This window comes from Panicum hallii, chromosome 7, assembly GCF_002211085.1.
Source record: "Panicum hallii strain FIL2 chromosome 7, PHallii_v3.1, whole genome shotgun sequence".
NCBI classification, from domain to species: Eukaryota; Viridiplantae; Streptophyta; class Magnoliopsida; order Poales; family Poaceae; genus Panicum; species Panicum hallii.
This window is the reverse complement of record NC_038048.1, coordinates 686749-756199: the sequence shown is the minus strand read 5'-3', so window position 1 is coordinate 756199 and position 69451 is coordinate 686749. Positions and strand designations below refer to the sequence as shown.

The 69451-nt window shown below is 44.4% G+C and overlaps 5 protein-coding genes and 2 long non-coding RNA genes across 12 annotated transcripts; 4 read left to right on the top strand and 3 right to left on the bottom strand.

Moving 5' to 3' along the window:
• Positions 1-10395: 10395 nt before the first annotated feature.
• On the top strand, positions 10396-25181 carry LOC112899773 (probable LRR receptor-like serine/threonine-protein kinase At1g06840). Its single transcript, XM_025968377.1, has 20 exons — positions 10396-11142; positions 11608-11777; positions 12012-12165; positions 12631-12702; positions 12831-12902; positions 13194-13337; positions 13425-13496; positions 13567-13638; positions 18311-18385; positions 19474-19542; positions 19694-19762; positions 19890-19961; positions 20328-20414; positions 20500-20568; positions 21561-22051; positions 22726-22878; positions 23104-23387; positions 23655-23706; positions 24079-24329; positions 24439-25181. The coding sequence occupies exons 2-20, from the start codon at positions 11666-11668 to the stop codon at positions 24949-24951; spliced, it is 2883 nt and encodes a 960-aa protein (XP_025824162.1). The 5' UTR covers positions 10396-11142; positions 11608-11665; the 3' UTR covers positions 24952-25181.
• Positions 13646-31294, bottom strand: LOC112899775. Of its 2 annotated transcripts, none has more exons than XM_025968381.1 (2): positions 30708-31290; positions 13646-14059 (listed from the first exon to the last, which is right to left on the bottom strand). In XM_025968381.1, exons 1-2 carry the CDS (start codon positions 31140-31142, stop codon positions 13931-13933), a joined length of 564 nt encoding a protein of 187 aa, XP_025824166.1. In that variant the 5' UTR covers positions 31143-31290; the 3' UTR covers positions 13646-13930. The 2 variants fall into 2 exon arrangements, with proteins under 2 accessions (XP_025824166.1, XP_025824167.1); XM_025968382.1 differs by lacking the exon at positions 13646-14059 and adding an exon at positions 26344-26522 and having other exon boundaries at positions 30708-31294.
• On the top strand, positions 26155-30374 carry LOC112899774 (mitochondrial uncoupling protein 1-like). Of its 4 annotated transcripts, none has more exons than XM_025968378.1 (9): positions 26155-26467; positions 26977-27166; positions 27248-27352; positions 27704-27834; positions 27914-28012; positions 28093-28197; positions 28327-28401; positions 29790-29876; positions 30052-30374. In XM_025968378.1, the coding sequence occupies exons 1-9, from the start codon at positions 26189-26191 to the stop codon at positions 30070-30072; spliced, it is 1092 nt and encodes a 363-aa protein (XP_025824163.1). In that variant the 5' UTR covers positions 26155-26188; the 3' UTR covers positions 30073-30374. The 4 variants fall into 4 exon arrangements, 3 of the variants coding, with proteins under 3 accessions (XP_025824163.1, XP_025824165.1, XP_025824164.1); XM_025968380.1 differs by having other exon boundaries at positions 26402-26467; positions 26952-27176; positions 27274-27352; XM_025968379.1 differs by having other exon boundaries at positions 26402-26467; positions 26952-27176; positions 27274-27352; positions 30008-30374.
• A 63-nt stretch (positions 31295-31357) lies between the features above and the next one.
• Positions 31358-32491, top strand: LOC112899777. The gene is made up of 3 exons (XR_003230118.1): positions 31358-31496; positions 32012-32171; positions 32297-32491. It is a non-coding gene; the product is annotated as an uncharacterized LOC112899777 (long non-coding RNA).
• Positions 32492-53350: 20859 nt separating this feature from the next.
• Positions 53351-55356, top strand: LOC112898999. Its single transcript, XR_003229962.1, has 2 exons — positions 53351-54499; positions 54611-55356. It is a non-coding gene; the product is annotated as an uncharacterized LOC112898999 (long non-coding RNA).
• LOC112898998 (protein FAR1-RELATED SEQUENCE 5-like) lies at positions 55218-61221 on the bottom strand. The gene is made up of 8 exons (XM_025967332.1): positions 61128-61221; positions 58475-60965; positions 58183-58382; positions 58003-58083; positions 56325-57915; positions 55803-56250; positions 55627-55688; positions 55218-55542 (listed from the first exon to the last, which is right to left on the bottom strand). The coding sequence occupies exons 3-6, from the start codon at positions 58363-58365 to the stop codon at positions 55808-55810; spliced, it is 2298 nt and encodes a 765-aa protein (XP_025823117.1). The 5' UTR covers positions 58366-58382; positions 58475-60965; positions 61128-61221; the 3' UTR covers positions 55218-55542; positions 55627-55688; positions 55803-55807.
• Positions 61222-61961: 740 nt separating this feature from the next.
• On the bottom strand, positions 61962-68927 carry LOC112898997 (putative aconitate hydratase, cytoplasmic). 2 transcript variants are annotated; one of them, XM_025967331.1, is made up of 18 exons: positions 68718-68927; positions 66706-66810; positions 66267-66427; positions 66097-66189; positions 65825-66010; positions 65575-65736; positions 65271-65415; positions 65032-65174; positions 64894-64950; positions 64718-64797; positions 64525-64600; positions 64219-64404; positions 64045-64112; positions 63806-63924; positions 63016-63716; positions 62802-62900; positions 62440-62682; positions 61962-62302 (listed from the first exon to the last, which is right to left on the bottom strand). In XM_025967331.1, exons 1-18 carry the CDS (start codon positions 68728-68730, stop codon positions 62225-62227), a joined length of 2715 nt encoding a protein of 904 aa, XP_025823116.1. In that variant the 5' UTR covers positions 68731-68927; the 3' UTR covers positions 61962-62224. The 2 variants fall into 2 exon arrangements, with proteins under 2 accessions (XP_025823116.1, XP_025823115.1); XM_025967330.1 differs by lacking the exon at positions 68718-68927 and adding an exon at positions 67406-68187.
• Positions 68928-69451: the final 524 nt, after the last annotated feature.

Sequence of the window (69451 nt, the reverse complement as noted above, 5' to 3'; positions counted from 1 at the left end):
ATACAGAAAACTTTGGAAATTTTACAAAGAACACCCTAGAACTTTCTAAAACATAGCAGTTAATTCCCTGGTCCGGGAAAACAGATAACAGGAAGTTAACGATGATATTCCGGCAAAGGAGTCGCCGGCATTAAGAAGATTCAGCGAATTAGGGCAAACCTTGGGTAGCCTTGGTTATGAAGGGGAACACGCGGAAAGTGAATTCCCGCGGTGAACAGGATCGGCGAAGAGAAAAGCTCGACGATGACTAGATTTCGTGGATGACGAAGGAGTCTTTCGAGCATGGTTGCCGTGTGTGGAAGATAGCCGAAGGAGTAGTCTCCGTGGTGACTCATGGTCTTGCTTGGCGATCGACGAGGAAAAGGTGCTGTTGGATGCCGTGAATTCATGGGAGAAGCCGATAGGGCCGGATTGGTTCGCTATACCATCTCTTCCGCGAACCTTAGGGTTTTCCGGCTCACGGGCTGAGTCTTCTTTGCTCATGCACATGCACTGCAGAAACACATCCGGTATGCCTGTGCAGTCACTTGCAGGGCCGCCGTACCTGGCTGCAGCTCCTGTGCGTCACTCTTGCTTGCACAAGGTGTAGCTTTGTCTCCTTTTCTGTTACCTGCAATGTCATCCGAATCGGCCTACCACTGCCACAGGCAGAATGCTTCTGCTCCATACTTGCGGATGCGCTAGTCCAATTCAGTCCGGACCTCCGCCTTCGTTTAGCCGTGCCACACTCGCCCCTTCTGCCTCCGCAAGAACCGAAGCCTGCTCACACCGGGGCTATCTCCATATCTTCCGCGAGCAGTCCGCAGTGCCGCTTGACCTCATTCGCTACTTTCCCTTTAACGGTCTCCGACGTCCTCCACGCGCGACTCTACTGCTCCCTGGGCGGGTCTGCCTGCAGCTGCCGCATTACAACTCCTCTCGCCTCACGCGCGACCTCCCTGCACATCGTCGCCCTGCCCGCTGTGCAGCTGCTCCTCTGCTTCCAGCTGCCGAACCCGTGTTCGCCCGGCCTTGCCGCGTCACTCCCGCGCTCGCACACGCGTGTTCGCGCCACCTGGGCCTACTCCTGCCCCGGCCGAGCCACTCGCGCGCGCGCCAACCGCGCCTCCAGAGCCCTCCGCGCGCGCTCCGCTCAACACCTGCACACGCTACCGGCTTCCGCTGCGTTACCGCGCGTATGTTCGTGCCACCCGCTCGGCGCCGCTCACATTCGCTCCTGCACTGCCAGCCGTGCCGCTCACGACTTCGCGTCCACTTCCTGCGCGACATGCGCCTTCACTCGCCCGCGCGCACGCGCTTGCTTGCGCCACCAGGGCCTGCTTCCAAGCCGCGCTAACACCTGGCCTGCCTCCACTGCGCTGCGCCCGCTACGGCCGCCGCTCACCTCCGCCCGGGGCCCAGCCACTGCCGCCAGCCACCCCGACCTGGTGCCGCTCGCTCGCGCGCCACCCGAGCCAGCGCCGCCCACCGCTCGGGCCGAGCCGCCCTCCTGCGCTTGCGCCGAGCTGCCCCCCCTGCACTCGCGCACGTCGCTCGCCTGGAGCCGCCTACTCCCGCGCGCCGAGCCAGCGCCGCTGCCTCCCGCGACGCCCGCGCCTTGCACCGCGCCAGCTCGCGTAGCGCCGCCCCGCCTGGGCCTGCCAGCCGCGCGCCTGGCTGCCGCCGCGGCCCACCGGCCGAGCCGCCCGCTCTGGCCCCGCCCGAGCCAGCTCGCCCGGCCTTCGCGCACGCCTGCGCTCGGGCCTGCGCCCGCGTGGGGCCGCCCGCGCGCCACCAGCCGCCGGCCGAGCCCATGCCGGCCTGCAGCAAGCAAAGGGAGGGAGGTGGGGAGAGGATAAGGGAGAGGAAATGTGACTGCCAGTGAAAGAAAAAGGGAACCGTGTAGAAGATGAACAGAGAGAGAAGAAAGAGGAATGGTTTTCCCCAAGGGCTTATGCACAATATGGAAAAACTGCAGGGATCTATTTGTAAAGTAAAATTTCCCGTTGATTTAAAATCCAAATGAAGGAATGCCTAAACGAAAGTTGGAGAGTTTTTCAAACTCTACAACATTGCTTTAGGGCCCAAGTTCAAAAACTCAAAACTTGTATTTTTAAACGTGAATCTTTGAATAAAAGTTGGATTTGAATTGCTTTTGTCCTAAAGAATGAAACTTTATAAAATTCAGGACCTAAATGCAAGCATTTATGACACGTCATGATGACGGGATAAACTCGTCATTATGATTGGATAGACATGTCATGATGACTTGCACTTTTACACTTTAGCCCTGAGTAAAATTGAAAGTTTCTTTTGTAAATCAAACATTTGCATAAAAGGACTTGTACTTTTATAAAATCACATAAACACCCTTATTTTTACCATTTTACCCAAACTTTTTACCCACTTCAATACATGCATTTCAAATGCAACTTTCAAATAAACATGTATTTTTTTACAAGGGATAACATAAGAAAAATATGTTTACCAAAACCACCTTTCACTTATTTTGAAATTACCCTAATCCAAATACGTTTTGCAAAAACAACCCTAGGTTTTTCTGTAATTACAAAAATACCCCTTTTTACTTGCACTTTAAATTTTCAAAAACTTCACATAAACACACATAAGCTTTATACAAACAAACACATATTTCACACTAACAAAATATATCTAGTATTGCAAGTACACGAACTGTCACACGTTGTCTTTTCATACTTGGTGCTATCCTTGTGATCTCCCTTACTTCACATACCCCTTCTTGGTAATTTATATAGGCCAGCAACTAGGACTAGTGCCTTTAGACTTTTATTCAGCACTGCTATATGTCTCTACATTGTGTGCCACTTACATATATATTTTTGGCCTCCCTCCCAAGCTCCACATACATTTTCTTCAGATCAGTACAACAAAGGACCTTGCAATCTTGGTACCACTTCCTCACAGGTATCACGAACCAGCCACCGGTTGTACCATCCACTGCTTGCGTTGGTAAGAACTTGGTAAGAACTTGGTAAGACATGTGTGAGGGTGTGATTCCACCAACCAATCCAATTAGCTCATAGGGCCTTTGTTGATAACTAACCATGCCAGACGACGTGCCTATTTTGTCTAGTTAGTTGCAGGAACTGAAGGACTTCATGATTGACGAGATGGGAAAGTTAACGAAGGAAATCAGGGACGTCAATGTTACGATTGAGCGTGTGGACAAGCGAGTGTCCACCCTGATCGGACGGGTAGAAAAGCTTGAGTCTGACCCCGCCAACACCGAAGAGACTGAAGTTGCCTATGATTCTGATGGCTTGCCCTATCACAAGCAGATAGCGAGAAGAAGTTGTGTAGAAGACTTGAAAAAAATAAAACAGGTATGGGCGGTAACAAAAATTGCCACCATCAATGTAATGAGGATCCTTATGCCAAAATTAAATTTACCATACCATCCTTTCATGGAAGATATGATGCGAAGCAATATCTAGATTGGGAGATGACAATAGAATAAAATTTTGCTTCCAACCTTGTCCCTGATCACCATAAGGTTAGACAAGCCACTAGTGAATTTAAAGATTTTACTATTATCTAGTGGCAAGAATGTGCAACTTTAAACATGCAACCCGATTCGTGGGATGGGCTTAAACAAGCAATACGTGATAGATTTGTTCCTACCTCTTACAAGCGTGATTTGCATAAGAAATTACAACGTTTAGAGCAGGGAGATATGTCTGTTCAAGAATATTATGCCGAGCTTCAAAAGGGCATGGTTCGTTACGGGGTAGTAGAGGATGCGAAGGATAAAGTGTGTCGCTTTTATGGTGGTTTGCGGCGTGAAATCCAGGATATTGTTGACTATAAAGAATTTACTACTACTAACCAATTGTTCTAGCTTGCTATGCTTGCAGAAAAAGAATTGCAGGGACGACAGCAGCAGCAACAACGGAGCAGGGGCACCTACAGCAGCTCTTCAACGCCCAAATCCTTCACGCCACCACCATCCAGGTCATCGGGTGCCTCTCCTTCGACGCCACCAGTGAGTACACGTTCAGCACCGCTAGTGACTTTGCCTTCGGCTGGTAAGACTCCTTTGCAGGAACCGACCAGGAGTACCACGTCGGTGGCTCCTATAGGGTGCTTCCACCATATAGTGCCATCGCTGTCAAGGACTTGGTCATGTGGCAAAAGAATGTCCAGGCAAACGGGCATATATTGTCATGGATGATGGAGGTTACATTAGCACTTCTGATATAGAGGAAGACAACATTGATGATACACCTGCTGCCAAGGATGCTTTTTCTTTGAGCTCGGACGATGCCGGCAAATAGCGCATTTGCATTGTACACCGAGTACTCAGTACACAGATGGCACAAGCAGAGAGGATGCAGCGCCATAATTTGTTCCAGATTGTATTCGTGATTAAATATTGCTGTGCGCGAGTCATCATTGATGGAGGAAGCTGCAACAACTTGGTTAGTTCTAACTTGGTCAAGAAGCTTGGCTTGCCCACGCGGCCTCATAAACATCCATACCATGTTAAGTGGCTAAACGACTCGGGTAAGGTCAAGGTAACTCAGATATCCCGGGTGCATTTTTCCCTTGGTCCATATTCTGATTTTGCAGATTGCGATGTGGTGCCCATAGAAGCTTGCTCTCTTTTGTTGGGTCGTCCATGAGAATTTGATAATGATGCTATCCACCATGGTAGAAGTAATACATATACTCTTATGTATAAGGGCCAAAAAATTATTTTACAACCCATGACCCCTACTCAAATTGTACAAGCTAATAAAGAGAAACTTGCTAAACAAGATGATGTTGCCAAACTTGAAAACCAACAGGAAATTCAATTGAAAAATTATGCTTTGCTTGCAACTAAATCTGATCTTGATGATATTGATGCCTCTACTGTGTGCTATGCTTTGACATGTAAGGCTGTTTTATTTTCCATTCATGATATAGCTAGCACTTTGCTTCCTGCTATCACCAACATTTTGCAAGAGTATGAGGATGTGTTTCCACATGAGCTGCCACCGGGGCTGCCACCTTTGAGGGGCATTGAACATCAAATTGACTTAATTCCGGGAGCGTCTTTGCCCAACCGAGCAGCATACATGGCCAACTCTGAGAAGACTAAAGAAATTCAGCGCCAAGTCCAAGAACTTCTTGGCCGCGGGTGTGTACGTGAAAGCCTTAGTCCTTGTTCTGTACCTGTGCTTTTGGTTCCTAAGAAAGATGGTACTTGGCGCATGTGTGTAGATTGTAGAGCCATTAATAATATAACTATAAGATACCATCACTCTATACCTAGGTTGGATGATATGCTTGATGAGTTAAGTGGCGCTATAATTTTTACAAAGATTGACTTGCGTAGTGGCTACCAACAAATTAGAATGAAATTGGGAGATGAATGGAAAACAGCTTTTAAAACAAAATTTGGCTTATATGAGTGGTTAGTCATGCCTTTTGGCTTGACTAATGCGCCTAGCACTTTCATGCGCTTGATGAATGAGGTCTTACGTGCTTTCATTGGCAAATTTGTGGTGGTTTATTTTGATGATATCTTGATATATAGCAAGTCACATAAGGAACATCTTGATCATCTACGTGCTGTTTTTGACGCTTTGAGAGCGGCACGTTTGTATGCTAATCTTGAGAAGTGCATCTTTTGCACCGATTGAGTTGCTTTTCTTGGCTATGTTGTGACTCCACAGGGCATTGAAGTGGATGGAGCGAAGATTGATGCCATTACGAGCTGGCCTATCCCTGAGATTATTACATAGGTGAGAAGTTTTCTTGGTCTTGCAGGGTTCTATCGGTGTTTTATGAGAGATTTCAGCACCATTGTTGCCACGTTACATAAGTTGACAAAGAAGGGTGTTCTATTCCATTGGGGTCCAGGACAAGGCCACGCCTTTGATGCTTTGAAAGAAAGGCTTACTTTGGCACCTTTGCTGCAACTTTATGATTTTGGTAAGACTTTTGAGCTTGAATGTGACGCTAGTGGAGTTGGCATTGGTGGCTTATTGATGCAAGAAGGTAAACCTATTGCTTATTTTAGCGAGAAATTGAATGGGCCTACTCTGAATTATTCCACGTATGATAAAGAGTTTTATGCTCTTGTTCATTCACTAGAGACATGGCAACACTATTTATGACCTAAGGAATTCATTATTCATTCTGATCATGAATCGTTTAAGTATCTTCGCATGCAAAATAAACTGAACCGTAGACATGCTAAGTGGGTTGAGTTTATTGAATCTTTTCCCTACATCATTAAACACAAGAAAGGGAAAGATAATATTATTGCTGATGCTTTGTCTCGTCGGTATATCATGTTGTCTCAACTTGATTGTCATATCTTTGGACTTGAATCGATTAAGGGACAATATGAATTTGATGCTGATTTCAAATATGTGCTTTTGAATTGCAAAGAGGGGCGTGCTTGGAATAAATATGTGCTGAATGAGGGATATTTATTTAGAGCTAACCGCCTATGCATTCCAGTTGGTTTCCGTTCGTCTTTTATTGTTGCATGAAGCACATGGTGGAGGTTTGATGGGGCACTTTGGTGCCAAAAAGACGGAGGATATGTTGGCCACCCATTTCTTTTAGCCAAAGATGAGGCGAGATGTTGAGAGATTTGTGAGTCGTTGCACTACATGTCAAAAAGCTAAGTCACGCTTGAATCCACATGGTTTGTATATGCCTCTTTATGTTCCTTCTATTCCTTGAGTAGATATTTCTATGGATTTTATTTTAGGTTTACCTAGGACTAAGAAGGGGAGGGATAGCATTTTTGTTGTGGTGGATCGATTTTCTAAGATGGCGCACTTTATACCATATCATAAATGTGATAATGTTGTTCGTATTGTTGACCTCTTTTTCAAAAAGATTGTTCGCTTGCATGGTATGCCTTCTACTATTATTTCAGATTGCGATGCAAAATTTTTGAGTCACTTTTGGCGAACTCTATGGAATAAATTGGGTACAAAATTGTTGTTCTCTACAACATGTCATCCACAAACGGATGGGCAAACGGAGGTGGTCAACCGCACTTTGGGCACCATGTTGCATGCAATTTTGAAGAAAAATCTGAAGATATGCGAAGAATGTTTGCCTTATTTGGAATTTGCATACAATAGGGCAACACATTCTACCACCAAGGTGAGTCCTTTTCAGGTAGTGTACGGTTTCAATCCCCGTGCTCCTATTGATATCTTGCCTTTACCCGCTAGTGAGAGAATTCATAATGATGCTAAAGAACCTGCTGATTTTATTTTGCAAATGCATGAGACCACTAAGCACAACATTGAAAAGATGAATAAAAAGTATAGGTTGCTGGTAGTAAAGGTAGACAAGAACTTAAACTTAACCGGGTGACTTAGTGTGGTTTTACCTAAGAAAGGATAGATTTCCAGATTTACGAAAGTCTAAGTTGATGCCTAGAGCTGCTAGTCCTTTTAAAATTATTGAGAAGATTAATGATAATGCATATAAGCTTGAATTGTCCGGAGTTTGGGGTTAGTCCCACCTTTTAACGTTGCAGATTTGAAACCCTACTTGGGTGAAGATGATGAGCTTGAGTCGAGGACGACTCCAATTCAAGAAGAGGAGGATGATGAGGACATCAATCCTTTAGATATACACAACAAATCCACACCTCTTAGATTTGTCCTAGAACAAGACAGAAACAAATAAACAGGAAATTCATGGTTATCCAACACAACATGAGCTTGAACACTTGTAACATCTAGATGAAACAGAAACAATAATAACCTTCAATGGGCATCCTATGAAGCGTCTACCAGTGTGTTTGCCTTCCCAAGCGAACAGGCAGCGAGGATGCTGACCATGGTGGCACAACACCAATGACTCATGCACAACTCCTCCCCAATGAGAATCCTCGAGAACAATCATGAACAAATTGTAGGAGCAATATTGAATGCATAAGCAAGTCAAACGGGTAGCAGGAGTCCAAAACAGGTAAACAAATTATAAATCATACCAAAGTGGTACATAAATCTAACTTAGTTCGTAACACCCAATGAAACCCTAGAGGGGTCGCGGAATGGAACCTCACCGGAGTAATGGAGGCCGACTCGTCGGAAGATGAATTGGTGGAGGGCTGGTCGGAATCTCCAGTGTTCCCACTTCCACCACGGCTCGCCGTCGACCTCTTCGAAGGAGAGCCCGAGGACGGCGCCGAACCACCAAACCCGCGGGAGACCGCCCTCTCCGCTCTGGTGGTGCCCCACCACCGGCTCTTGTAGAAGGAGCAGCGGGTGCAAGGATTCACAAAGCAACACAAAAACGGATCCGTCTGCTCCTCTATCGCGGCCGGAGAACTTACCTCAAAATAGCTTGATGGGGTGGGGGCCCGGACACCGGAGGGAGCGGAGTGCGGCTCCAGCTCTGGCTTCCGCGCCTTGGACGGGCCATCCCCACGGTGGCGGAAAGGGGTCGGCCGGCGACGGAGGAGGCGAGGGAGGAGAGGTGGTGACTGCGAGAGATGAGTGGCGAGTGAGAGAGCCGAGCAAGAGATGAGGGGAGACAGCGGCCGGTGAGCGAAATGAACGCTCACCGCTAGGGTTTGCCTGGAATGACTTGGGCCAGCAGCGGGTAATGCCACCGAGGCAGCCCAAGTGGTTGGCCACACCGCCTTAGCTAGCAGCAATCAAACATAGGGCATTCTTCTCCACCAATGCGAGCCATATAATTAACCAGGCAACCAAATAAAATCCTAAGTGGGTCAGCATTCACATAGAAGCGAACCAAACAAACACGGTTGGCCCAATATACACAGGCTTGGGCTGCTCAGACTAAAAAATAAGCCTGGCTGGCCTTAGCCTGCCCATAGCAATTGTAGTGAAACGAGAAAATGAAGGATCACTGTATTCATGCCGAATGGAAAAAGGCAGGCCCATCTATTCTACCACGAGCTCAGAGAAAGTACATAGGCCCATCGTCATCCGGGCTCTGGAGGGCAACGAAACAAACAAATTTGGGAAGACATTATCTTTTTCACTATATTGGTGAGGATTTGATTGATAAAACCGCTGGAGAAAGGAAAAAAATCATTTCTAGTTTGGTGCATGCGTGGTGTCCATGGTTGGAAGTTGGAAACAGATCAAAAGGTTACCATGGATTCTCTTATTGAGGCGAGGACACATTATAGGTGCTAGCAAATGTGCATATGTGCGTTGTTACGGGAAGCTATATAAATATATTAATTAATATATAAAAATATATATATTATACATCATATGTATTTTATAATAACATAGTACGTGTTGGTCAAGGACTAATCTTTTCTATTTTACTCGCCAAACACTAACTCTAAATGTTCTCGAACCCTTAACTCAACTCAACATACGATCACTCGAATTCCGATTACGACTTTAATTGACGGATGAAGAAATCATTGCTTGCTTTAGTAATAAAAATTTTAAATATCAAAATATAAAAAATAACCATATATGATTAACCCTTTGTTGAAAGGGGAGAATATGGAGATGCAGCACTTTTGTGACTGCTGCAAAAAGAAAATATTTTCTCGACGAGCTAAGAGCACACTTTTGATATGGATGTATCATGCATGCGCCCCTAGTACCATCCATGATGCATGTCAGGAGCCAGCGAGCAAGTAGTAATACAAAGTCAAAAGATAATACCAGCTTCACTTTTACGTCTCTTTACCCACCACTACAAATTCTTGCAAATACTTGCGGCGTCGAGGTCCAACTTTCCATGTTATTTAATTGGAAACTTCCACTTTGAATGTTTCAAAAAGTCAGTGCTTTTGTACGGGTTTGAGCCATTTTCACTTAGGTGGACAATCAAATACTCTACGTTTATTTTTTAGGACAATTAGGATTTCGAAAAGTCAAACTTTGAAAAAAATAGTCAAATTATATGCTTGCTTAGCGTATAAAATTTTATAATACACCGTAATTTTATAGCTATTGACGATACAGTTAGAGAAACTTGTGAGCAAAGTATATGTTTCAACCACCTTTTATATTTGGTACCTCTAGGCTTCTTGATTCTTTTTTTGTTTTGTTTGATAGCCCCGAAGCGTCCAATTTTTTTGCTACTTTCACATAGATTTTCACAAGCAAAGAGATACTTGAAAATGAGGTTGAAGTTAGCCAACAATCGACAAAAATCATTTGAATCCATCTATATTTTGAAAGGGAGATTTGCAATATTTTAGATTTTTTTTTGAAAACTAATATTTTAGATTTTCCATTCTTCTTATTTTGGTGGGAAAAGCAGGTGCGGGATTTTAGTGACGGGCCCACCTGACAGCGGTGGCACACGTTTTGTCTTCCCCCTTGTCTTTGTCGTCGACGGCGTCGTCAGGGGAGAGGAGGGGGAGCCGGGAGCTCAGGGCGTCGTGCCGAGGGGCGGCGGCGGCGGCGGCGGCGGTAATGGTATGTCAGGAGCTCTAGTCCAGGACGAGGATGAGGATGGCTTGGCCTCCACGTGCCGTTCGAGTATGACCCCTTCTTCTCCCTCTCGTTGCCTTCCTTTTGATTTTTTCCTCCGCCCGGATTGGTTTGGCCCATTCAACAGGCGGCGAAATTCAACGTGCTGAGGTCAGGGGGACAGGAGAAAGATGGGTGGAGAGCGAGAGGAGAAGGATACGCATGAGGGGAGCAAAGCAATCCTAGTCTGTTCAACACCAATCCCAGGCCCAATCCGCCGCTGTCAGGTCAGTGTGTGTGCATTGCATTTAGTGCTGCTGGGAGCGGCCAATGCTGGGATGGTTGGGAGGATTGGGATTCCGTCTCTTCCTCCCCCTTCCTGGAGAAGCAGCGGAAGCTGGAGGAGCAGGTGGAGGAGGAAAGAAATGGTCACCCAACTCAGAAATGGTCAATGCAGCTCACCGTCCCTAAACAAGGGTGCTGCTACCTTCCTCGCTTGTTCGCACCAGCATCAGTGTCCCTTTCATGGGAGAGATCCCCCCCCTTCCATCGCATTCACATAACCTCCGTTGCCTTTTTGCCACTACAATATCTTAATCGCCAGCGTAAACTCGCCGTAGTTTCCTGCTCTGCTACTCGAGAACTTGCATCTTTCTTTATCGCGCCGTCCCCTCCACTCGGCGGCTCTGATCGGTTCAATCAATCCCTCTGCTTCGTGGCTACCTGCTGCTTGCTTTCCTACCTGGTGAGTTTAGCTTCCCTTAAAGTTGCTCTTGATTACCTTGCTTTGTTGCAAAATCCAAGTGTTTTTTTTTGGCTCTGTGAGGACATACCATACCATGCTTTAATCTTTGATGAGCTCATGCTCAGCTATGGTGTCATGACTGAAATTGTTTGTTAGGGATGCAGCACTAAAATTTCCTTCCCTGTCAATGTGAGCAGCAAAGGAATTTCTTTCTCCTTGTGCTGTGTTAGAAAAATTTCTCATGGCATCCCATATCATCTGATTCTGTTTTGATAAGAGTTTTCTCCTTTGAGTTCCATAAGCTACCAACTGCAAACCTCAAAGAATTCCAACTAGCAAAAGTTTTCCTTTAGAATGCATAACTTTCTTAAATTTACCCGGCAGATTTGAGCAGTAACTTAATCTGGTGCCCTTTGTGTATCTTGGATCTATTCAACTAACTTTTGCTCTGTGGCTTCCTAAAAGGAATGGATTCTATCATCAGAGAGAGCCTACAAGCGTGAACTCCTAATATTCTGGCAAAATGGGGCAAACTATGTTACAGCCTCAAGTATTCTTTCTGTGTTCCATTATCCTCACATTTTATTTTGCCCTTTTGCAACCGGTGACTGCACAAATCACTGCACCATGGGAAGGTAAAGTCCTTATTCATTGCATGCACACCTCTTATTTTGTTTGATCTCTGCATATTCTTCATTTGCTTCTGTTTCACTTTTGCTTTGTAAGCCTGGCCTCTCAGAGGAGAGGTGTATACAAGTCAGCGATACTACTTTTTTTTATTACAGATATTTTTCATGACTTCAAATTTCTTTATTTTTTACATTATTGTCAAACTAATTGTATCTAAAATTGGTTCGCCTACTCTGCAGTTGATGCTCTCAAGGCTATCAGAGGCAGTTTGATAGATCCATTGGAACGTCTTAACAGCTGGAACCGTGGAGATCCTTGCACGGGAAATTGGTCCCATGTCATCTGCTACAATGCAACAAGCAAAATCGATGGATACTTGCATATACAGGAATTGTACGAGCATAAGCGATCACCTAGTCAATCAATTGCTTGTTATACATTCCATACTACCCCCTAGCATTTGTTATGAGTTGCTTTTCATGATGAATGACTAAACTTGACCTTGGCTTTAATGCAAATTTGTTTACCGACTTAGCTTAATAGAAAATTGATAACTTATTAACTGCTGGTGGCATCTTTCTTTCTCTCTTTTCCAGCATGCATTACATTCTTCCAGTTTTGCCATTGTTTGAATCTACACTGTATATTTGAAATATTGGAGACTTTGACTAACAAAAGGATCCAGAATGTGTTTAGATAGTACTTGGGCCTTGTCCCTTCTGTATCTCTGGAGTTAAACTATTTTGCTAGTAGATATGATTGCTGCAACACTTGTTTCGCTTGGTGACTTTTGTCCATCAGCCAGTAGATTCCATGGCTATTAAAGTATTTACATCTATACCATAAACGTGATTGCAGACAGCTTCTAGCGTTGAATTTATCAGGAACTTTGGCTCCTGAGCTTGGTCAGCTTTCTCAAATGCGAATTATGTAAGTGAAATGATTTTAGCTGGCGTCAATTAACTATTGAGTTAGCTTTAGCTTGTCATTTGGATTGCCCACTTGTTTACTGGTATATGCACATGGGGCTGATTATTATTTTCTCCCCTTTTTTGAAGGGATTTTATGTGGAATTCGATAGGCGGGAGCATACCTAAGGAGGTTGGCAACATCACTTCTCTGGAATTAATGTAAGTCATAGAAATTTGTCAACAACATAGTCTAGCTGAATCAGTTACCTATTTATATTTTGGTTGCACATGGAGCTTGTCATCTTCCTTGAGCTGTTAGTTTAACTTATTATTTACCGCACTGAATCTAAGGTGCCCCCTGATACTTTGTATTTCTGCCGTCCACTTTAACATGTCTTTAGTAATAATTTAATAGTGTTTCTCTGATACAAGTTGTTGGCAGGTGTGTCTTGCTTCTTTCATGCAATTATTTGTGCTATTGTAACAAGGTGCCATTATATCTATTTGCAGGCTCCTAAATGGAAACCAACTGAATGGTTCTTTACCGGAGGAGATTGGCTTCCTTCCTAATCTGAATAGGATTCAGATTGATCAGAACCAGATATCTGGACCCATACCTAAATCATTTGCTAACCTGAACAAAACCAAACACTTGTGAGTATATTACGGTTTGCATGCCTGCTAGGTGCTAGCAAAGAATATGTATCCTGAATTCCTAAGGCCTTTTCAATTTTGATCCAGTCACATGAACAACAATTCATTGAGCGGTCAAATTCCACCTGAGCTGTCCAGATTACCTTCACTTGTTCACCTGTAAGTTCCAGACAGCTGCGCAATCAGTGATCTTACTTTATACTTTGCTGAGAACATTTTCAATTTGCAGATTGTTGGATAACAATAACTTGTCAGGCTATATTCCTCCAGAGCTATCAAAGTTACCGAAAGTGCTGATCATGTATGTAAGCTTCTATTTTGCTGTATCTTGAAACACCCACTGTTATCTTACGTTGGCTGCTGAAACGAACCGGATTTCCAAATTGAGGAATCCGACTCCCTGTATCATTGTGATAGTTCCTAGATCAAGCGCTATCACATACAGAACTCATTTCAGGCATAATATCACAGTCATACTCCGCATAAGGTCAAACATGGGTTTAATTATTACATAAATCCATAGGATTTATAGTACGGAATTTATTACAAGCCTCTTGGCTAGAGCGATTCAAGCAGAAAACGTAAAGCGGTAACTAGGCCTCTGGCCGTCCTCCACCTTCGGGGTTCTCCTCCACAGGCAACTCGAGCGTAGCACAGGCCTCAGTCGTACCATCCGTCATCGTTGGGGTCGAACTCCGGATCGGATCCTGCATCGTACCAGGCTATCCCCAAAGTATGGGATAGGTTCACGTCACCATCCGAATGCGAGCTTTACAGTGGACTATACTAAAGGTATAACAAAGTTCAAGGGATAAAGCTGGGGTTTCCTATGCATGCAATAACATATATAAGTATTCATATCTTCTTCCATCCCCGACTCGGGCCCTTCCGGCACTCCGGACTCCCGGTCAACGCACACCTTCCAAACCACCAAGTCGATGCGAGGACTCTCTCTCCTCACATCTCAACTGCCCCCTGGCAGGAAGTTATTCTAGAGGGAGGTAGAATCATGAGTAACACTAACTAATAAGAGCAACAGAAGAGTAGGGATGTCCATGACCGATGTCGCGGCTAGTTTACACCCTGCAGGGGTTGTACATCTAGACCCACTCGAATCGGCACCAGTCGGAGATCAGCCGACTAATAGACGAAACACCGGTTTACTGAAACAGAACTAGGAGCCACGGCACCATTTGGATTTCCCGGGTCTTGGGCGCATCCTCCCACAAGAGGTCGCTCCGGGACTGTGAAGCCTCCCATGCGTCTCGGGGAACGTGAGATTAGCACCTCCTTCCCCTGCACCGATACTCGATCCTCCTACCGGCTTGGTACCGTACTTGTTAGCCCCGGACCGGGCCCACCCTCATAATGGGTAAGTGGTGTGCACGCTTAACATATTCCCACAAGTCATAGTTACTCTCAGTCGGTCCTTAACTGCTGAAGCGGGCATCTTCGTCATATGCGTCTCCACCTCGGTGGTCCGCGATTGCACCCTTGACGGGTGCCCCCAACACCTCAACCATATAACCAAAAAGTTGTACCCGCCACAGGTACTCCGTAGGGTGTGCCAAGATACACACCCCAAGCTCTCGATCCACAATCGAGTTAAGTTCGCCCACTCTCGGCTAAAGCCCTAAACACCAACTCTTGAATATAGTATCTCCACACACGCCAAGACTATTCTTCCATTTCCACACATACACATTCAAGATACGGCAAGGCATTTCATATAGTAAACATGTGAGATAGGATTGCAAGGAGTACGGGTAAACAAGATAGGCTATGCAGGTTCACCTTGATGAAATTACACAAGTAGCGATAGCATATCTAACAAGCAATGCCTAATAGGAATTCAGATCGTAGATGGACGTGAACCTGGCGTCTCTTCGAAGTCCTCCTGGGCTTCCGGGTGGTCCTGGCCGTCGGTCAACTCCTCGTAGTCGGGTCCTATTCGTAAAAACGAGTAAGGGCAAGGATCAAAGTGCAAAAATGCACAAAACTCTTCAAATAAGATCCAAATCACCACGAAACCTACTCCAACGGGTAGTTCATGATTTTAGAAGAGTTATGAAATTGGTTTCATAATTTTCGGTGGTCCGGTCGATTTATTATGAATTTTATAAGGAAAAACCTATTTCTGAAATTAATAAAAGAATTTCGGAAAAGAAAAACATTCAGCATTGACACGTGGCCGCACCAGAACGTGCCACGTGGCATGCTGACGTCAGCATGACGTCATTGGTGGGGTCAGTACCTGCTAACGTCAGCGTGGACCGGTCAACGGTCAACGGTCAAGGGGGTCGGTGGGTCCCACTGGTCAACCTCACCCCGAGGCTAACAGGTGGGGCCCTCGGTCAGGCCGGGTAAAAGAAAAAGAAAAGGGAAAGGCTCGGCTCGGTTCTGGGCCCAGAGGGGGTTAGGCCTGCTCGAGGCCCATCCAGGCTCAGCTTGGCTTCACGGGTCAGCTCGGCCTGCGGCTCAGCAGGCCGGCTCGGTCCTTGGGCTGGCTGGGCATGTAGGCCGGCTCGGCTTAACAGGCGGGCCCACAGCCCACCACTCTCTCCCTCTCTCTCTGACAAGACCGGCCTAGGGCGCAGCGCTCCTTGCTTCCCCCGACAGGCGGGGCCCGCTTGTCGGTCTCACTCCGGATCTGGTGTGGCTGCCAGATCCGGTGTGGCAGGCAGTGGTGTGTGTGCGCGTGTGTAGATGCTGTGCGTGTGCGTTCGAGGGAATGACCGAGAGGGAATGACAGAGGGGGAATGACCGAGGGGGAATGACCGAGGGGCTTGGCTGAGGGGCTTGGCCGAGGGTCTTGGCCGCGACGTGAACGCGACGTCGCGGCTGCGTCGCGCGGTCACCGCGCGCGGCAAGGCCGTGGCGGGGTTGTGGCGCGGCGCCAACGGCGGTAGAGACGTGACGGCGGTGGTGCAGCCGTGGCTCGGCTCAGCGGTGGCGTGGCGAGGCTGGGGCAAGGCTCAGCCTCGCGGCATAGGTGTGCATGCACGCGCGCGGGTCCTAGCCTCCGAGGGCCGCGGCGTGGCCGTGCCGTGCACGGGGCACCGGCATCCCGGGCCCGCGACACGACGCGGCGGCAGAGGGCGACGGCGGCTGCGGGGTGAGCTGTGGCGCGACGGGTCCCTGCAGAAAAAGCGGCACAGCGGCCGGATGGGAGAAAAGGGGTCCTAAGGCCGGGCTAAAGAGGGTTCATCGGCGGCCCGAGGCTCACGCCGGTAGCAAAGAAGATAGGGGAGGCGGCGGTGAGGCTCACCGGTGGGCTCGCTTGCGAGGTCCTTGACGCGGTGATTGGTCGGTGCAGGCGGGTCGGGGCCGTGCAGGGCGCGCGGCGGCGTTGATGTTGTTGTCCGGGCGCCGGCCTGGTGGAGATGCTCCGGTGCGGCGGCGTAGTCCTCCCCCTCCTCGCGCTCCTCTTCTCCTCCCCTTCCCTCTTCTCCTCTTCCTCTTCTGGTGCGGCGCCAGCGGAAGGGGAAAGGCAGGGGCGGCTAGGGTTTCGGGAGCGGCCGGTGCTCTTATACGCGGCGCCAGGGTTTCGGGAGCGGCTGCGGCAGGGGGTCCTCAGCGTCCGGGCCGGGACGCGTGGCGGCATCACGGCGGTGCGGCGTGGCTCGGTGGCCAACACGGGAGGCGCGACGGTTTCGCTCCCGTGTCGCAGTGCGGGGACAGGCGAGGCGCGGCGCAGGCCGGTGACGCGAGCGAGCGGGGCCGCGGCGAAAGGGGAAAGGGGAAAAGGCGCGGGCGAAAGGGGAACGGCGGTTGGAGCGCCTTGTCGAGGGGCGGAGCGAGCGGAGCCAGGGTGGAGCGAGTGGAGCACTGCGGGCGAGCGGAGGAAGGGAAAGCTGACAAGCGGGCCCCGCTTGTCAGCTGCCCCGGGAGGAAGGTGAAGGGACGCGGCGACGGGGGCGTCTGGCTGGGCTGGGCCGCGGCCTGCGGGGCGCGTTACGCGGGGAAAGAAAGGAAAGAGAGGAGAGGAGCTGGGCTGGGCCGTGTGCTAGTGGGCTGCCTCACGGGAAGGAGGTTTAGGCTGGCTTGGGCTGTCGGCCCACGGGGTGTTTAAGTGATTAGCCTTTGAGTTTGAATTTGAATGGCCCATTCAAATTCAAATTCCACTCAATTGAATCAAACAAATTGGGAACCATTCAATTAAAATCAATTCCCAATTCCAAACATGAAGAATTGCAATTAAATCCAAGAGACTTCAAATAATTCACACTAACATTTTAATGGCCTTGATTCCAAATGTTAAGTAAAATTTACTAGGATTTCTAGATGGAGAAAACTTATACTTATTTTTGGTACTAGCAACAGCACATGCACGAAAAGTTTTTGAAATTTCACAGTTTTGAACATTGACAACATTCCGGGAGAAACCTGGGATGTTACAGCTGCGTTGCCTAACATTCTTCAATCAGGAATTGGATAACGTTTGCCTTGGCATGAAGTTCACAATTCACTTGCAGTGGTTACTCATATCTGTTGTTTCATAGCTCGATTGAATTTAAGTATTGCTAATCTACAGGTTTCGGAGGACCACAAAGTATTAATCTGTGTGGGTCTAAACTTCTTTTGTGGCAATAGCAGCTAATGTATTTTTATCATTCCTTCAGTTTTCTCAGTGAAAACTTTATTTAACTGGTTACTGTAGACCATGCAGTAGTGTTGGTTTAAATTTGGTTTTATTCTGATCTCTAAGGTGCTTTATTCTTGCTAAAAGTACACTATAATCTAGTGACCGGACCTGCTATCAAACTATAGTTCTGTTAATTTTTGGGTGCTTTCCACTCTTTCTTGACCAACAATAATCAAAACTAGTTGAAAAGAAAGATCCTATGGATTGCACATTGAGCAGTTCACTTTCTTCAAATATTTGAACATGCACTTTCAATTTCACATTCTAGAACATATAACATCTATTTTCCATTTCATTTCTAACTAGCATCTTTTTAAAACATTCCCAGTCAACTAGACAATAATAATTTCTCTGGAAGTTCAGTTCCTCCATCTTATGGCAACATCATGACACTTCTGAAATTGTAAGTTTATTTTACCTCCTTTTTCATTCTTGTATTTTTGTTCTCTAATGAATTTTAGTATCAGAAAATGGAAATCCATACCCTCATTGTTATTTACCAATTTCCATGACAATTTCCCTTCATTTGGTTGGATCTTTGATAGGAAAAAAAAGGAAATCTGGACATGTAGATTTGTACTTCTATATTATTGCTTATTTATATTAGTAACTGTAGCATAGATATTGATCGAATAGCATATTTTGCCCCTGACTATTGATGACTTCCGAAGGGCCTGTCAGTGATCTACAAAGTAAAATGCACATTGTACCTTGTCCAATTATTAGTTATATACTACAGTATTGATTAACCAAACTTAAGACATTTGGTTCATTTCCGATCATCTGATTAAGCTGTTTGTTTGTCTCTCATAGTGACTATCTGAGGAAATAGTTTGATTAATATTGGTTTGTCTATCTCCTAACATTTTGTAACCTAGCTTATGAATATCAAAAGAGTACAGAATTGTTGGAACATTGGGATAGGTTGCAGCAGAAATCCCTGTATGAATGTGCATATCGTGATATAAATCACTAGTTGAAGTTTATAGGATAACCTCCCCCACCGCAATGAACTATCATTTCTAATCTAGTGAGAGAAAGGCCCTATGAAAAAATGAGGATATATAACCAAGAATTTTAACTAGTTCTTACTAAAATTTAAGGTATTATAAATTATAATGCTAAAATCTAGGCTTGCACACATGAGATGTTCAAAATTATGTGCAGTTCATTACTCGCAATGGGGCTTGCCTTTGAATGCCTTGCACAGTAAGGTGTAAAGCTGCAGTGCATCTCAACAATGAATTCAGTTTTCTCGGTCGCTGGTTGTTTTTTTATTATTTTCCTCAGGCGAGTCGTCATGTAACAAAACGTTGCTTGTTGAGCATGTATGAGTCTTCTTAGACTCTTTTTCTTCTTTGTAACATTAATAATGTGTAGCTCTCCTGTGCGTTCGAGGAAAAACAATGTATATTCAGTTTTCTGCTTAGTTTTTTCCTGGGACAGTGTTGATTACAATTATCAATTAATGTAATTGATGCTCATCATTAGGAGTTTGAGGAACTGCAGCTTGGAAGGACCTGTTCCTGATGTCAGTGGAATACCCCAACTTGGCTACTTGTATGTGTAAACTTCTCTACTACAGCATCACATCTTAGGGAACAAGAAATTACATTTTGTTTATTATTAGCAGGACATTTCTTAGTACTTTCCCATGATGCCTAGGAGAATTTGGCAGTCTTTTCTCATCTTGGTCTTATTGCTGTTTCAGGGATCTTAGCTGGAATCAGTTGAGGGGACCCATACCTTCCAGCCGATTTGCGAGCAACATAACTACAATGTATAAAACATCCCTTGCAGACAAATCATATCATCTTTTTATTTTACTAAACATTTGATTAGAACTATCATTTATTGATCGTTCTAATTGCATAGACAGTGATTACTGACGTACACAATTCATGCAGTGATCTTTCCCATAATCACCTTAATGGTTCCATTCCTGGAAGTTTTTCTGGCCTTCCTAATCTCCAAAGACTGTAAGTACGATCTTACCCTTTTCATGATATCTATATGTTCATGTGGGCAATTAATGTGATGATCCTTTGCATCATCCGTAGAAGGCTTTGCATAGATGAAGGATAATAGCACCAGAGGTGGTAATTTTTACACCAATGTTGCTTGATAGTGACTGTTACAATATGCCTTATTATAGTACAGGGCTCTTCTTACTTATGTATAGATTTAAGGTAATAGATAACTGCGATGCTGCAAAAAATAATTATCTTTCACTGACCATAGTTTCTTTATCTCAAACAGTAGGCATTGCATGGTAGTTATGCTCTAAAATGGACAAACGGTCAGTCAGATCAGACTGAACTTAGACTTCTTTTGTCTTTGTTCAGGTCACTGGACAACAACAACTTGGATGGCTCTGTTCCTTCTAATATCTGGCAAAATATTGATCTCAGTGGAAATAGAAGTCTTATACTGTAAGACATTCAAATCTTCACTCCTTATCATATTTTTCTAGAACAAGGTAATTGATAGTCTAATTCTCTATTGAATATTTTACAGGGATTTCCAGAACAATGCTCTCACCAATCTATCAACTCCTCTTTCACCCCCTGACAATGTTACCATCCTGTATGCATTTATATTATTGCTTTCTTCTTATTATGAATAATATATTGACTTCTTTTAGTTATTAGAAAGATGTTATGTTACCACTGATTGGTTTGATGACCTTTGCTAATAAAGAAATTATGATGACCTATCTATGTTTTAGTAGCTTCAAAAATACTTCTGCTTCAACATACTATCTAGCTAGGATTTGGGGGACGTTTTTTGTTTGAACATCAGAGCATATCAGCATATAAGAAGAATACCTTGTAGTCACCTACCTTGCCTTGTTTGTCTCGGTACACCGGTACTTAGCTTAGTTTTTTTTTCTATATGTTGATTTGTTCCAAATATTGCTACTAAACTGATGGAAAAAAATCCAAGCCCCTCTATAAGTTGCCTGAGGTTTCACACTTCTTTTGATTCCATTCAATTTCATTTATTGGTGCCCATAAGTGAAGGTTACAATATGTAACCTTTTTCGGGCGAGCCCCAAGTCCCAAGAAAAGGGTGGTGTCATGTTGGAGTTATGGTGCTATTGGTCGTTTCATGCTAGAACAATGTACAATTTGTGCCTTACATGGTCTGATATAGATATGTATCATAGTATTTGGGGAAAACCACATATGTTTTTTTTAATATAAACATGCCCAGTTGAGCATTTGGTGTCAGAACTTTCTGGAAGATCTGTTGTTTCTGTTGCTAATTGGCAGAAACGAAGTGAAAGATGGTTTCTGTTTTCTCTGTTACACCCTATCCATATGCTCCCTTCTGTATAACTTTGCATTTGGCCATTTTCTAAAAAAAAGGGTTGATTGATGATAAGTCTTACAATGTCATGATGTAGCCTATGACTTCCTTGATTTTGATTCTAGTAACAAAAACTAATAGTTACTTCAATTCTAATTTGCAAAAGAAAATGCAGTTCATCAAGAACTGAAGTGTATATTCTATAAAGCTTACCGCTGCATCTGTTTCAATGCCTTACTTTTTCTGCCTTAACTCGTCATGTTTAGGTTACATGGAAACCCTGTATGCACAGTTCAAAACCAACAGAATATTTCTCAGTATTGTCAATCAACGCCAGTTGTTGCACATGGAGGTTCCTCAAGTAACAGTACACTTTGTGGACCATGTTCTACCGACTTACCTTATGAAAGAGTGCCAATGTCACCAATACCGTGCTCATGTGCCGTTCCACTTTATGTGGATTACCGGCTTAAGAGTCCTGGGCTTTCGAATTTTGTTCCCTATGAGGTCCTATTTCAGCAGTACTTATCATCTGGGCTTTCATTGTTGTCGTACCAATTAGAAGTCTCTACTTTTATGTGGGAAGAAGGCCCAAGGCTGAAGATGTACCTGAAACTATTTCCAAATAACACTATCCTTTTCAATGCAAGTGAGGTATCCAGGCTCAGAGGTATGTTCACAGGTTGGCAGATTCCTGACTCTGACATATTTGGGCCCTATGAGCTTATCAACTTCAACCCAGGGTGGTACAACAACAGTATGCTATCTTTTCTCAGCATCTATTATTTTCATTTCTGTATTGTATAGTTTTCAGAGGTTTAGATTAGAGTTTTCGTGAGGTTAACTATGATAAGGATACCTTGCATCTTTTTTTCCTCGAATATGTAGTGGAGCTGCGTATCTTTATATTAAGAAGGAAAAAACAGTCTTACATATGCTCTTCCAAGCATATGTTCACAATACATGCTTAGGGAGGGCAATAAACCAACAAAGAACAGCTAGACTGAACCTAGGACTCTAATCCTCTTTGCCCAGCTGAGCACCACACTTGTACCTCATTTGAAATCTCACACAAGGCGTTATTGCAAACTTGCACCTAACCAGAAACTGTGAGAAATGTATGTGACCAAAAGCCGATGTGACTTGGTAAGGCTCAGCAAGTTAAGGAAAGGATGTATGAGCCTAAATGATACAGTGGAATATGATATCCCGCATGAATAATAATGGAACATGAATATCCCAAATGAATAGTTTGGACTTTGGGGTGTAGCACTCACATGGCGCTGTTGATCAAACATGCCTACAAAACTTAATGTTATGAAAATCTTACTAACCTAAGTTTGCTGCATATTCTTGATCAGTTTAAATTTCCATAATTGTAGCATGCCTAGAAGATAGAGAGCTCATCTGTTCTCATTGCTCTCTTTCCAGTATTACCTCATGGTACAAAGTCCAGTCTGAGTACGGGTGCCATTGTTGGGATAGTCATGGCCGCATTTGCTGCAGCTGCCATTCTTTCATCCCTAATTACAATCGTCATATTGAGAAGACGTTCAAAACATTCCTCTTCAAAGAAACGTTCTGGTAAACCCTCCACCTATACTCTCTACGGTCTTAAGTAGTCAACAGTTAGAAAGTTTGTAATTTTTGAAAATGGAATATTGTTTCAATTGGCCCCCTCTTTATTTATTTATTTACTTACTATTTTAGTAAAGCACTTAATGTGCATATAACTCTATCCCTTCCATATGATTTACTATTGTCTTCCTCTCTGCTGTTCGAATGACAAGGTTTTGTCTTTTGTTGCAGCAAAAAGAATCTCAATGAAAATTGCTGGTGTGAAGGACTTTACTTTTGAAGAATTGTCACATTGTACAAATGACTTCGATGATTCAACACTGATTGGCCAAGGAGGGTATGGCAAAGTATACAGAGGTTTGTTGGCTGATGGAACAGTTGTAGCCATAAAACGTGCACAGCAAGGATCTCTTCAGGGTTCAAAGGAATTCTTCACAGAGATAGAATTGCTGTCCAGGCTGCATCACCGTAACCTGGTTTCTTTGTTTGGTTATTGTGACGAAGAAGACGAGCAGGTCGTCCCTGCAAACCTTTTCTTTTTTTCCCTAAAGAATGCAAATTTTAAATTCAATTGCATCAAATGTTGTTGATTATTCAATCGCTTGCTTCTTTTGAACTGAGTTGTGTAAAAGTTGACATACAAAATTTGCTGCTTCTAATGCACATGTGGAACCTATTCCATCCTTTTGGAAGTCATGATATGGATGAGTTCCTAGTAGGTAATGTATTTAATATTCAACATTACTGTGATATAGCCTCACTGTGTTAAGCCTATATTGCAGATGCTGGTATATGAGTTTATGCCCAATGGTAATCTACGTGATCATCTTTCAGGTGAGAGCTTATTCAGTGCCACTATAATCACCTTAAACTTTACTTATAGTTATTCAATTGGACCAAAAAATAGAACTTTAAAAGCATCACAAACCCTATGTTTCTGGCTTGTGTGACTTGCACCCAAGCAATTTCCCTTTATTTTCTTTTTCTACAGCTATACAATCACATTGTTCATTCTCATTTCCAGTTGAAAAATGTTATTGAAACACAAAATTATGCATCTTTCGTTGGTGTGGATCATTGTGCATTCATATTACCTCCTCTGTTCCAAAAGTTGTGCTTCCAAAGATTTGGAATTTCTGCAGTATTGCTTCTGATATACTGTCTTTCTGACCTGACAAGTTTCACGAACACTTATCTATGTGACAGCTAAAGCTAAAGTGCCTCTAGATTTCCCCATGAGGCTACAGATTGCGCTGGGATCATCACGTGGTATCCTGTATTTGCACACGGAAGCAGACCCTCCAATATACCATCGTGACATCAAAGCTAGCAATATTCTACTGGACTCGAGGTTTGTCGCAAAGGTTGCTGATTTTGGTCTCTCGCGGCTCGCTCCATTGCCAGAAACAGAGGGGAGTGCCCCTGGCCATGTCTCCACTGTTGTAAAGGGTACCCCGGTAAGTAGACTAGCATACACTGTTTGTCTATTTTGGTGCTTCCTGAGATAGTGAAATACACTGCGCACATCATGATCAATAACCAATTTTCCTCTCTTCACTTTTGCAGGGCTATCTTGACCCTGAGTACTTCCTCACTCATAAGCTTACGGACAAAAGCGACGTGTACAGCCTGGGTGTCGTGTTCTTGGAACTACTGACCGGGATGCAGCCAATTTCTCATGGAAGAAATATAGTCAGAGAAGTGTTGGCAGCCAATCAGTCGGGAATGATATTCTCGGTGGTTGATAACCGGATGGGCTCATACCCCGCAGAATGCATGGAGAGGTTTGCCGCGCTGGCGCTGCGGTGTTGCCAGGACGAGACGGACGCGAGGCCATCCATGGTGGAGGTGGTTCGGGAGCTTGAGGGGATAAGGCAGATGACGCCGGGGACAGAGAACATAGCATCGTCAGAGTCCGGTGCCTTGGCGATGGGCTCTAGCAGCAGCAACACCACTGGCACACCCACAGCATCGTCGGCATCGCGGATGGCTTCTTCGGATGATCACTACATTGCCTCCATGGAGGTTTCTGGTAGCAACCTGCTCAGCGGCGTTGTGCCCAGCATCAATCCGCGCTGACCAGGCATTGTATGCATGTACGAGTTGTGTTATTATTGTAGATAGTAAATATGGCATGTGGATCTCTTGTTGGACGCTACTAGTATCATAGTGATGTGCAGTGTGGTTACTGCTTACTGATGCCTGTGACTGCCACCAGATGCATTTGGTTGAATTGGAAAATTCGTTCGGGTCTATAGTGATTCTTTGTGCTCGTAGCATGTAATAAAAGTTCGCCTAATAAGATTCCTTGCTGCTGGTCAAGCTTCCAAAGGAGAGTGGGTGGGTTTTGTTTGCCTTTGGTTAGCCAGCATGACATGGATTAGTCTGTGGATTTAAATTTCATAGAATCATGGTTGAAGTAGAAACATGTAGGACTGGTAAGTACGATCGTGATCCTAGTTCAAACTATGTCTATGTGAGTAATTTAGGTTGCATCGGTTGTCCTACACTCTTTACATGTTATATGTCAAATAATAATATTTAGTAGTTACAAATGAGATATAAAGCCAAGTTAAATTGGAGTAGATGTGAATAAGTGCTAGCCTCAAATAAGATACTAATGTACACAATTTAAATAAAAATATCAAAAACCAACACTACCTAGCCTCAATTTTCAGAACATATTCAATTCATTTATAAAATAAACATGGTTTTCTCAAAATACGATGGAATCATTATCCTATCATCTAATTCTATATGCATGATATGATCCTGTGAAGGAATAAAAAAGACTACCTACGACCTTGATCCTGACAATTTTGCTCATGATAGCCACATAATCAAATTTGTCATAAAATCACTGCGCATATGCTATGTTCTCAACTTGATTAATAGGTCTTTTTTTAGGTGACATGACAAGTGAGAACCACGTCAACATTTTATGATGTGGCACATCTCCTGATTTGCTCTTCCATTTATCCTCACTGTAGAGAAGAGATACAAAATTAAATACATTAATTGCTTTGACGTTTGAACTCTTGGCACTGAAGAACTAGTACCCGTCTTAATTTCTTTATTGAATCCACCACACTTATTGAATGTAAATATGCAAGGGAAACTGTAGCAAATCTACTATTATTCGAGAACAAAATCAGCGAAGCTCTTGAAAGAAAGAAATTTTGGACCCCACTTAAACTTTAGGACTCCTATGAAACACATTCAGATTGTCTTTCAAAAAAAAAAGAAACACATTCAGATTCGTGTCTGGAAATTGGTGTTGCAACGTTTGACTTTGCGCTGGTAGACGTACTGGCTCATGGATCTGGATCTGAATCTGCCCCGTCCAATTGTACACGCGCAGCACACTACCTACTCTCTACTCCAGTCCCGTGAGTGTTTGTGCCGCGGTCCACGAACGAAAGCCCAGCCAAGCCAAGCCAACCAACCCCCGGCGGATTGCCGACTGGATTCCTCTCGTCCCCTACCAATCCCCACCAGCGGAGCGGCCGCCGCCGGCGAGACTGGGGGCATGGCGACGGCCTCCTCTTTCGCTGCTGTCTTCTTCAGCAGCGCCTTCGCCGCCTGCTTCGCTGAGGTACTCGCCGCTCCACCGCATTTCTCTTCTTTTCTAGCCTGCATCCGTGATCCACCTGGGATGCGGAGTGGGATTCAGCCAAATTGGGACTACAGGGCTAGTAATAGTAAGTGGCTGCTGTCTCAAGACCTGTAGTGACTAATGGTAGTACCTCAGCTTTGAGTGCAAGGGCCGACCAATTAAAGAGGAATTTGTTTGGATGCCAAGTGCCGTATTTTCTGTCTTTATCTATATTGCAACTTAGTTTGGATCTACTGGACCCAACATAGATATATGCATTGTTTCTTTCTTTCTTACTTACTTAGGCCAAGGATTAGCAAGTAGGATAGAGGAGAGGATCCTTACTCTCTTTTTTTTCAGCCAAAAGAGGATATGATTCTAGTTTGTTTTTCTGTCGAATTGATTCTAGACGTTAGTTCATTCGACCCAAGTATGCTTCTGTTTGGATTTGTATTTCTGTTTGATTTACCAATGATATAATCAGGTGTGCACCATTCCTTTGGACACAGCCAAAGTGTGCCTTCAGCTGCAAAGGAAGACACCATCACTGCCATCGCCACTTGCGTCTGCAGCCGCAGGTGGAGGAACGTTGGCCACAATCCTGTGCATCGCCAGGGAGGAAGGGGTGGCCGCGCTCTGGAAGGGCATCATCCCTGGCCTTCACCGCCAGTTCCTGTACGGCGGCCTCCGCATCGGCTTGTATGAGCCTGTCTGTACTTCTCCACATTCATACCCTTCCCTCCTGCTTCAATTCAAAGGGACGTACTCACAACAGCAAAGCGAAACTTCCCTCTCTTCCTTTGCAGGTGAAAGCTTTCTTTGTGGGGGGTACTGCTGTGACTGATGTCAGTTTACTAAGCAAGATTCTTGCTGCTCTTACCACTGGTTGGTACTCCGCTTCAACTTTGACAAGTTCAATTCATTTCAGAATGCAACATGGCCATCTTACCTCTTGCTGCACAGCGCTTACTCAGTTATTATGATGTCATGACATCTTACTACTATTCCAGTTCAGTATAAATCATGCGAACGATAAAATCATTTTGTCTTTTTTACTTTCCATATCCAAAACATGGCTTCCTTTCTTGATTCATGTCAGATTTATCATGTACACAAGTGGTTATTTGCCTTTTAAACATCATAAGTAATAACTGGGCCGGTGTACTTTAAAGTGTCAGGCTCGGTCAATGTGGAGAAGCACTTATTGCTAAATAATTTTTTTTTGTCTATTCTCAGGTGTCATAGCAATTGTTGTGGCAAATCCAACTGATCTTGTTAAAGTTAGATTGCAAGCTGATGGAAAGGCTAACACTGTCAAGAGGAACTATTCTGGAGCCCTTAATGCGTATGCTACAATAATCAGACAGGTTGCTTCGATAATCATGGGCATTTAGTTTAGATGGTTATTTCTTTTCTGTCATGGTCCTTAATTCTTCATACGTACAGGAAGGCATTGGAGCTTTGTGGACTGGCCTTGGTCCAAATGTTGCACGCAATGCCATAATTAATGCTGCTGAGTTGGCCAGCTATGACCAATTTAAACAGGTACCTGTTTACTCTCTTCTGTCTTGTGATGGGCATTGGCTTTCACTATTATTGTTCATTCCTTTGTTCTGTTCATGCAGATGTTTCTAAAACTTCCTGGGTTTACTGATAACGTTTTTACCCATCTTTTAGCTGGACTTGGTGCTGGGTTTTTTGCTGTTTGCATTGGCTCTCCAGTGGATGTGGTATGCCCTGCAAATTCTGGATTGGAACACTACCAAGTTCCCAGTTGCAATATATGTTTGCTCACTCTAAACCCTTCTTGGATGTATGCCTTGTGTTTTGCGAATTTAACTGTCAAGATTTCTGTTTAGGTGAAATCAAGAATGATGGGTGATTCGACGTACAGAAGTACACTTGATTGTTTTGCCAAGACATTAAAGAATGATGTATGGAGTTCTTTCCCTGATTTTCTTGTACAGTCTATTACTGTATGGTTCCCCAGATGTTTTAGCACTTGCAGCAAGCATGAGAAGTCTTTCCCATGTGTATCCATCCAATATGTCAATATCCATCTGCCCTGAACCTCTGTCACTTTAAAGTTAAATATCTTCCATATTCCAGTCCAGAGCTTTGACCATCAATTCAGTTGAGCAATCGGTTACAGGCCACTACAGAATTGACTGCCACTACAGTATAAGTGTATAACTATAAGCCACTCATTTTAGGCTGCGATATTGCATTTAAAGCATTAAATTTAAGTCTTTGAATTTGTTGCAAAGAACATTGCTATGTCTTTATTGTTGAAACCTGGGATTGCAATGTTCAGAAAACGTGTTTTCAGTTGGATCATAGTCTAAAACAAGGAATATTGCCTTGTGGTCACACGACTCTTTTAAAGTCGGAAATCAAATTGATTAGGATTTGACATGCCAGAGTGTGGCAACATGCAAGTGAAGTGATGCAGTGAATGCTGATTGCCATTGGGGGCATGACTCTGAGGGATTGGAGGGTGATCTTGATAGGTTTTTGGAGAAATTGCAAAGGGCAAACATCATTAGTGCTCCTGCTGATAATTGCAATTTTATATTCTGATTTATCATTGGCAACTAAAATGGTAGAAACAAAATTAAATTTGTGAAGGTTGTATGAAATTCATCCAAGGACCAAGGGTAAAATCACTGGTAAAAACACTGCAAAATTCTGTTGCAATTTCTACGTGGCTCAAGCTGTATTCCAGAATTACATGTTAGGAAAATTTACAGCTAAGGAAACTGACTTGGTATTAGGAAGGGAACCGTCTATTTAATCCAGCTACATTATGTGATGGACCATGGTCTTCGGTGCTTGTGATTTGGCAAAGTTTTAGCAAGGGCAGACGTGAGTGACAAATTTCACATGCGACTTCTGTAACAGAAGACACGGCTTTAATCTGTTGAAATTATGTCTAGTTTGCTGGTATTTATATTTTCATTCAGTTTGATGGAAGTTGAGTTGGGGGATAGCTTTTCTGCCGATTTACTTATTCTGATTATAAGTTTTCCTTTGTATTCTTGGACCATGTATTATTTAGGAGGTTCAGGCTGATCCAAATGGATCCGCCGTAGTTCCCGTCAAAAAATTTAGGAGGTAAATTTTATTTATTTCTTAGGTCACTACCCATTCTTCAACATGTCAGAGTAGTTAAGCTCGCTGATCTGATTTTGGATATGCAGATGCATTGTTCTCGTGGAGTGTTTTTTTCGTTCTACTAATTTAGAATATGTCACGTCATAGATGTTTCACAGAAAATTAACACCAAGCAAGCATATTAATAACTTATGGTTCCTTTGTGCAGGGACCTGGTGCTTTCTACAAGGGGTTCATTGCAAACTTTTGTCGAATTGGGTCATGGAATGTGATAATGTTCCTAACTCTGGAGCAGGTAACAAAACAAGCAGATGCCTTTTTATGTTGTTTAAAATTGAAGCATTATCAGGTGCCTGCCAGTCTCATCACTGAAGGCCTTAATTTTGCCGCAACTCTCTCCCCCCCTCCCTCTCCTGTGAAATGCAGAAAGCCGCTGATTCTTTTTGTATTTGTCTTGTTGAATGAAAAAGGTAAGAAGATTGTTTCTGTAAGGTTGACTCCAGCACACACTGCGAGTAGGAGTTGCGTGGACAAGCGAATGGTGACATATATGGTGGGCATATATACATGCATGGTTGCATGATTAAGGAAAAAGCTACAGAAATTAAGCAGTCATGCCATACTGCCAGATCTGCCTGTCAGTTAGATTGCATAGGACAATACGCTCTCATGTTTATTTTGATTATTACAAGTTGTAATCTCCTATCACAGATCGATTAGGGAACCACTCCGTGTCGGTATATTGTAGAGAACAACAGACAATTACATGTTTTATGAAGTTTACACCCATTCAGATGTATGTGAAAAAAAACATAAAGTATAACGCATCCATTGTGATTTTTTGTGTTAGTTCCGAGTCTGAGGACACAAATCACGGAACCCTAACAAGTTGTCGATAGAACAGAACAATCGATATGATGAAGGAACAAGCAAAGCACTAACCCAAGCAAATTCAACCATGTATGGAAATATATTATAATAACTAATATTAATCGAAATGAACTACTCGTGGTCCGGCGTCCGGCCAGACCTCGCGCGACAGGCCGTAGAGAATCTGGTCGCGAGGTATGTCTCCCGGGCCGCCGGAGCCGACGGCCTTGATGAACTTTTCCTTGAGGTTGCTCACCTTCTTTTTGAGGTCGGGGGCGGTGAGGTTCGCCCGCTTCAGCGCCGGCGCGTCTCGTTCCTTCTTCGTGAGGGCCTTAAAGAGCTCGGACCAAGACGGCAGCTCCCCGCACCTGCGGCGCTCGGCGGCGAGCCAGGTGAGGAGGTCGACCTCGTCGCTGAAGCGCCATTTCTGGTAGATGGGCGCGCGCCTCATCTTGCGGGTGCCCGCCGCCCGGTCGTCGTCGTCGGACGACGACAGGATGATGAGGTCGGCGTTGGAGTTGGTCGACGACGACGAGGAGTGCGGGGACGGAGGGGCGGCGCGTGCAGAGGTTGGATGTGGCCCGGTGGACGCCATGGCCGCCGGAGCTAGCAGACGAAGCGAAGGCGTGGGTGGATCGACGACCTTGGCTGCTGGTACGTGTAGAATATATATAGGCAGCCAGGCGGCCATGCAGTGCGGGATCGGAGGTTGCCATCCACAGCCGACGGGTTGTTGCGTGACCTTCCATGGAAAACGCGATTGGAATCCGGCTTTGATTATTGTTGCAACCAACTCGGATTGCTTTCCACATTTGCAAATGACACTTGGTGGCCGGCGCCATCATTGCGATTTCCTGCTAAGCTATCCGGATGGTACGTATATACTTGACAACTCGTAATCATCTCCTTCCATTTAGATGCACACGAAGCTTTCATTTTCCAAGATAGAAATCAACCCAACGGCCCCTCCCTCTCTCTGTTGACCGCCATTTGTGAGATTACTCTGAAACTTCCTCCTGCGTTGTCTTAGCGAGTTTTTTTCAGGGTGAGGTTCTCTCGATCTCTCTCCCAGCTGCACCCAATGAGATTTCAGTGATCAAGGGGTCATAGAAAACATGGTCCTGTTGCCCTTCGGTGAGCTTCTTCCAAGGCTCCAGGGTGCACATTGTTGGACTCTGCAATTATCAAACTGGACGGTCAAATATGAAGAAAAACAAGCCAGTAGTTGAATGTTTGGAGGTTTCATGTTCAACTATTGCAATTGATTTAGGATGTTTCATGTATCCAATTTAAATGTGGCGACTAGTGATTCATAATGTTTCAACTAATTATTCCGGATGTTGCAATTTATGTAAAGGTTTTCTGTGCTTGATTTTTAATGTTGCAATAGCTAATTAGGAATGTTTCATCTTCTTTTTCTCGAATGTTGCAAATGTTAATACATGATGTTTCACCTATTGATTTGAAATCTACATGTTGCACACCATATTCGATCTCGTTGCACCTAGCTAAACGATATGTTTCATGGGTTTTTCTTACAAATTGTTGGTCTTGTTGCAGTCTAGCTTGATTTGTGAAGGATATTGGATATGTTTCATGCGATTTTTGTGCAACAATTTGGATTAAGAAAGAAGCAGCTCCTGGAGGCGATGCGCACTGGACTGAAGATGGAAGAAGCAAACTTGCAACGGAAATCATAGTCACATCATTCAGATTCCATGTATGAAACATTCTACTACAATATGTGCAACGTGATCATACGGTACATTTGACTTGTTGCAGCCTGTGTTTTGATTTGTCACAATATACTTTTCTCAGTGATTGGCTTTTTCTTGATTATGACAGTGATTTCTCCTTATTTGTGGTAAAAATTGATCTTCTACGGAGTACGGAGTGAGATGTTGGCGGCAACATTTATGTTGAAGTGGTGGTTTTCTATCTGCGACGGCAGACTGTTTTGCGTCGGCAGACTCTGTATTTGTTGAATGAGAGATGATGCTGTATGCGACATCAGCTCATGTGTTAACACCCTAATTTTGAATTTAGGAACTCATGGTTTTTATCTCCTCATTTTGAATTAATAGCAATTTAATAAACTATAAAAAGAAATGTAATGAATTATAGGTTTTGTGCGTTTCATGCCCTTTGTATGGTTTTATTGATTGTCTTCTATTTGAATTTAAATTTTAAATTCAAATTTAAATGTATTTGCATGCATTTATTTCTCTCTCTCATTTTCTAGTTGGATCCGGTCACTTTTCTTTTTCTTTTTCCCTTTCCTTTTTTCACTTGCACCCAGCCCAGGCCGGCCTTTTTCCTCCCCCTCCCGCACGGTCCAGCTGGTCCGGCCCACTTCTCCTCTTCCCCATGCGCAGCCCAGCCCGCGGCTTTCCTTTCTTCTCCTCTCTTCCTTCCCCTCCGCGTGGCCCAGCAGCTTCCCCGGCTCACCTTTCCCCGCGCACCAGCTTCTCTCTTCGTCTCCCCTTCCGCTCGCTGACACACGGGCCCCACCTGCCGGGGCCGTCTTCTCCCCGAGCCAGACTCGGATCCAAGTCCGAGTCTGGCCAGGCACCGGCGCCGCTCCGCGCCGTGAGGGGCTCCGGGCCCGCACGTCCAGGCGTCGAGCCGCCCCTATTTAAGCGTCGTGCCCTAGGTCTTTCCCCCGCCCCCAAACCGCAGCCACCGCTTTCCGCTCCTGAAGCCCTACCACCGCCGCGCATTGACGCCGTGCCTCGGGCGCTCGCAGCACCACCGCTCCGCCGCTCCCCGCCGTCAAGCCAACGGCCCAGAAGCTTCACGTGGTGGTGAGGATCCTCACCGGCCTCTCTTTTCCCCTCTTCCTGGCCTTCTTGTGCTCGCGGGACCTCGCCGTCCTTCCCGATCCGCCGCTCACCGCCGCGCAGCCGCTCTGGTCAATTCCGCTGCCACCAAAGCCCCTAGATGGGTTACCCGTGGAGCCCGCAATCTCGCCGTGCAATCCCCGCTCGAAATCGAGGCTAGGAGCGCGTTTACACGCTTTCCCCGGCGAGCCGCCGCCGTCCGCTGCCGCTCCCCCTCGCCGGCAGCGCCTCGCACCGCCACTCCGCGCCTTCAGCCGCCCCATGCCGTTCGATCCAGATCCGACGATCTAGATTAGATCTAGACCGCAGTCAAATAAACGGATACTGGTCAACCCTAGAAAATTTTGCACTTAGCCCCTGAGTTTAATAGAAATCAACCCGTCGTCCATGGTAGTTCAAAAGTATTCACGAATAGATCCTTTTTCTTCTGTTTAGGCCCCTGTCTTTTAAAAAAATAGAACCCGCAGTTCTAAACCCTTCTGTTTTGCAATCTAGACTCTAGATCTAAGGTTTAATTATAAACTAGCCCTCGGTTTCTTTGGTCAGAGCTCTTCTAGATTCAAATCTTTTATTAATAAGCCCCTAGAATCATGTTTTAGCCCTAACTTCTCCATTTTCATCGATTTTTGCGCTCACGCGATCCTTACGACATATGCAGTAGCTTTATTATAATATTTTGCTCTATTTATATTGATTGGTGTACTGTTTCTTATTTATTGTATTTGTTTGCTTGTATGTATTTGTGTGTTACGATAGATGGTACGCAATTTGAGGGTCCGCAAGAGCCGAGCTTTGAAGACGTTCCCGAGCAGCAGTAGTTTTTTGACGAAGGCAAGTGGTTCTTGATCATACTTCAGTCCTAATAACCTTACAAATACACACATTTACTTTATATGCGTGCATGTGTCTAGAAGATGATGGATCCAAACTAAGGATGTGCCTAGTTTTTATTGAACTTCCTTGATTAAATCTGGGATATTATATTTATATTGTAATCACGCTAGTTGCTTTTACCTAGATTATGGTTGGATAACCTGAAAGCCATATTATACTGGTTTACTCATATTATGGAATACTTTATTGATGATAATTAAGATCAATGCATTAATTGGAACATAGAGAACCACCCAGGAAAATAGTGCAACCACAATACTACATGGCTCTAGTCTTGACTAATTAATTAGAAACTTTAGCTTGTAATGGTCTTACCGAAAGGGCAAGAGGGGAGTGCGTTGATGGGGTATAGCTCGGTCCTCTTGAGGCGTAGATATGATCCTTGGTAAGGCATGTTCCTCATTAGGGAGGGTTATGACCACTGCGACCTGAAACCTTAGCGGACCGTTGCAAGTTAGGGAATCTTTGTAAAGGCCTCATAGTAAATCCCTACCACTCACCTTGAAAGTGTTTAAGCGTCTTGCAAACCCGGGTGTGGCAGAACCAACCTGAATTATACCGGCTCAAGTACGCGAGTCCTCAATGAAGGGCTACCTCGCACTTCAAACGGTATAAAACTATTGGTCTGTCGGGTAACGTCCCGATGAACCACCGAACACAGGATCCAACAAGGTACCTCACACGAAGGTGAGTCCAGAGATACAATGCCAAAATAATTTACACCACAGGCAGTTATATTACAAAAATATACAAAATAACATTTGTTCTCACTGAGGAGAGTTTATTACAACACAAGTTCAAGTTTCTGGTTAAAGCAGCGAAGTTTGAAAAGCGTAGTTAATATACACGACGTCATTACAGATATTATGCTAGCCCTGGCATAATATCACTCGGCGGAGTCTGTGTTGGCCGGGGACGGATCCCATTCCACGGACCAACCATCAGGCAAAGGGTAAGGCCACGGTGTAATGAACGCGGGCTCCTCAGAAGGATTACCTGAAGTAAATAAATGAAAGCAAGGCTGAGTATACTAATACTCAGCAAGACTTACCCGGATTTGGGTATATCTTAGCCCATAACTAGACTCATGCTGGCTTTTAGCTTTGGGTAGGGGTTTTCAGCTGAAAAGCAACAAAGAGTAGATCCTTAATTCCAACTTTTAGCTTTCAGGTTCTAGTTGATTAACCATTCTAGGTAAGCACCTATAACTAATCAAGCATGGTGAAATCTTTAATCAAGCACCATCTTTAATAATTATAAAGTTGCTCTTGTTACTCTATGTGGTAAAGGGAATAAGCAGTCTCATACATCGTGAGAGGCGGACGATTCTGAATCGAGATTCAACCCTTGCAAGGTAAACCTAACTCACACGCTTGGAATACCACAGGGTTTTCCGAAGCAACCGTTTGCCTTTCATTCTGACTCGTGGATCAGTGCCACCACAAGCGACTGCAGGTCATACGCACATCCAAAGTGCAGGAAGTACGTCTGTAGCGCGACTACAAACCCCGTACTCCTGGTTGCCCAGCAACACATATGCCTACACGTCGAACAAAGTAACCAAAAGAAGCAAATACATGTGGTGGGGGGTATGTCCACTCCTCGGGCCGATCGGTTACTAGGCTTACCGCTTACCATATTTCACGGCATGTGGCTAGTACTTTCAAACGCTTAACCACCGCTACCACACACTGCGACCTTATCAAATTCCACGTCACAGACGGGGTATCATCTCACCATGATACCTCACAACTCCCGTCCGTCATCCTTATAGTGATAACAGGAATGTAAACATTACAACTCCTATATCGCGCGAGTGACAGGAAATCACTCGACTTCTACCGGTCCTATTAGCATAGCAGCTAGTCGAACTCAAGTTCTAGTGTTCAACTCATAGGTTCCTGGAATTATGCAACTAAAGTTTCCAAATAACTCCTAAGAACTTAATGCATATAGATATATATATATAAATAATATAGGTTGCAGTGTAATAAAGTAGGGGTTATGTCCGGGGCTTGCCTTCGTTGGTAGGGTTGGGGTTAGTCAAACTATTTTCTTCCGAACCTTGGTTCGGGGCTTCAGAGAAATCCGCGACGAGATTCCCGGGGTCTTCAGAATAAACTTCTTCTTGTTCCGGGATCAGCTGATAATCCCCGTCGGCGAGAGTGGTCGAGTCTACATGATATGCAAGTTGAAGTTTAATGGATGTATCCATTTTCATTTCAATTTCCGATAAAGTTGCAATCCAAATAAAAGAAAACTATACTACAATAAATAACCAAACTACTCTCTACTGGGCAGTCATTTATCGAGTATTAACTAAACTAACTAGTCTCATTGAGCAACAGGGTGGTTACCCTAAACATCCGATTAACTATAATAAGTAGTATATCAGTTTACTATAAGCAACACTAAATACACTTAACAAACTCTATTTATTTTATTAGCTAAACATTGTAATTAATCTTAGGTTATTACTTAATTATGGCTAACTTGGATTAATTAACTAAATCTTGAATTAAGAAAAATAATTAGTACTTATGAAAATTATCATAGGTGGGTTTTATTGAAATTTTACTCTAAAGGAACTAAGCCACAAAATTAAACAAGATTATAATTGGAATTTTCAAGATATAATTATAATTGGAGTTTTACACTAAAACTAGAGTTCAGAATTTAAGAACATCATGAATTACTCAAGATTAATAGTCCAGAAAAGTTTCATAATTTTTCATGTATAACAATTTTATTTATGAATTACCTTTGAATTTAAGTTTGAAATTTATAACTCAAGTTATATTAGGTTTCTGTTTCTCAAATTTTTATCTTCAATTACTCCTGTTGTAACAAAGCTAAGATAAATTTTTCAGCCCTAAATATGAAGGGACACATTTGGAATTAAATTAAGTAACTTTTATCAACATATAACAAAAAGTACTCGAAACCTAAGGAAATGAACAGTAAAGTACTCGAACTTTTTAAACAGTGCTATACATAGCACCTACAATCTGTGATCCAAATTTCAGCTTTAACACATGCCTACAACATGAAATACAATTAAAACACTTATTTTCTAATATTTAATCTACATCAGAAAATATACACCTACTGCTCAAACTTCCTAAACAAAAGTAGTCGAATTTGACTTAAGGATTCCAACAAAATTTAGTTTGCATTTTTATGATTTTTCCTCGAATAGATACAGAATTTCTAAGTTGACAGCCTAATTTACACAAAGAGGTCCTTGGTTACTATTTCTCTGAGTCTTAGGCTATGCACTTAACCCCCTGGTTTTCTTTTCCTTCTAACCCGAGATCCTTGACTGTGAACCAGAATAGAGTAAGGCGGGGACGGTCATGTTCCGGCGACGGTGATCACCGGCGGTGAGGTCCAATGGCAGGGAAAAGCTCAGGGTCTTACTGTGGTCTAGTTGCACTACTTGCCGTAGGCGGGGATGGCCGGAACAGTGGAGTTCGACTCGAGCCCGAGGTGACGGCGGAGGGGTCACCGTCGACGGCGGAGCTCCAGTGGCGAACGTTGGCAACCGACCTGTGCAAAAGCTTCAGTGAGACACGGGGAATGTGTAGGTGCCATCAATTGGATGAAAACATGCTGGATCGAGGGGGATCGACGGAGACCGATGCGGCGGCGAGGAAGAACGCCGGCGAGCGTCGGGGAGGCTCTGTAGTGCACTAGGGAACCAATGGATGGGTCGAACATGTGACAGTTCATATATTTGTAATGCTAGACATATATTTGTTAGTGTGAAGTATGTGTTTGTTTGTATCAAGCTCATGTTGTTTATGTGAAGCTCTTGAAAATTTAAAGTGCAAGTAAAAAGGGTATTTTTGTAATTACAGAAAAACCTAGGGTTATTTTTTTTGCAAAATATGTTTGGATGGGAAGTAATTTCGAAATAAGTGAAAGGTGGTTTTGTAAACATGTTTTTCTTATTTTATGTCTTGTAAAAATAAATATTATTTATCCAAAAGTTTCATTTAAAATGTGTATGTTGAAGTGGGTAAAAATTTTGGGTAAAGTGGTAAAAATAAGGGTATTTATGTGATTTTATAAAAGTACAAGTCCTTTTATGCAAATGTTGATTTACAAAAGTAACTTTCACGTTTACTCAGGGCTAAAGTGTAAAAGTGCAAGTCATCATGACATGTCTATCCAACCATTATGACGAGTCTATCCCGTCATTATGACGTGTCATAAATTCTTGCATTTAGGTCCTGAATATTTTAAAATTACACTCTTAGGACAACAGTAATTCAAATCCAACTTTTGTTCAAAGATTCACGTGTAAAAATGTAAATTTTAAGTTTTTGAACTTGAGCCCTAAAGCAATGTTGTAGAGTTTGAAAAACTCTCCAACTTTCGTTTTGGGCATTTCTTCATTAGGGTTTTATATCAACGGGAAATTTTGTTTTACATACAGGCCCTTGCAGTTTTCTGTATTTACGTATAGGTCCTTGGAGAAAACTGTTCATCCTTCTCCTCTGTTCCCTTATCTCTGGCGCCCTTATCTTCTTTTCCACCGGTGGCAGCAGCACCAAAACCCATCTTTTCTTCCTCTGTTCTTCTTCCCGTTGACCCCTTGCCTCCAATCACAGGCGCTCGGGCGGCGCCACAGGAGCAGGCCGAGGCGCGCGGCTCAGGCGCAGGCGGCGGTCCCGAGCGGGGCCCGAGCGGCGGCAGGTGGACGCGCAGCGGGCCCAGGCGCTCGGAGCAGCGCGGCTGGCAGGCCCGGGCGGGGGCGAGACAGCAGAGCGCGGTGGCCCAGACGGAGGAGGGACGGCGCGGCTGACGGCTGCGGTAGCCGGCGCGCGGGAGCAGGCGGGCGGCGCAAGCTGCGGGCCCAGGCGGGGCGTTGGGCGAGCGGAGCCGGACCAGCAGCGCCAGGCGGTGCGGGCAAGCGCGTGAGGCAGCAGCGAGGCCGGACTGGCGGGGCGGTGCCCAGGCGTGGCGGCTCGGCCCAGGAACGAGGCGAGCGTGCGCAGGATGGCGGCTCTGGCTGTAGCTCGGCGCAGGAACGCGCTGGGGCAGGAGTATGTGGGCGTTGGCGCTGGAGCACAGGAACGTGGGCGCACAAGCGACGCAGGCTGTAGGGGGGCGCGAGCAGCGCGGGAACGCATGTGCGGACGCTGGAACGGCACAGCAAGACCGGGGCACATGAGTCCGGCAGTGGCGCGGAGGAGGAGAAGCTGTGCAGCGCGATGGCGTGAGCGGCACGTAAGCGGTGGTGCAGGAGCGGAGCGAGGCCGGCTCGGCGCTGACGGGTTGAATGCGCGCGGTGTGCAGCGGCGGGCTCGGTTGGAGTGCGGACACAGGGAGCCGGCGAGGGTGCGGCAGGTGCGCTCGCGCGGAGGCGAGTAGCCGGAGCAAGCGGTAGCGCGCGGAGTGGCGTAAGCGCGTGGGTGGAGCAACGCGTGCGCGGCAGAGCCGAGCACGGCACAAGTGCTAGAACGAGCCGGCAACGCGGGAGCTGCGGCGTGCAGGTTTGGTGAGCCGAGGCACAACTGTCGGCGGTGTGTGAAGCTCAGGGCCAGCGATGACCAGAGCCACCTTTCCCCGAGCAAGCGGCAATAGAGCAGAGCAGCGCGCAGCTAAGGCACGGCAAGGCCGAAGCGAACGCGTGACCAACAACGGAAGAAGAAGGAAGAGCTATGCAGGGCAACGACGAGCAAAGCGGTGGCGTGCAGAGCATGACGGTGTTCCCGCAGGGCGAGCTCAGGCCGCGACCGAGTACTGTGCAGGAGGGTCGCGCATGATGGACATTAGAGGCCGTCGAGGAAAACGCAGCGAAAAGCACGGCCCTAATACAGATAGACCACAGTCCTCGCGGAGGCAAAGATGTGAGTATGGCGTGGCGAGTCGGAAGAAGAAGCGGCGAAACGAAGGCGGCGGTTATAGCGCGGCGAATTCGAAAGGAACCATTGCGCGGGTGTGCCGACCGTGTCTCAGCGGCACACGCGCATGGGCAGTGAAGGCTTAACCTGTGAGTAGGAGAACCCTGAAGTTCACGGAGGAGTTGGCCTAGCGAATCAATTCGGCTCCATCGTCTTGTTCCGGGGGTCCATGACGTCCAGCAGCCCCTACCTTCGTTGATCGCGCAACCAACTGCCATCACCGCAAATCACCGCGGGGATTACCTCTTCGGCCATTCTCTACCCACTGCAATCCCCGGCAAGCTTCTTCGTCATCCATGGAGTCTCGTCGTCGTCGAGTTTTACTCTTCGCCGATCCTATCGCCACGGGACTTCACTTTCCGTCCGTTCTTTTCCATAACCAAGGTTTGCCCCGACCTACAGAATCTTCTTAATGCCGGCGATTCCTTTACCGGAATATCGCCGTTAACTTCCTGTTATCTGTTTTCCCGGACCAGGGACTTAATTGCTATGTTTTAGAAAGTTCTAGGGTGTTCTTTGTAAAATTTCCAAAGCTTTCTGTATTTCAAATCGATGAACTCTACATTTCATAGATTTTCGTAGGAAGTTCATAAAAATGTAAAATCAGTTTTGTTTGAAACCCTAAGTCAAACTCTACAAGTTTTATGTTATGATCTTGAGTTGAAGTCTTTGATGTGTGGTCTAGGTCAAATGTTAGGGAATGAATGTTTTATTGTGCTTTATATTGTATGCTTGAGTTATAGCTAAGAGTAAGCTATAAATTTTATGTCGTAAGTAGAAATATGTGACATCTAGTTAATCCTATTATGCGAATGCTTAAATTCCTGCCGTCAAGACGTTATCCTTGTCTTGATTGCCGTTTCCGTAAAATTCTCTTCCTATAAAGATCTTTGTTAATTCATGTGCATCTATTGCTTAGCTAATACGTCTCGTTAGTTATGCTTCAGTGTCAGGTTATCAACCCAACCACTTAGCATTCGTCTTCTTTAAGTCTGTGATGTTTCTATGTAACAACTGTCAACCGATGCTTTTCTTTTGATATGTTCCTACCATCGGTTGGTTAGCTGATACGGTTGTTATCTTTCTAGTATCGGCTACCGCCGATACCACTCTTTTGTTCTGTCCTACATCGGCTGCACATAGTTGATGCATCGAAGATAAGTCCACAATCTTAGGGTTCTTGCCATCGGCCAACCCAAGCCGATTTTAGTTGCTTTTCCATGTCGGTCAAACACGGCCGATCGATCCTTAGTTTTCCCACCCTTATCTATACACTTCTATCAGTCGATTTATCAACTGATAAATCGGCTACATATCTATCGGTTCTATACCCTTAACCATACCCCATCGGCTGTACGTCACTCAATTTTGTGCTGATGTAATTGAGCCTATACAACCACGCCTAGCTACTTAGGTTAAGCACATCTCAATTAAGACACAACTGCTTTAGGAATCATCCTTCTGCCAAAGTAATCGATGCTTTCATCGATCATCTAGGAACCCAATGCACTCATCGATCGGCTCTGTTGTAACCCTCAACAAGTAGCTAATCCTAATTAGTTGTCCTCTTAAAACTCTACCTAAGTTTAGTTCAGATCTTTCTGATTGATATGTAAGTAGTATGTTAAATGAGTGTTGACTTGCAACTTTAGTGTGGAGTAAGATAGTTTTATGTGCACCCTTTGAATGTAATGTTGCATTACATGTAGATACGACTGTTTTCGACAACGGTACCTGCGAGATCTCCCCGGAGTCTACGGAGGATGTTCCTGAAGACCAAATGAGCGTCACCAAGGAATATCGCAAGCCCCGAACCAAAGTTCGGAAGATGTTAACATTTCTGACTTCAGACCCACCAGTAAAGGCAAGCCCCGGACATAACCCACTATTTTATTACACTGCAATCTATATCTATTTACGTATTCTATGCATTAAGTTCTTAGGAATTGCTTGAAACCCTAGTTGCATTCGCCTAGGAACCAATGTGATGGATACTAGCTCTTGAGTCCGACTAGCTGCTATGCTAATAGGGCCGGTAGAAGTCGGGTGATTTCCTGTCACTCGCGCGATATAGGAATTGTAATGTTTATATTCCTGCAATCACTATAAGGATGACGGACGGGAGTTTTATGAGGTATCATGGTTGAGGTGATACCCCGTCTGTGTTGTTAAATCTGTTAAGGTCGCAGCGTGTGGAAGTGCGGGTTAAGTGTTTGAAAGTACTAACCACATGCCGCGAAATATGGTAAGCGGTAAGCCTAGTAACCAATCGGCCCGAGGAGTGGACATACCTCCCACCACTCGTTTTGCTTATTCTGGTTACTTATGTTCGACTGAGGAAATACGTGTTGCAAGGGCAACCAGGAATACGGGTTTTGTAGTCGCGCTACAGACGTATGTCCTGCACGAGTGATGTGCGTATGTTCCTGCAGTCGCTTGTGGTGGCTCTGATCCACGAGTCGGAATGAAAGGTAAACGGTTGCTTCGGAACGACCCTGTGGTGTTCCAAGCGTGTGAGTTAGGTTTACCTTGCAAGGTTGAATCTCGATTCAGGAATCGTCCGCCTCTCACGATGAAATGAGACTGCTTATCCCCTTTTCCACATAGAGTAACAAGAGCAATATTATGGTTATCAAAGATGATGCTTGACCAAAGATTATACCATGCTTGCTTAGATATAGGTGCTTACTTAGAATGGATAATTAACTAGAATCTGAAAGCTAAAACTTGAAATTAAGGATCTACTCTTTGTTGCTTTTCAGCTGAAACGAAACCCAGAACCATTATAAACTTTCATAAGTCTAGTTATGGGCTAAGTATACCCAATCCCGGGTAAGCCTTGCTGAGTATTAGTATACTCAGCCTTGCTAGTTATATGTTTTGCAGATGATGTCTGGAAGACCCTACTCTTCCCTTGCCTTGGCACTATGCTCTCCCAGAAGATTGGTCCGTGGAATGGGATCCGTCCTTGGCCAAAATTGATGATATCGAGCGATGTCATGCTCGGGCTTAGCATGACATCCGTCTTAACGACGTGTTGTAATCATCGCGTATGTTTTCCGCTGCTAAAAACCATAGTTTTAACAGTTTGTAATGTTTTCTCTGAGTTTGAAACTTCGTACCTCTTTTGGAAACCCTTGTAATGTAATTCTCTGTGATGTAACATGTGTTGGTAATTGTATCTCTGGACTCACCTTCGTGTGAGGTAACCTTATTTGATCCTGTGTATCGGTGGTTTATCGGGACGTTACCCGACAGGCCAAGGGATTATACCGTTTGAAGCACGTTGGAGCCCTCGGGAGTGGACTCATGTACTTGAGCCGGTATAATTCAGGTTGGTTCTGCCACAGCTGGTATCAGAGCTATAAGGTTACCCTGGAGATACATTTTACCTTAAAAATACTTTCAGTATAAGAGTTTGACCAACAAAGTATTTGGCAAAACTACGTTGGATTCGTTAAAGATTGAGCTTAGTACGTAAAGCCCTAGGGCAATGCTTATGAGGGAATTAGAGGTGGCTATAATATCTATATATATAACCCTAACTACCAGCATTACTTTACTGTCAAAACTTAAATTCATGCACAACCCAACCTTATATTCTGTAACGACACCTTCGACGATGAGGTAAGAAGGTAAGGATCCTCAGCCAACTGAGGGAGCTTGGCCTTCCCGTCGGTGATGCGAACCGAACGCTGTTTCTCAAGCAGTGGCCTACTTGAGATGCTGCCAATGTACCAACCTCGGTTGACTACATTGGGAGTATATGGTTCGGCGCAGGGTATGGCGATCGCAGATCATACCCCCGCATTTTGCGGTACCCCCGTGAATACGTTATCTCGATAACGTATGTTAACGTTGTTTGTACGGCGGTAATTGTACAGATGCTGTTTCTATAGTGAACAGTAATGATTGGGGAGGCTTTCATGACATGCTGGCATGAAAGGTTCAATATATACATATTATGTTCTCTGCAGGTATGCTAACCTCGTTACGTAAGCTTGAACGTAAGAACGACTAGTATATATATAGGGAGAGACGTATTTATATGATGCCACCGTAACTAACCACGTAAGACCAAGATTACTTGGCAGTTATTTTTATTTGTGAGGACGTGTAGAACGTGCATACATCATGACATCTTGAATTGACCTGATTGCCTTGATTGTTACGTTGATGTACTGAAATATGTGTTTGTACTGAATGTCTGTTTTGACTCTGTGTGGTAGAAGCCAACGTAATTTGCTAGGCTAACTTAGAGTTGAGAACGCCTGTTGTGAATCAAGTGGAATGGGTTATGTTTGAACCCTATCGCTGATCCTAGCTTGACCGCTAAATCCAATCCTTGATTTTGCTTTAAATCTGTTTCAGCAGAAACACTGAGCTTTTCCTTTGATGGTTAAACCTTGATAATCATCAACAAACCCTTCAATCCATCACTCAGTAATTCATCCCTCCTTTCATGATGTTGTACCTTACATTATTGGCTATTCTGGTTACAACATCTGAAAGTTGCACCTTCGATTTTTGCTCAGATGATTTTGGATAAATTAAAAAGATGTATGACAATAATTACATTTTGCATACAATTCTCCCGGCAAAAAGTCATGCATCATAACATATACCATTTTGGTCAATGCATGGTGTTGCATCATCATCAAAAGCCCGTAGACTAACTAACGAGTGTGCCTCCTGTACAGCTTTAGGTTGTCTTCGGCTTCTTAAGACCTATCTTGCTGCTGTTGGCACTATAGGGTTGCTATTCCTCATCTGTGGTGGTGTTTAATCACATGATCATGTTGCCGTGTCGGAACCTAAGGCCTCATGTGTGCTGCAGCCATATGATTGAGCCATTAGGAGCGCACTGGTGGCTAGGTACATGTGACGTAACCCCACTACAAACTCTTCTTATGCAACCTTACTAGTGTCCTAACTTTTGACCCTCACCCAAGGATATAGACCTACCCAAGAGTTAGTCACGAGAGAACGGTTGTAGCGTGCGAGTCATGTGCATCATCAACTCATGAGAGTATGCATCATACTTTATGCATTTCGTACGTGCATACATTGCAAGTATCATCATCCTTGCATCATAAGGTATGCATCATGGTAATTGTATTGTGTCATATGCATCATCTCGATCGTGCATGAAATCGTCCATCTTCATGTTGCATCATCATTGCAATCATACATTACAACGGTGCATCATGTTCGTGGTCATATACCGAGCATTGCACTCTAAATTGGAGCATTTTGTCATTATCCCTTGATTGCATCGGTATAAATAGGCATATTTTGCAATCAGTATCATCTAAATCATTCAGATAATAAACTCTGAGCAAAAATGTTTCAAACATCACTTATCGGTCTCTTGTGCTACCTTTACTTGCTATCCCCAAAGATTTGTGATGAATGTCGCCGACATTTATCGTCCTTATGTGTAATCTCTGATCATATCAAACTCATCTATATACAACTATCCATGCTCCCGTCATACTCATCTTGTCATACTCCAACGGCTTTTACCATCAACATCAACCTTCTTTGGTGTGATTGTTTCCTGTCACTTTAGTTGTGTGATTTGCTTCTCTTCCCTTTAGAGCCTTTCGTCCGAATCTCGGGACGAGATTCTTTTTAGGGGGGAAGGCTGTGACAGTTCATATATTTGTAATGCTAGACATATATTTGTTAGTGTGAAGTATGTGTTTGTTTGTATCAAGCTCATGTTGTTTATGTGAAGCTCTTGAAAATTTAAAGTGCAAGTAAAAAGGGTATTTTTGTAATTACAGAAAAACCTAGGGTTATTTTTTTTGCAAAATATGTTTGGATGGGAAGTAATTTCGAAATAAGTGAAAGGTGGTTTTGTAAACATGTTTTTCTTATTTTATGTCTTGTAAAAATAAATATTATTTATCCAAAAGTTTCATTTAAAATGTGTATGTTGAAGTGGGTAAAAATTTTGGGTAAAGTGGTAAAAATAAGGGTATTTATGTGATTTTATAAAAGTACAAGTCCTTTTATGCAAATGTTGATTTACAAAAGTAACTTTCACGTTTACTCAGGGCTAAAGTGTAAAAGTGCAAGTCATCATGACATGTCTATCCAACCATTATGACGAGTCTATCCCGTCATTATGACGTGTCATAAATTCTTGCATTTAGGTCCTGAATATTTTAAAATTACACTCTTAGGACAACAGTAATTCAAATCCAACTTTTGTTCAAAGATTCACGTGTAAAAATGTAAATTTTAAGTTTTTGAACTTGAGCCCTAAAGCAATGTTGTAGAGTTTGAAAAACTCTCCAACTTTCGTTTTGGGCATTTCTTCATTAGGGTTTTATATCAACGGGAAATTTTGTTTTACATACAGGCCCTTGCAGTTTTCTGTATTTACGTATAGGTCCTTGGAGAAAACTGTTCATCCTTCTCCTCTGTTCCCTTATCTCTGGCGCCCTTATCTTCTTTTCCACCGGTGGCAGCAGCACCAAAACCCATCTTTTCTTCCTCTGTTCTTCTTCCCGTTGACCCCTTGCCTCCAATCACAGGCGCTCGGGCGGCGCCACAGGAGCAGGCCGGGGCGCGCGGCTCAGGCGCAGGCGGCGGTCCCGAGCGGGGCCCGAGCGGCGTGGCTCCCAGGCGCGGGCGTGCGGCGTGCGGAAGCCGGAGCGGCAGCGCGCGGGAGCAGCGGGCCCGAGCGGCGGCAGGTGGACGCGCAGCGGGCCCAGGCGCTCGGAGCAGCGCGGCTGGCAGGCCCGGGCGGGGGCGAGACAGCAGAGCGCGGTGGCCCAGACGGAGGAGGGACGGCGCGGCTGACGGCTACGGTAGCCGGCGCGCGGGAGCAGGCGGGCGGCGCAAGCTGCGGGCCCAGGCGGGGCGTTGGGCGAGCGGAGCCGGACCAGCAGCGCCAGGTGGTGCGGGCAAGCGCGTGAGGCAGCAGCGAGGCCGTACTGGCGGGGCGGCGCCCAGGCGTGGCGGCTCGGCCCAGGAACGAGGCGAGCGTGCGCAGGATGGCGGCTCTGGCTGTAGCTCGGCGCAGGAACGCGCTGGGGCAGGAGTATGTGGGCGTTGGCGCTGGAGCACAGGAACGTGGGCGCACAAGCGACGCAGGCTGTAGGGGGGCGCGAGCAGCGCGGGAACGCGTGTGCGGACGCTGGAACGGCACAGCAAGACCGGGGCACATGAGTCCGGCAGTGGCGCGGAGGAGGAGAAGCTGTGCAGCGCGATGGCGTGAGCGGCACGTAAGCGGTGGTGCAGGAGCGGAGCGAGGCCGGCTCGGCGCTGACGGGTTGAATGCGCGCGGTGTGCAGCGGCGGGCTCGGTTGGAGTGCGGACACAGGGAGCCGGCGAGGGTGCGGCAGGTGCGCTCGCGCGGAGGCGAGTAGCCGGAGCAAGCGGTAGCGCGCGGAGTGGCGTAAGCGCGTGGGTGGAGCAACGCGTGCGCGGCAGAGCCGAGCACGGCACAAGTGCTAGAACGAGCCGGCAACGCGGGAGCTGCGGCGTGCAGGTTTGGTGAGCCGAGGCACAACTGTCGGCGGTGTGTGAAGCTCAGGGCCAGCGATGACCAGAGCCACCTTTCCCCGAGCAAGCGGCAATAGAGCAGAGCAGCGCGCAGCTAAGGCACGGCAAGGCCGAAGCGAACGCGTGACCAACAACGGAAGAAGAAGGAAGAGCTATGCAGGGCAACGACGAGCAAAGCGGTGGCGTGCAGAGCATGACGGTGTTCCCGCAGGGCGAGCTCAGGCCGCGACCGAGTACTGTGCAGGAGGGTCGCGCATGATGGACATTAGAGGCCGTCGAGGAAAACGCAGCGAAAAGCACGGCCCTAATACAGATAGACCACAGTCCTCGCGGAGGCAAAGATGTGAGTATGGCGTGGCGAGTCGGAAGAAGAAGCGGCGAAACGAAGGCGGCGGTTATAGCGCGGCGAATTCGAAAGGAACCATTGCGCGGGTGTGCCGACCGTGTCTCAGCGGCACACGCGCATGGGCAGTGAAGGCTTAACCTGTGAGTAGGAGAACCCTGAAGTTCACGGAGGAGTTGGCCTAGCGAATCAATTCGGCTCCATCGTCTTGTTCCGGGGGTCCATGACGTCCAGCAGCCCCTACCTTCGTTGATCGCGCAACCAACTGCCATCACCGCAAATCACCGCGGGGATTACCTCTTCGGCCATTCTCTACCCACTGCAATCCCCGGCAAGCTTCTTCGTCATCCATGGAGTCTCGTCGTCGTCGAGTTTTACTCTTCGCCGATCCTATCGCCACGGGACTTCACTTTCCGTCCGTTCTTTTCCATAACCAAGGTTTGCCCCGACCTACAGAATCTTCTTAATGCCGGCGATTCCTTTACCGGAATATCGCCGTTAACTTCCTGTTATCTGTTTTCCCGGACCAGGGACTTAATTGCTATGTTTTAGAAAGTTCTAGGGTGTTCTTTGTAAAATTTCCAAAGCTTTCTGTATTTCAAATTGATGAACTCTACATTTCATAGATTTTCGTAGGAAGTTCATAAAAATGTAAAATCAGTTTTGTTTGAAACCCTAAGTCAAACTCTACAAGTTTTATGTTATGATCTTGAGTTGAAGTCTTTGATGTGTGGTCTAGGTCAAATGTTAGGGAATGAATGTTTTATTGTGCTTTATATTGTATGCTTGAGTTATAGCTAAGAGTAAGCTATAAATTTTATGTCGTAAGTAGAAATATGTGACATCTAGTTAATCCTATTATGCGAATGCTTAAATTCCTGCCGTCAAGACGTTATCCTTGTCTTGATTGCCGTTTCCGTAAAATTCTCTTCCTATAAAGATCTTTGTTAATTCATGTGCATCTATTGCTTAGCTAATACGTCTCGTTAGTTATGCTTCAGTGTCAGGTTATCAACCCAACCACTTAGCATTCGTCTTCTTTAAGTCTGTGATGTTTCTATGTAACAACTGTCAACCGATGCTTTTCTTTTGATATGTTCCTACCATCGGTTGGTTAGCTGATACGGTTGTTATCTTTCTAGTATCGGCTACCGCCGATACCACTCTTTTGTTCTGTCCTACATCGGCTGCACATAGTTGATGCATCGAAGATACGTCCACAATCTTAGGGTTCTTGCCATCGGCCAACCCAAGCCGATTTTAGTTGCTTTTCCATGTCGGTCAAACACGGCCGATCGATCCTTAGTTTTCCCACCCTTATCTATACACTTCTATCAGTCGATTTATCAACTGATAAATCGGCTACATATCTATCGGTTCTATACCCTTAACCATACCCCATCGGCTGTACGTCACTCAATTTTGTGCTGATGTAATTGAGCCTATACAACCACGCCTAGCTACTTAGGTTAAGCACATCTCAATTAAGACACAACTGCTTTAGGAATCATCCTTCTGCCAAAGTAATCGATGCTTTCATCGATCATCTAGGAACCCAATGCACTCATCGATCGGCTCTGTTGTAACCCTCAACAAGTAGCTAATCCTAATTAGTTGTCCTCTTAAAACTCTACCTAAGTTTAGTTCAGATCTTTCTGATTGATATGTAAGTAGTATGTTAAATGAGTGTTGACTTGCAACTTTAGTGTGGAGTAAGATAGTTTTATGTGCACCCTTTGAATGTAATGTTGCATTACATGTAGATACGACTGTTTTCGACAACGGTACCTGCGAGATCTCCCCGGAGTCTACGGAGGATGTTCCTGAAGACCAAATGAGCGTCACCAAGGAATATCGCAAGCCCCGAACCAAAGTTCGGAAGATGTTAACATTTCTGACTTCAGACCCACCAGTAAAGGTAAGCCCCGGACATAACCCACTATTTTATTACACTGCAATCTATATCTATTTACGTATTCTATGCATTAAGTTCTTAGGAATTGCTTGAAACCCTAGTTGCATTCTCCTAGGAACCAATGTGATGGATACTAGCTCTTGAGTCCGACTAGCTGCTATGCTAATAGGGCCGGTAGAAGTCGGGTGATTTCCTGTCACTCGCGCGATATAGGAATTGTAATGTTTATATTCCTGCAATCACTATAAGGATGACGGACGGGAGTTTTATGAGGTATCATGGTTGAGGTGATACCCCGTCTGTGTTGTTGAATCTGTTAAGGTCGCAGCGTGTGGAAGTGCGGGTTAAGTGTTTGAAAGTACTAACCACATGCCGCGAAATATGGTAAGCGGTAAGCCTAGTAACCAATCGGCCCGAGGAGTGGACATACCTCCCACCACTCGTTTTGCTTCTTCTGGTTACTTATATTCGACTGAGGAAATACGTGTTGCAAGGGCAACCAGGAATACGGGTTTTGTAGTCGCGCTACAGACGTATGTCCTGCACGAGTGATGTGCGTATGTTCCTGCAGTCGCTTGTGGTGGCTCTGATCCACGAGTCGGAATGAAAGGTAAACGGTTGCTTCGGAACGACCCTGTGGTGTTCCAAGCGTGTGAGTTAGGTTTACCTTGCAAGGTTGAATCTCGATTCAGGAATCGTCCGCCTCTCACGATGAAATGAGACTGCTTATCCCCTTTTCCACATAGAGTAACAAGAGCAATATTATGGTTATCAAAGATGATGCTTGACCAAAGATTATACCATGCTTGCTTAGATATAGGTGCTTACTTAGAATGGATAATTAACTAGAATCTGAAAGCTAAAACTTGAAATTAAGGATCTACTCTTTGTTGCTTTTCAGCTGAAACGAAACCCAGAACCATTATAAACTTTCATAAGTCTAGTTATGGGCTAAGTATACCCAATCCCGGGTAAGCCTTGCTGAGTATTAGTATACTCAGCCTTGCTAGTTATATGTTTTGCAGATGATGTCTGGAAGACCCTACTCTTCCCTTGCCTTGGCACTATGCTCTCCCAGAAGATTGGTCCGTGGAATGGGATCCGTCCTTGGCCAAAATTGATGATATCGAGCGATGTCATGCTCGGGCTTAGCATGACATCCGTCTTAACGACGTGTTGTAATCATCGCGTATGTTTTCCGCTGCTAAAAACCATAGTTTTAACAGTTTGTAATGTTTTCTCTGAGTTTGAAACTTCGTACCTCTTTTGGAAACCCTTGTAATGTAATTCTCTGTGATGTAACATGTGTTGGTAATTGTATCTCTGGACTCACCTTCGTGTGAGGTAACCTTATTTGATCCTGTGTATCGGTGGTTTATCGGGACGTTACCCGACAGGCCAAGGGATTATACCGTTTGAAGCACGTTGGAGCCCTCGGGAGTGGACTCATGTACTTGAGCCGGTATAATTCAGGTTGGTTCTGCCACAGAACAGCTTCAGGACGATGATGTGGTGCTGGCCAGAGAGTCATGGTGGCGTGAGAGTGCCCGGAGCGAGCTGCCCACGGTGGAGGCCGAAAGCGGCGGCGGTGGCGCTCGTCGGGAACAAGGCTTCAGTGGAAATTGGGGAAGATCAGTGGGTCGTCGAGCACGAGCAAGACACGGGGAAGCTGGTGCGGGTGTTGGTTGGGGCGGAGGGGGTCCGGTGTGGGCTGCCCACGGGCGTGCTGTGCGCGGCCGGAGTGGAAAGAGACGGCGGCGGCGAAATGCAGCTCGGGCGCTCGGAGTTGAGCACTGGGGGTAGCAGAATAGAATGTAGGCGTTGGAGTGGTGTTGCTGCGCGCGAGAGAGAGGGAGTTAAGGCACCGGGGTGGCCTGTCCACGGTGACCAGGAGGTGGCGGCCGGCGAACAGTTCGGGGACGTCGTGGCGTGCGTGGGAGAAGCCACCAGGGAAGAGGAAAGGGGTCGGGATCGAAGGGAAATGACGCGTGGATGTGTGCTGGAGCTGGAGGTGGAGCTCGGGAGCCTGCGCCGGCGGTGAACGGCGGTGGCAGAGCGGGACAGACGGGGAAGCGGCGGTGCCAGAGGAGGAAGAAGGCAGACGGGAGTCAGAAGGACTCGTTTGTAATTCCCAAAAATTCCAGGGACTCCTCTGTAAACTAAAATTTCCCATTGATACAAAATCCTAATGAGAAAAATGTCTAAAGCAAAGTTGTAGAGAATTTTAAATCCTACAAGAATGCTTTAGAGCTCGAGTTCAAAATCTCAAAGGGTACTATTTTATTTTGAACTTTTGAACACAACTTAAATTATAAACTTTATGTGTTAATTTAAACAAAATACTCTAATGTTTAGGGTCTCTTTGTAAGTTTTTCTGCAGTAATCATGACTAGCTCTTTTTACACTTTAGTCCTTAGGTAAAACTAAGTTTTACTTTTATCTTTTTACCATTTCACATGTAAGTCCTTATATCTTTGTATTAATTACATAAAGGTCCTTAATTTCATATAAAGTCTATTCCCCTTAGGTTTAATTAACTTTTGCTCTTTTCTTTTCTAAAGCCATCTGAAATTTGACACTTAAGAACATTTCCACACACTTGCACATAAGAATTTATAAAACTCATAATTTACAAATATACCCTCATTGCTTTGTACAACTTGTATACACTATAACATGCTTACATATAATACACCCAAACTTAGTATCTAATTGTCTAACTACCTGGATATCACACCGGGCATCAAGGGAAACACGAATTGTGGGTAAAGTGTACAACCTTTACAGATTGAAAACTGATATATCAGCCGTGCTCACGACTAAAAGCGGATTGGACACTCACATGATAATTAAACTTAAAGAGGATCTAAATCGATGTCCTTTATTTATTTAAGGGTTGGTATATACTTACACTTAGTTAATGCCTGCTTAATAAAACTTGATCAACTAAAAATGCTTATCGCAGTCAAATCATATCAGCTTTTCCTTGATTATAGCCATGCAAGTCATATAACTTACTCCACTTGCTGAGTACCAACCATAAGTGTACTCACACTTGCTTTATTAAAAATAATGCTGCTTAGAACAAGATAATTGTCTGGAGTTTCCTGAAGATTTTGAAGAATACTAGGCGTATGTCTCCTAGTCATTTGCCTGTGATGTCGAAGTCCGCTGCTAGTTATTAACGTTTATTTATTCGGTTAAGGTTAAGACTATCGGTCATATAATAAAGTACTATTATACTCTATTTTGTTAATGCATTATTTCAGGTATTCACTTGTGACATCTACTGTACGTGCGAAACTTGATCCTGACTCACATATGGGATGCATTCGGTTACCTTCTCTAAACCGGGTGTGACATCATGCTGTGGCGAATTTTTTAGTTAGCACTGACGCGTCCGAGCGCTAACGTCCAAACATCCGGGCACTAGCAGCTTCGAAATAAAAAATCTCTCTGCTCACTCTGTCCCAGGATGTGGCTGTTTCTCGGCAGCTCGGCCTCTCCACCCAACGCGCCGAGCGGCCAGGGGGCTCCATGCCTCTACGGCTTGGCCATAGCCAACAGGGCACCAGGTGCTAACCGGCTGAGCTGCCGAGGGATCGCTGTGCAGGAGCAGTGACGGATTTAGGATGTAAATCTAGGAAGGCTTAGTTTCTTCTTCTTCTTTTTCCTCACTTCTCTTTTCTTCTTCTTCTTTCTCCTTTTTTTCGTCTTCCTCTTCTTCATTCATGGTTAAAAATTGCTGGAGAATTCCATAGCCTGCATAGAGGTAGGGGGGCTCCAGCCCCCCGCACCTTCTGGATCCACCCCTAGGCAGGAGAGCAGCGACGTGGCAAGGGTGGTAGGCCGGCAGCAGCACGGGTGACAAGCGGGGCTGACGCACCAGCCGTTTTATTGCCTTGCAAGAATTTCCTGCCTAGCATTACGCATCCAAAAATTCAGAAAAAATATTCTAAATTCATATTTTCATGTCTAGTATTTAATTAAATTAAGTAGAGCAACAGTTTCATAACAAAATTAGAGATGCTTCATAAACACTCATTCAAGCAATAAACAAAAATAAAAAAACCATGTGAAACATGCTTATGCCTTAATGCTTGATTATGCCAAATGATGTTCATGCTTAGTTGTTAGTAATGTTTATATGTTTGGGTTGTGACAGGGCGAACAGGAGAGGACCGTTGAGAGCTGGGAAAAAAATTCTCTACATCCGGCTGCAGAGAAGCGGCACTGCAGCCTGATGCCGATTCGCGACACGTGTCCAGCCCACGCATCTTAAAGCAACGGAGCTTCCAGGCCCATTAACCTCGGCTCGGCTCAAAGAAACAGTTTATTTGTACGGCTTCGGCTCGTTTCCTGTTCCAGTGGCTGGTGCTTGGTCGGATCGGAAGAGACCAAGCCATGGCCGTCGGAGCCGCATCTCGCATCTAATCTCCGAGGCTCCGACTACCGCGCTGCCTGCGGACGACGCCTACGGCGGTAACTGCCGAGTCCTCTCCCACCTCCTAGCTCCTGCGGTTGCGGCATCCCGTCCCCAACGGCCTGCCCTCGTGGTGGTCGCGCACGCCGCCGGCAGCTGGCCGGAGTCACCTCCGAACTGACTTAAGGAATCAAGCTAAGTCAGTACGTTCTTTCTTTGGTCTCCATTCAAAATCTTGATTCTTGCATGAAATTGGCAGAAGTGTGTAGCTCTGTTGTGATTGAGTTTTTTCTTTTTTTAACCTTTCCCCCCAGATTCACGTTGAAACTGCCCCTGGAAGCAAACTGAAGAGGACAATCGATAGACATTGTGCTATAAACAGGTTGTTGTATTAGTATGTCTAATGCCGATGGAGCAGCTGACCAAAATATTTAAACACTATCACAACTAATATTTTGAGATGGCCTCCATCAATATGTTTTTGGAGCTCCTGAACCTCATGTATTTTGAGCTCATAGTAGAGTTGTGAAGTGTAGTATTCTGTTTGCCTAATACGAGTTTTAGAGGTGTGGATAATCTCAAAAATAGTTTGCTAACGCTTATGAAATGACATTTATTTTCAGAACTAAGCTTAGCAGGTTATGAGATAGGTAACATCATGGCCTTGACAATGTTGCGCAATTGGAAACAATCAGTGCTAGGGAGAACAACAAGACTCGGTGCACTGCTGACAAAGATGGACATGTTATCATCAATACAGGCGAATCTGAAGCTGATATGTGCAACAAAAAAATGAGTTGAAAATTTCTGGACAATGAAGAAAACATCATATGAGGTTTTTAGGTTGGAAGAGAAGCAAAGATAAGCATGTGTACTCTGTATGCTAGTATTGCTCAGTGCTTGCTAGCCTGATTGTATATCTTTGGTCTGTAACCTCTATACTCTTTATTAGCCAGTGATCAATTTTCTGTAGTGATCAGTTCTGATTTCTATTGTCACAAAAACAACGGAAATGGATTATTACAGCTCCAGTTACATCGAAATTTACAAAGAGTGTCTACTGCTTATGTGCTTCATCAAAATGCAATTTTCGAGCAGCTGATGCTTCTTGATCAACTCCAAGTAAAAGGCTTGTATATCCTCCTGGCATCAATAGAGCAACCATGGCTGGAAAATCCGCATACACATCATTGGTTACAACATTGTGTACTGTCATATTAGCACCAATACTTTCATCAAAAGATGTCTGTGTAAAAAACAAAACCTTCAGAGAATATTCAGATAAATGAATTATTAAAAAAGAAAAATAGTATAGGCTAGTATGTCGTACATTCAACTGTTTTGGATCCTGATCATGTTTTGTATTTTGGTCTATTTTCCGTGAACCTTTCCCTATAGCATACAGAGGAGTAAAATATAATCAGCAATATATGCTCTTTGATTGAATAGGTGCATCTATAAATATAACTGCAGCTAGTAAAAGAAGTGATATAAGAGGATAAGTACCTTTATCAGAAGAACTTTTCCTTTTTCTTCCCTGTATTCTTTTCAACAGCATTCTTTGCTCGTTTATTTTTTGAACCTTTTACTACCTCAGGAACTCTAAATGATATTTTACTATTTACTGTATCTATACTGCAGTCATTTGAAATTACAGGAAAATCAGTTTCTTCCATCTTGTTTAGTGAATGATCAGCCTCCAATTCCAGCTTCTGTAATGCTCTCTCCAAATCATCAAGAAGTGGTTTTGACACTGAACACTTCAGTGCAAGAGATGTTGCCATTCGAGACAGTCGTGCGGCATGTGCTTTCAAGTTTTCTTTCTCCTTTCCTTTTTTCTCAACATAAAAACCTCTTTTTGCATATTTTGTCCATCTATTCAGAATATACTGAGACGGTAACATGAAAATATCGGTCATATTGAATACTTTCAAGGCATGCCTGCACAATATACCTACAATGTATAGAAACCACTAGTAAGCAATTTGTATTGGAACCAAAATTTTAATTCAAATACTGTATACATACCTATGGATTCAAACTTCCTGCAAGAATATGTAATAGTCTTATCTGTAGTGTTGAGTACAACTGTTGCTCCAACATTTGAGTCCCTATGTGTAACCATGAATGTTGATATAGACCCCTCAGCTTGTACTAACTTGCAGGTAAATGAAAACTGACTTTTAAATTCTTCCTCGAACTCTTTATACATCCTTCTTGTATAAGATTCAGCAGCTGTCTTCAACAAAGGAAAATCTGGGATGTACTTAACTGGATCCTTCGTACGTGATTTAAAATCTTCATACAACTCATTTCCACGAAGAGAAGCAGAAACCTTTTCACATTCCACAATGAGTTCAGAAAGACCAAGTTTCCTACGGAATCTTTTCTTAAAGACATTATTCATACCTTCACTCCTTTGGGTTGTCGTCATATCAGCTGTAAAAGAATCACGATAAACTGCAGCCCACTTTTTTCTTAAATCATATAAATTTAGCATCCATGAATTCTCTTGCAGGCTGTAGTCTGTCAACAATTTATTCCACTTTTCTTCAAAACACTCCTCTGATCTATCTTCATAGACACAACTTTTGAAAGCAGGTAAAAACTTCTTAGGGTGCTTATTAATTACATGACTAAGATGTTTTGCAGCATTAAGATAAATGTGCCACAAACAAAGACGATGACTTGTATTTGGGAATACATAAGCAATTGCTCCTGCCATGGCTGCATCCTGATCAGTGAAAATAGTGCTTGGGTGCTTACCCGACATTGCTGTCAAAAAAGTTTCAAAGAGCCAGATAAATGAGGGAATAGTTTCATCAAATAACAATGCTGCACCAAAAATGATTGTCTGCTTGTGGTGGTTGGTTCCAAGTAGTGGAGCAAAAGGCATTTCAAATTTGTTTGTTTGAAATGTAGTGTCAAATGACACAGCATCACCAAAGCATTTGTAATCCATAATAGACTGACCATCAGCCCAAAAAAAATTGGTTATCCGTCCATTTTCTTTGTTTATTTCAATGGCATAAAAAAATGTGGGATCCTCCATCTGCTTGTTCTTCAAGTATTCCAACAAAGTTTGTGCGTCATTGCATTCTAAATACTTCTTCCGTTCGCGACCAATTTCATTACAGCAATCAATCTTCAAGAATGGAACATTTTCAGCGCGACCATAGAATTGTTTCATAAATTCGTACACTTGTGACGGCTTCATCCCGGCTTCTCGTATTTGACTAATGAGTTTTCTGTCAGCTTCCATAACCCGCCGCTGGGATCTCAACATGTGTGTCTTACCTGGACTAGCCATATAATGATTATGTTCAAGCTCAACATGTTGCACTGTCCAAATTCCCTCTCTGCTTATACTGAACAAAACACGAGCATTGCAACCTGTCCTTGAACTGCCCTTTGATGAACTAGCATCTCCATGCCCTTGTTGGCTGCAAACTATCACTTTTGATGACATTGTTTTATCCGCTCTACGCTTTGTGTCATGTTTTCTGATACTGAACCCAACCATACCGGCATATGTGTTGTACATCTCATATGCACTTTCTCCGGACTCAAAAGACATTCCAACTTCAGGAACGATCACAGTTGGCCCATGCTCATTAGCCTATTGTAAAATGTGTCGTAAGCAAAGTCATATTATCACAATACAAATTAATGTGTTTATCTTAAATATTATGCATAATCATGTTACCTGACATGCCATTGATTCAGGGATTGTGTTGTCATCGCCTTGAGCATTTTCACCAATAGTCAATGATGTTGTGTGCAGTGTCTGCTTTTCCACGTATAATAAGTACTAAATATTTGCGCATATCAAGAATGAACAAATCGTAAATTAACAAAATATTATCAAACAAATAGATAAATCTACCTGTGTTTTCTGCTGATCAGTGGCTCTATGATCACCAATGGTTGCAGAGTCTTCACATGCGAAAGGGAGCATAAGAGATTGTAACCGCTGCTCGTTGGCTTCGTGATCCTCAATTATTACTGCGGTGTTTTCATGTGCAGAAGGAAGCCCAGATTGTGTTGCCACGTCCTCTTGTCCTGCCATGTGCTCGTGTCCTTTTCCTGCCATGGTGGTCATGGATTCACGGTGCTCGATGATTACACTAATTAAAACATGTGTGAGAGCTGCTACTTCTGAACTGAGAATACATTACCTTTATCTTGAAGGAGGAGGTGCGGATGGCTACGAAGCAACGCAGGAGAGGCAACGATCGTGGCGGCGGCGCTGCGTTGTTGTTTTTTTTTTCTGCCCTAGGCCCCTAGTTTCTATTCCGTGATTGTGTCTTTCTGTTCTGCATAAACGAGAAAACGATACGAATAAACTGTTTCTTTGAGCCGAGCCGAGGTTAATGGGCTTGGGAGCTCCGTTGCTTTAAGATGCGTGGACTGGACGCGTGTCACGAATCGGCACCAGGCTGCAGTGCCGCTTCTCTGCAGCCGGATGTAGAGAATTTTTTTCCTGAGAGCTGATCTCCACTTTCTGATTCCTGTAGATGGTAGAGGTTTTGCCAAATGAAGAAGCACCTAAGGCATGCAATTTGTACCTATTCTGAGCATCATGTTACTTTTATTTGGATTATATTATTTGAAAAATGGGAATATCCAATTGCAAGATACCCCACCCTGCCCACAAACTTATTAGAAAGATAAAACAACGAATGCTCAATACAACATATTTGTTCAATTTTGATGATATAGTTTACTTATTACATAGCAAAATGACAGAAAAAAGACCGAAGACACCATGTAACCAAAGAATCAAGAGTAGAAATAATCGGTTGATAAAACAGAATTTGTGCCCTTGTACTGCCAAGTTGCTGATGATGTATGAGGAGATCCATGATTCAAGTATGGCAGCTCCAAACCACCAGCGCCAAGACCAATAACATAATGTATGATTATTTGTACACGAATCAACTGACCAGGATTCAGAAACTCCTCAGTTATTATATATAAACGGAATGTACATCTGGCAATAAAAATCTACTGAATTTTAATTGGAATGTATATATGTAACTTCGTATGTACGTACCTCTATCACTCTATGTCATAGCTAAGAGTGCAAGGATTCCCACATGCCACTTATTCACAGATATTCACAAAATATGTGGCATTTTTACGTAGATTGCAAATAACCAGTACATGTAATGAATACAAAAGAATATGTAATCGAACAATATAAATAGTCTACTGATAAGAAAGGTTCTGCACAGATCGTCAATATTCGCTCCTATCCAAAATATAAGTCATATTAGAATTCATGTCAGCCAAACTTTTATAGCTTTGATTGTCAACATATGATAAACTTATATAGCTTGAAAATATAAACTTGGTGCTGTTTAGATTCATCATGAAAAGTGCATTCATAATGTATAATTATTTTTATTTGACATATTATATTTTCATAGAAAATGCTAGTCAAAGTGTCAGCTCGTAGACCTCTTATATTTTGGGTCAGAGGGAGTAGATCAGTTTGCACAGATTATTCTTGGTTAAAACCTCTTGCTTGTTTTGGAAATGTTTTTATTTGTAGAGCAATGCCACTGCACAAAACCATGGGAAATGTGCACCTTAAGGGTACCTTGAATTTGCACAGTTTTTCATCGCTAAATTGAACATCACAATTCTTCAAAAGATAATTTGAATATATCATGCTGAACATTACAATTCACCAATCGAGCATATCAAAAACTTGAGGCCAGCAGTAGAAGCCCAGCAGCCCAACAAGCGGCCAAGAAGCCCAATCGGCCAATAACTCACCAAACAGGTTAGGTCTAGACCCGATCGTCTCCCCTCGCGCACTCCGTCTCCTTTTCCTGTCCCCCGCCGCCACAACCCACAAGCCAAAGACGCAAGCAAAGGCGCGCGGAGGCGGCAGCCTGCAGCGCACATCTCGCGCTGCCACGAGCCAGGGCGCTAGTGAAGGCGCGGCTCCTGGAGGCAGCAGGCTGCTGCGCCGCCGCGGTGACTCCCTTTCGCTCTCTTCCTCTTCTCGCTGCTTGCCTGCCTCGGTTTCTTCCATTCAGTCAGCGCCGGTGCTAGCAAGAGGAGGAAGAGCATAGAAGCAGAAGGAAAGAGGAAAAGGGAGCCGTGTGCAGTAACATTTTTTGGTCCGCTTGGTACTCCGTGTTCTTCTCTTGCTCGATTTCTCCAGTCATAATTTTTTTGGATGCAGATATTAGGGGTCTTTTTTTTATGTGTTTCATCGTGTGTGTACAGATCAATTTTCTTTCCAATCCCAATCAACTGATCTCAAAGGCGGATCCATAGTTCAATTTTTGATCTGCTCTTATTTCCTACTCTGTTGTTTTGTGATGCATCGGCTCGCGAGCTAAACGAGCTAGCTGGAGCTCTTAACGAGCCGAGGCCGCTAGTAAACATACCCCACCCTACCCACAAACTTATCAGAAATAATATAGACGACGAATGCTTAATATATACAGCATATTCGTTCAGTTGGGATGATATAGTTTACTTATGACGTAGCAAAATTGCATCAAAAAGACTGAAGACAGCATGTGATGTAACCAGAGAATCAAGAGTAGAAATAATCTGTTGATATAACAGAATTCGTGTCCTTGTACTGCCAAGTTGTTGATGATGTATGAGCAGATCCTTCCATGATTCAAGCGTGGCAGCTCCGAACTGCGCCATGATCAAGAACATAATGTATGATTATTTGTACACGAATCAACTGATCAGGATTCAGAAACTGCATAGTTATTATAAATCAACGCAATGTACATCTGGCAATAAAAATCTACTAACTTTTAATTGGAATGTATGTAACTATATGTATGTACGTACCTCTATCACTCGAAGTCATAGCTAAGAGTGCAAGGATTCCCACATGCCACTTATTCACAGCCATTCACAAAATATGTGGCATTTTTACCTAGATTGCAAATAACCCATACATGTAATAAATACAAAAGAATATGTAATCGAACAATATAAATAGTCTATTGATAAGAAAGGTTTTGCACGGGTCACGTCAGTATTCACTCCTATCCAAAAACATAAGTCATATTAGAATTCATGTCGGCCAAACTTTTATAGCTTTGATTGTCATCAGATGAAAAACTTATATAGCTTGAAATACAAAATTGGTGTTGTTTAGATTCATCATGAAAAGTGCTTTCATAATGTATAATTATTTTTATTTGATATATTATATTTTCATAGAAAATGCTAGTCAAAGTGTCACCTTGTAGACCTTTTCAATACCCCGAACGACTTATATTTTGGGTCAGAGGGAGTAGATCAGCTTGCACAGATTATTCTTGGTTAAAACCTCTTGCTTGTTTTGGAAATGTTTTTTTTGTAGAACAATGCCACTGCACAAAACCATAGGAAATTTGCACCTTAAGGGTACCTCGAATTTGCATAGTTTTTTATCGCTAAACTGAACATTACAATTCTTCAAAAGATAATTTGAATATATCATGCTTAGGCAAAAAGTACTCATTGGAATTTTTCAAAATGCTTAGGCACAATTGAAGGGAATGAGTGCTATGAACTTCTGCTACAATAGCATGTCTATTTCAAACAATAAAAGAAAGAAAGGCACAATTGCGTACCATTTTAACCTAAAGATATCAAACGAAGGAACAAATATTTGACTTTGATTAAACAAGTCCAGAAATAAGAACCACTTGACTAATTTATAAATAAAAATGAAGTCTTATTGCCCAAGTACTTTCTCCACAAAATATTTTGCCAAACCCTAGCCTCATTTAAAATCTTCAGTAGGCAGTAGTCATACACTTATTTTAAAAATCGGAACAATAGAATTCGTCCTGAATCTTGAGTTCAGCAAACTATGTTACATCTACCGTTTCTATAATCCAGACTAGATATAATCCAGAGACTCCAACCTTTTATTTCCACCAATAATTTTTTTCTTATTTCCCCTGTCCTGCTGCCAGGTTGCGGACCATGTATGGAAGGATGCCTCCATGGTTGAAGTATGTCACCTCAAGCTGCGTAACAACCAAGAACACAATGTATGATTTACACTAGAACTGTCTGATAAGTATTAGCCTCTAATGACTGTAGGTATATAGCACTCTAGTATTTTTTGCTTGAAATCTACTAGCTTTTGGAAATTAGTAGGTACCTGTGTGTCCAAGCGAAGAGTGCAAGCGAAGGATCTCCCGTCATCAGTTGTTACAGTCACGTCCTGGCCAGGACTTATCTCGGCAATGTTGGTAGGGAGGTGGATGGTGTAGCGCTCGCGTCCAGTGAGGCCGAGTGAATCAGCATCCTTGCCCTCTTTGAAGCAGAGAGGGATGACGCCCATTCCCACCAAGTTGCTTCTGTGGATCCGCTCGAAGCTCTTAGCAATCACAGACTTGACGCCCTGTAAATTGAAGTCACATATATACTCACATTATTCTTAAATGTCGTTTTGCGGAAAATTGTTCTTAAATCTTCGCCGTTTAAGCTTTTAAATCTTGTTCGTTCACAGCTTGAACGTACCAGGAGCATTGGTCCCTTGGCTGCAGAGTCACGAGAGCTGCCACTCCCATACTCAGCACCAGCAATGATGACCAAATCATGGCCCTCCGATTTGTATTTCTGCAACATTATATATATTATATATTATTACGGCAACATATAATTAGACATCTTTTGGTACATAAGCTTCACATTAGAAAGAGTAATACAGTAGCAGCAATGAAGCATGTTTTACCATGGCGGCGTCGAAGACGTAGAGCTTCTCCCCGGTAGGGACATGGATCGTCCATGGCCCAGCTTGCCCATCCAGGAGCTTGTTGACGATTCTCATGTTGGCAAAGGCTCCCCTCATCACGATCTCGTTGTTGCCCCGCCTGCCACCGTAGGAGCTGAAGTTCTTGGGGTCGACGCCGCATTCGTGCAGGTACCTTGCCGCCGGGGTGCCATCTGGGATCTTCCCCGAGTAGGAGATGTGGTCGGTGGTGATGCAGTCGCCGAGGTTGAGCAGGCAGAAGGCCTCCTTGACGGTGGGTGGGCCGGGCGGCGACATGGACATGCCCTTGAAGTAGGGCGGCTTGCGGATGTAGGTGGAGTTGGGGTCCCATGGATAGAGCGCCGCCTCCGGCACCTGGAGCACGTTCCACCGCGGGTTGCGCTTCAAGATCGACTCGTACACCTGCCGGAACAGGTGTGTCTTCACGCTAGACTGGATGGCCTGCTCGACCTCCTGGTTTGACGGCCAGATGTTCCGCAGGAACACCTCCTTGCCATCCTTGCCGATGCCAATTGCTTCCTTGTCGAAGTCGATGTCGACCGTGCCGGCGAGTGCATAGGCGACAACCAGAGGCGGCGAGGCGAGGTAGTTGGCCCGGGTGAGAGGGTGCACGCGGCCCTCAAAGTTACGGTTGGCCGACAGCACGGCGGCAGCGACGATATCTGTGTGCAGGAGTCGAGATTAACTTGCTGCTAGGCTAGAAATGTGCATGTTCAGCAGTGTGCAATTGTAGCTAGGAAAATAGACATACCATTTTCTGTGATGGCGGCTGATACAGATTCATCCAGGTCGCCAGAGTTGCCGACGCAAGTGGCACAGCCATGCGCAGCGAGATGGAAACCTTGCTGGTTCAAATACTCTTGAAGACCACTGCACGAACAAAGTACAAGGAGTTACTTTGATTCCGAATTTCAAAGTGCCATCGGATGCTGACACATTGCAATTCCATGTTTGACTAATAAAACTATTGGATGGCTAAACTTGCGATACCTGTGTTTCAAGTATTCACTGGTAACCACTGATCCAGGAGTAAGGCTTGTCTTTACCCATGGCTTCACCTGAAGATAAAGCGTTGTTCCATAGTGGAAAAACAGAGCAGGGGAGACCAATCAACAAAAACAATGTGTCAACACAACACATTATATGAAACTTTTAGAAACATACCTCAAGCCCCAACTCGCAGGCTTTCTTTGCCACAAGACCAGCACCGATCATGACACTGGGATTTGATGTGTTTGTCGAACTACATATTGCTGCAAGAACAACACTGCCATGCTTGATCTCAGCGGGTTGTCCATGAAAGTCGAATTTCACAACTTTACCCTGCTCTTCCTTTGGCACTGCATAACCCTGGAGTAGCATTTGATGAGCAATCACGTCAGATACAACATTATATATTTTCCTTTAGAGAAAAACGTTACAAAGAAATCATATATGTTCCACAGAACCAAGAGCTTAAACAATTACTACCTTGAAGCCAACTTTGTTGTCCAGGCAAGAATGCCAATCCGATTTCATTTCCTTCAAAGGGACACGGTCATGAGGCCTACAGGATGACAAATCAAACAGTACACCACAATGCTACTCCCCATTAGCATTAGCAAAAAATATTTGTCCAGTTAAATAGTTAATAATGAGAATGCAACTAGGACCGTATATGTACCTTTTCGGTCCTGCAACGCAAGGCTCCACCTTACAAAGATCAAGCTCCAGATATGAAGAGTAAACACGATTTGTCTCAGTCTGCATACCATCATGAGTGCAAATCTGTCAATTTCCTAATCGACAAATAAATGAAATTCAAGCCCTGTAATGCCAAAAAGAAAAAAAAAAGCATACCTCATGGTGCTCCACAAACATCTTGTTAGCTCTCAGATATGCTTCAACCATTGACACCTAAATCAAATCCAAAATGCAACATTTTGAGAAATATCATAATGAAGAAATGTGTAAAAGAGTGCGGATACTGAAACGTACAGTTTCGTTGCTTCGGCCGGTCAATTTGAGATAGTCCAGTGTCACTTGGTCTACAGGGAAGAAGCCCATGGTAGCTCCATATTCCGGAGACATGTTGGCAATTGTGGCCCTGGCAGGCAAAGACAGCTCATCCACACCAACACCTGAATAGAGCAGAGAAAAGAGAAAACAGTTGAGATATATATACAAATAATAAATTATATCAAAGATTTTATAGCACGCTGCTCTGTTATGCTTACCATAGAATTCAACAAATTTTCCAATAGCACCATGTTTCCTTAGCATTTCGGTCATAGTAAGAACAAGGTCAGTAGTGGTGACACCATCCTGTAACTTCCCAGTTAACTTGAATCCAACGACACCAGGTAAAACCATGCCCATTGGCTGTATATAAGATAATGACATATAGGTCAATTGGAAGCCCATCAAAGGTGCTAAAACAGTTTTTTTAGTTAAAGGATTAAACCAGCCTACTATACCCACATGGTATATATGTTGCTGAACAGAGAGATGTGTGAAGGCTAGAATTAACTTGAGAGTTACCTGGCCAAGCATTGCAACAACTGCTTCAATACCACCTACTCCCCAACCAGCAACACCAAGACTGTTAACCATAGTGGTGTGTGAGTCCGTGCCAACCACGCTGTCAAAGTACATAATGCCATCTTCATTGAACACAACTCGGGCAAGATACTCAAGATTTACCTGAAATTAATATACAGATCAAAATTGAAAATAAAGAGTTGTTTGGATGGAAGAGGACATTAAATTTCTTGGATCCAGAGCATTTTACCTGGTGTACAGTACCAGAACCAGGGGGGAAGACCTGCATATTGTGGAAAGCAGTGGATGCCCATTTAAGGAAAGCAAACCTTTCTTTGTTGCGGTCAAACTCCAGCTCCTGGTTTCTTTCCAAGGCATCACACGTCCTTGCTACATCCACTCGCACCGCATGGTCAATAACAGCATCCACCGGAATCTGCAGGTTCTCCAAATATATATTGTGAAATGAAGGGAGTAGAGAATTTTTTAGATGAACAACAATAACAAAAAAAAGAGATGTACCAATGGGTTGATCTTGTAGGGATCACAGCCCAACTTTGGCATCATATCACGCATAGCTGCAAGGTCTACAACCGCTGGGACTCCAGTGTTGTCCTAGATCACAAGTTGGATCATAAGCAAAAGGCACTTATAGACCATAAGATTTTTCGTGTTGGGTGTCAGATCAAAACCATTAGAATGCATCTCGCTGGCTTGAAAGGTATCTCAGCCTGCTTTGGAGATGTGTTCTCCCAATCGATGATTTTCTCAACATCGCTCTCTGTGACTTGAAAGTTATCACAATGGCGGATAGCTGATTCTAGAAGAACGCGAATGGAGTACGGTAACCTATCTGATAGAGCAGAAAAAGAATATTTTTTCAGTTATTTAAAAAAGTAATCAACAAATTTAATGTAGCATTTTGTTTTGAAAGAGTGAATTTCTAAGTAATTTAAAAAGATAGCATATCAATGCTATTTGTTGAAAGAAAGTGATGGATATACCGCAGCAGCGTAGGAAGTGCACATATGCAAGACATATATATGGGCACACTCCAAATTGCAATGTTAATTGTAGAGTGAATGGAGGAGAAACTCAACAGAATTGCAGAAAGGAAGCATAGAAATTTACCGATCCTTGGATCATTTAGTGCAGGAAGGCTGAAGAACTTGCCATATTCACCGCCCCCAGGCTTAGGGAGGCTGGTCAAAATACTCTTAAAAGCATGCTTGGTAGCTGAGGCAAACACAAGAAACAAGTAACCAATGTTAATCTCCATCTGTTCATAATTAGCTCATGCCATGAATCATTGGTAAGCTATTCTCTGTTTTTTTTTCTCATTTCCAAGCCACTCATCAAAGTCAAATCAATACTTGAACAGAGACGTAACAGGGTATATATGGCATCAATTCATATATCACAAGAGGAATTGGGCAGCCAGGGCTCTGAAGAAGTCAAAGTATAAGTCTCACATGCTAACTCGCAGTAATTATTCTCCATGGTTAACTAACAGTGCTAGCGGAGGGAGGAAAGAAGAAGTATGAAAAGGTTACTACATAACATTTCTTTCCCAAAGGAAGGCAACTGGTTAAAGTAGAGGTTAATTTCAAGTGAGAAACGGAGGCAGCATTTAATTCAAGTAGTTGCAGCTTTTAATTAAACAGAGGAGTCACAAAATGGCCACTTTTGAGCTCAACAACTAGTACTAGCATCGCTTTTCAAGTGTGATAGATAGATAAAACAAGGGGAAGTTAGTTGCTAGTAGATCAGGTATCTTATCTAGGAGATCATAAGAGGTGGGGGATTTGGTTGAAGCACCTCAAATCCATACCGTCGTCGCTGTCTGGGCGTCGGGCGGCAGTGGCGCTGGTGAGGTGGGCCTGGGCGAGCGCGCGGTGGCTCCATGAAAGGCGGCTCTGGCAGGCACGGCCGCCGCGGCGGCGGAAGAAGAGAACCTGGTGCCGTGGAGGCGGTGGGCCAGGAGCCGGCGGCGGAGGCGTGTGGCGGCAGCGGCAGCCACGGATGACGTGTGTGTCCATGGATCGGAGGGAGGAGGAAGGATGTTAAAGCAGACGGCCGGGCAGGATGGATCGGCCGGGCAAGTGTTCCCTCCGAAAGATCTCTCCCTCCCTGGCAGAGATCCAGCGTGGCTGCTGCTGCTCCCTACGGCTGACTGGCTGCCCGGCTGCCATGCCACTCTCTTCCTCCGTGGAAAATTAAAATATTCGCTCAGGTTGGCGGCCACTTGAGCAGTAGTCTCTTAAAGAAAGAGGGGGATCGGGAAAGTCCTGCCCAATTCAGGAACGGCCAGTTGTAGCGGCCAGTTGTCCCTTCCGCATCTTCAACTCTTTCAAGGATTGGAGAATGGGGATTATCCATGGAGCTCAATCAAGGTCGCCGCCGCTGCTTGCCTTCTTCCTAACCAGAAAAAAGATGGACACCATGGAGATCATGTATGCATCTGTCTTGCACTTGACGCGTCGTTCGTGAGGGCAGCTGATCTGCCAGATGGACAGCGGCGAATGCGCTTCTTCGATCACAACAACGGCCGTCTTGTACCCGCTAATAGGAAGCAGCTACCTCCATGCTTCTTCCTGTTGCTGCTGCCACCGCCGCCTTCTCAATGGATCCACGGCTTTCTGCTCATCCGGATCGGTACGTGCAGCCATGGTGCATGCATATAATCCACAAGACAAGCAGGCAAGCAAGCTAAGAGAGTAGATAGGTGGATGGATCTATCATATTTAACAGGGGCAAAGCATGCAAAATTCCCCAAATTAATCTCCACATCTGATGATGTTACGTGCGTCCATATTTTAACAGAAATAAGATCATACAACTACCACGGGTCGATGGCATTGGCTTGCACGAGCCCGGCCGGTTGCTGGAAAGATAGAAATTGAAGCTCCATGCCTCTATGTATCTATCCATGCATCTCTCTCTCTCTCTCTATATATATATATATATCTGTGTGTGTGTGCATCGGGAGAAACAGAGCATATTGCTATAATTTTTTGATCTCGGCATACTGCAACCGTATGTGGAATCAGAATCATCTTTATCTCACCAAATTAAACCCCCACACACACACAACAGACGAAGCAACAAGCAGGGAAACAAGACATGACTCCACCCAGTCTCACCTGACTTGGCCATCTTGTGCTGGAATTGGAATTCAGCGATGGCTGGGCACAGCTCGACGTAGTACGCCGACGATCGACGACCCCGGCAGCTGTGCTCACGGCGAGCCGGCCGACGCGGGCAGTGAGCACCACCACCGTACCCGCGGAGTGAAGATGATAGCTGCCTAGCTAGCTCTGAAGATGAGACACTGACCGGATTGATGGCCAACACCGGATGCCCCTTTCGTCCTTTCTTATACACGGCTGGACGGGAGAGAGTGAGTGGGACGTTGCTCCAGGAGCGTCGTCTCCTCTTCATTTTTTTAATTATATATGTATACAAAAAAATCGTCTTGTCTGGATCAAATTATTAGCTTTGCAATGTACAATTTTCTCTTTTGTTTTTGACAATTACTTAGCCACGTACACTAGCTAGGGCCTGGCCAGCTTATTTGCGATAGAGAGACCAGTACATGTTAGTAATTTGGAGCTCAAGCCTCTCAAAATTAAACAAACTTGAGCTCACATCTGTGATAACACTACATTATTTGAGGAGTGGGAGTGCATGTAAACCCTCTAATTACAAGATATAAGCGAGATGTTGACACAGTCACTGAAATTAAACTTTAACCAATATTACATCAACTCCCCCACCACCACCCTTATGTCACATTGATTTTGAATTTCTCTACAAAAGCATAGTATTATATTTGAACACAAATTTAATCCATCACTTTTAAATACCAAACTCACAG

Coding starts and splice junctions, on each gene's coding strand:
- LOC112898997 (XM_025967330.1), bottom strand. CDS start 67,613: ATGGACACACACGTCATCCGTGGCTGCCGCTGCCGCCACACGCCTCCG. Junction 66,811..67,405: donor ACGCCCAGACAGCGACGACG/GTATGGATTTGA, acceptor TGTTTGCCTCAG/CTACCAAGCATGCTTTTAAG. Junction 64,601..64,717: donor TGCGTTGCAGGACCGAAAAG/GTACATATACGG, acceptor GTCATCCTGTAG/GCCTCATGACCGTGTCCCTT.
- LOC112898998 (XM_025967332.1), bottom strand. CDS start 58,365: ATGGCAGGACAAGAGGACGTGGCAACACAATCTGGGCTTCCTTCTGCA. Junction 58,084..58,182: donor CTGATCAGCAGAAAACACAG/GTAGATTTATCT, acceptor GTGGAAAAGCAG/ACACTGCACACAACATCATT. Junction 56,251..56,324: donor CAGGAAGTTTGAATCCATAG/GTATGTATACAG, acceptor TATACATTGTAG/GTATATTGTGCAGGCATGCC.
- LOC112899773 (XM_025968377.1), top strand. CDS start 11,666: ATGGGGCAAACTATGTTACAGCCTCAAGTATTCTTTCTGTGTTCCATT. Junction 13,639..18,310: donor TTACCGAAAGTGCTGATCAT/GTATGTAAGCTT, acceptor AAACATTCCCAG/TCAACTAGACAATAATAATT. Junction 23,707..24,078: donor TCTACGTGATCATCTTTCAG/GTGAGAGCTTAT, acceptor TCTATGTGACAG/CTAAAGCTAAAGTGCCTCTA.
- LOC112899774 (XM_025968378.1), top strand. CDS start 26,189: ATGGATCTGGATCTGAATCTGCCCCGTCCAATTGTACACGCGCAGCAC. Junction 26,468..26,976: donor TCGCCGCCTGCTTCGCTGAG/GTACTCGCCGCT, acceptor CTTTGGACACAG/CCAAAGTGTGCCTTCAGCTG. Junction 27,167..27,247: donor GGCGGCCTCCGCATCGGCTT/GTATGAGCCTGT, acceptor ACAACAGCAAAG/CGAAACTTCCCTCTCTTCCT.
- LOC112899775 (XM_025968381.1), bottom strand. CDS start 31,142: ATGGCCGCCTGGCTGCCTATATATATTCTACACGTACCAGCAGCCAAG. Junction 14,060..30,707: donor CCCCCGACCTCAAAAAGAAG/GTGAGCAACCTC, acceptor CTTTGGGGATAG/CCTGGTACGATGCAGGATCC.